This window comes from Macrosteles quadrilineatus, unplaced genomic scaffold (genome assembly GCF_028750875.1).
Source record: "Macrosteles quadrilineatus isolate MER2022 unplaced genomic scaffold, UCM_ALF_1.0 Scaffold_5__1_contigs__length_97177068, whole genome shotgun sequence".
Classification (NCBI taxonomy): Eukaryota; Metazoa; Arthropoda; class Insecta; order Hemiptera; family Cicadellidae; genus Macrosteles; species Macrosteles quadrilineatus.
This window is the reverse complement of record NW_026542598.1, coordinates 2,047,582-2,098,148: the sequence shown is the minus strand read 5'-3', so window position 1 is coordinate 2,098,148 and position 50,567 is coordinate 2,047,582. Positions and strand designations below refer to the sequence as shown.

The 50,567-nt window shown below is 34.2% G+C and overlaps 2 protein-coding genes across 2 annotated transcripts; both read right to left on the bottom strand.

Moving 5' to 3' along the window:
* Positions 1 to 811: 811 nt before the first annotated feature.
* On the bottom strand, positions 812 to 46,918 carry LOC128994144 (elongation of very long chain fatty acids protein 7-like). The gene is made up of 10 exons (XM_054418455.1): positions 46,856 to 46,918; positions 31,951 to 31,980; positions 7,956 to 8,061; positions 6,781 to 6,971; positions 6,226 to 6,306; positions 5,726 to 5,782; positions 5,074 to 5,179; positions 4,357 to 4,493; positions 3,654 to 3,812; positions 812 to 3,290 (listed from the first exon to the last, which is right to left on the bottom strand). The coding sequence occupies exons 3-10, from the start codon at positions 8,014 to 8,016 to the stop codon at positions 3,021 to 3,023; spliced, it is 1,062 nt and encodes a 353-aa protein (XP_054274430.1). The 5' UTR covers positions 8,017 to 8,061; positions 31,951 to 31,980; positions 46,856 to 46,918; the 3' UTR covers positions 812 to 3,020.
* LOC128994145 (ATP synthase mitochondrial F1 complex assembly factor 1-like) lies at positions 16,278 to 17,345 on the bottom strand. The gene has a single exon (XM_054418456.1). The coding sequence runs from the start codon at positions 17,258 to 17,260 to the stop codon at positions 16,397 to 16,399; it is 864 nt and encodes a 287-aa protein (XP_054274431.1). The 5' UTR covers positions 17,261 to 17,345; the 3' UTR covers positions 16,278 to 16,396.
* Positions 46,919 to 50,567: the final 3,649 nt, after the last annotated feature.

Here is a 50,567-nt window from a genome sequence, read left to right as displayed (position 1 = left end):
GAGGAGCTTCGTAGTGGCTTACATATGAACTATAGAGCAATATACAAAAATAGCCCTTACTTAAACAACCGCACCCGTAGATTTTAAACAGTAAAAACAGCTGATTTCAACTATAAAAATAAATAGTAAACAAACACTAGCTCATGTAATGATCAAATGGAGAATTGAGCAAGGGAAAAATCAGCTGATGGTTTTTCCCTTGCTCTAAATTAGAGCTTGGGGAAACAATTACTTTCCTTGAAGTCAGTGTAATAGGCTGTTATCAAAAATAATGTAGCTGCTTTCTGAACAGAGTGATGAAGAATACCTTGACCTGCCCATGTAAGGGAAATAGCCCCCTGTCCCACAAGGGGGTAAGATAATCTTATCTGCTCACATTTAAAATATTTAGTTACTACAGTATTACTATTTTTTTTTTTTTTTTTTTTTTGAATAGTGAGCCATACAAACCAAAATGCACAGGAAAAATAAAAATAAAAGTTGGTAGGAATCAAGCTTCGGCTTTCAATCAAGTAACCTTTTAGTGAATCCCCAAACAGGGAACAAGCTATTACCGTAGGTCTCATGGTAGACCCGGGTCCGATTTACTTTTTTGTTTTGGGGGTGTTATATTGTAAAAATGGGGTTTCCCACTTTTGACCCTGAAAGCATTAAATTTTGCAATTTCTTTCTAAACCGTTTTGTAGAGCTAAAAAAATTTGCGGGTATATGATTTTTACATTCAGTCGCTTAAAAATTGTGCCAGTTTTAACTTAACAGTACCACTATATTAGTAAAAATCAAACTGGGAATTTGTTAGAAAAACTTCATCTTTAAAAAATGATATTGTTTGCAGTTGTTTATTTAAAAAACTAATAACATCATACAGGAAATGTATAACATTTGAATGATCCTAAGTGTACATAATACACAAGGCATTGACATTAATTTACAACAAAAACCCCTTTCTTATCTGTATTAACTCAATATACCTAAGTAGTATAAGAACATGGAACTTTGGAAAGTACATTATTAAAATTTGTAACAATAAAAAATATCATTAATCTAATAGCAAATTAATAAAAAAAAGTTGATAAATAATTTTCTGAATCAGTTTGTATGCCTAGACAAAGGCACAGTTTCATCACACTAAATACGATTTACTACGCAACAGATATAACATTAAAAATTAATTATGACTTAGATAAACTATTTAGGTCGTAAGAAAATCTTATTTTTTTAGTCTTACTTACAACCAGTACTGCAAACTTAAGTAAATAATTTACAAAACCCTACAATCTAAAGTAAATATGTATAGAATGTACAAAAGTTAATTAATTATTCTTGCAATGCTTTCAAGAGGTAAATATATCGTAACAGAAAAATAAGATTTGTATTTTTCTCCAAATAAAATACTAAATAAAGTATCATACAAACTATATACATACTAGCTGTACCCGCGGGCTTCGCCCCGTTTAACTTCATAACTATTCGCATGGCTCATTCACGTCCTGGTTGAAGTTCGTTCGCTACGCTCACTCACCTTTAGGTTGGAGCTCGTTCGCTGCGCTCACTTGCCTTCAGGTTAGCTCGTTCGCTACGCTAACTCGCCTCCAGGTTGAAGTTCGTTCGCTACGCTCACTCACCTTTTCGTTGGAAATTAGCTGCTGTCATAAAATAAAAAAATAAAATAATAGTGCTGCACCCTGTTGGTAATCCTTGTAACTTTTATGCTATTGAACATCATAGAAGAGAACCAACTTGTTTAATTGAAACAGCTGTTAAGATTCATTAATTACTTTTAAATATGAAAAATCATAAGATTAACATGGGGAACTACAGAGCCACTGGGGCGGAGCCCGAAAGGGTTTTTGAGATAAGAATATGCTATAATGTTAATCGGGAATGTGAGCTATCATCATGCCAAATTTCAGCCCAATCCGTCCAGTAGTTTATGCGTGATTGAGCAACACACACACAAACATACACACAAACATACACACAAACATACACACAAACTCACAAACTTTCAGATTTATAATATTAGTAAGATAAGATGTGAAGCCATTCAAACAATCACATTTCTTTCATTTTTAGACCATCCCTTCTTACAACAATTTTCTAGCAAATACCAATGATTAAACGTTTTGATTTTCTTGCTAACAGGGAAAAGATGCATTTTCCATGCACAAAAAAAATTAAATAAAATTCAACAGGTTATTCATGTTTTTTTGAGCAAATATAACTTGTGTATTAGGTTAAAACATAACCATCATAATCCCCCTGGGGGTGTAAAACCCTTTAAAGTGGTCATAACACAATAGAACACTGCAAAATTCAGTAGGTGAACTACAAAATCATTTTTAATTCTAATAAACAAATGGCACTTTGTACTAAGTATGATCTTGTCTTCCATATACAGTAGAGCTCAAACGATCCAAATCAATTGGTACTGTACCACATTCGGATAGTAAAAAATTCAGATGATTGGTTTTTTACCGAAACTCTGGGTGTATTACAGAAAATTTGCAAAGTAAAAATAGGTAGAAAATTGGATTTTACTATCATGATCGTAAAACTCGTCTGTCAAAAATATGTCGATCAAAACATTCAACTTTCCAGCAAATCACGGAGGACGATTATGATTTTCCGTGACTAGAAGTGAATAACATTACGTCTACAAGACCACAGGAGATATGCAAGATTTTGCCCCCATCATGTAAAAAAGATGAAGATTTTTCTGTGACCGAGGGAGCCAATGATTATGTTTGATCATCTTTAATAGCTACTTTATTACTGTGGCTCTAAGAAATCCTTTCTGTAAGAGATTCGTATAGTTTGAGTTCAGATAATTGGAGTTCTACTGTACTCTCATGAAAGACTTCTACCTTTCAACCACTAATTCTTCAACACAAGCTATACATCTTGACTCCTTCAGTCTCCTCTTAAGATCATAGGAGTCAACAAAATTGTATGTCTCAAATAAATAATTATAGGCTAAGAGAGGCTTGAATGTTTGTACACTTATGTCACTACGAGGTTTACGACTGGTCTTTGTTGATGAAAGCTCTTGTTCTCAAAGAGTCTTGAGTTGTGTAACTCGACTCCATCCCTTTCTCTGGTTCACTGTAAACTCCGTTGACTCCATTTGACAGAGTTTTGCCGTTTGCTGTTCCGTTGGAGAAACCATTAGAGATTCCGTTTGCGTGTCCATTTGTATGTCCTTTGACTGACCCATTGGTGTAACCGTTTGAGTTACTTTTACCATTCAGCATGGCATCTTCGTTCTTCTTAGCTAAAGCCGCCCTAGCCTGTAGACAGATTAATCATGTTAGGTAAACTTAAATTCGTAGCTTTTGAGTTTTTTTGCAATTACAAAGGATGATGGGCAAAATTACATTATACAGTTGGTATGATAAGGATATCAGTCTATTCTTAAAATGTTTTAACTATTTTTCTAATAAATTTTGTTGTATACCTACATTAGCTTTTTTTCAAAAATAATTTAATTGGACTCCATTTAACCCCTTAAGCTCCAAATCAACCATCAAGAACATAACCAAAACCTTTCCTTATAACTATAATAATTTACTAAAGTGCTAAATTCCAAAAATCTCACCCTCGAAAACTGACTTTTATAATACTTCAAAAATCAAACAACCAAATCACATTACCTTAGCGTCTCTCTTAGCGTAGGCCTGTTTGTAGAAGTCAGCGAAGAGGAAGTAGAACATGATAGCGTGCAGTCCGATCCACCAGGCAAAGGCTTTCGGGTAGTTGCAGTCAATGAACAACAGCTGGAACGCATGGACCATCACAAGAACAAACTGAACCTGAAACACACAGCACAAACCGCTGAGCAAAACTTGGGAACTTTTCATTATAGAATTTCACTTCAATGACATGGTAATTGCATATTTTGAGAAGATAAGAATCAAACCAAAAATTGAATGCAGTGAGGAAGCCAATATTATTCTCCCAAAAGATGTGAAATAAGCTATTATTGAGAAGAGATTGTCAATGATCTGAAAGGTGAACGATGGAAAATATACAAGAGACATACAAGAAGAATATACAAGAGGTTTTTGTTTGTCATTATAATTATTACTTTGAGCAATGCCCAGACCTAAATGGGTATTTAAAACTGATTATGAATGTACAATGAGTGAAGGATAAGGTGAGATGTAAAGCTTTGTTACTGACTAGATAATCCGTTTGTTTTTGTTTTGTTTTTTTAGCCAGGACCATATAATGATCAAAGGCAGCTGGGACCAGTGTCGAACCAAAGGCTACTAACAATAACAAACATAACAAAATCTTAACATAACTGTCGTGATTTGATACTTGGTTTCTATATGTAAATAGTTTGATTGTTACCATTTGCAGTGCTGTGAGATACTTCTTCCACCACAGGTACTTCTGCATCTGAGGTCCGAAGGCAGCCAGCAGGTAGTAGGAGTACATGACGATGTGGACAAACGTGTTCAACATTCCAAAGAATGTGCTGTGACCACCTGCAAACAGAAATAGTGTTTACATCAGAACTCATTGTTGGACCTTTTAAGTCTCAAATGAAGACATATTGGACCAGTAGTGAAACTTACATTAATAACTGATTTCCATCGCAAACCTAGTAGACAAGCTAAGAACCACTAACCTAGAGCATTTGGTTTACAACTGTTAGTGCTGTTTGGTGTAAAAACTATGATGCTATGGGAGAGCTTGAAAGAAGGGTTCCACCTAAAGTGAATGTTGATCGAACAGCAAACGTACGTTGACAGAATGAGTGTATTGTTTGTGATTTGCACCTGAAACCATTTTACAGCTATTTACCTGTTGGTACCATGATCAAGTCCAACAAAAGTTTTTCATACGCCTGCCTGATAATTTGATTTCTTTTAACATTTTTTATTAATAAATTATAGTGTTTCCTTTATCACATTGTTTCCAGATTCTTCTAAATTTTTGTTCTAAAAAAATTTCATGGTCGGTGTAAGTATTTTTCCCCCTTAGGATGTTATTATGAGTTAATTAGTGAGATAAAATCATTAGCTCTAAAATTATTTATAATGATATGTACATTGATATACTTACCGGGCGAGAACTTGACTCCAAACCAGGTGCTAAGAGGCATGACTCCATGGTGGATAACATGCAGCCGGGACACTTGTTCATTTTTCTTGCGCAGAACGAAAAAGAACTGGAAAAATACATAGGTGAATTATAGATTGAAGTACAATTACTTTTGATAATTTAAAACGGTTTCGGTTTCAGACATTTGATCATTCAAAGGCCAAATAAATTAAGTAGGATACTAAATGCCATTGATATTTCTGGTAGTAATGTATCACCATAATGGTAGTAATGTGTCATATAGACATGGTATTCACAAGATTTATAATTCTACTGAGAGTAAGAAAACCCTATAGTTTGTTAACCCCTGATTTCTTCTTGTATCAATAGAGCATACACTGTAAAATGTACCCTTAAAAGAAACACATTGACCCGACATCGTGCATTCACACCAAAACCAGGCTTTTGATTTCACTATTGGATGAGAAGTCTACTAGCTGTATCAAAAGTCAACAGATGAGCAGTAAGCACCATACCTAATGAAGAAGGTTTTGTACTTGCTTTGTCTAGATTTCATAATTATGTTAAAATCTAAGGACAATATGATCTAAACCGTGTTATTAACAACTAAAACAACCATAAGTATTGCAAAATGTGATTTTAAAATACTTACAGTGTCAAAAAACTCAGTAAACTTTGAAAAGAAGTACCACCAACACCCTGCTGCCGTCTGTAAAAAATCAGATGTTCAAAATAAAATATGGATAGGGACAAAAACCTTTATAAATAAGAAACTCCTTGAATTTCAAGAATCTTGCAAATTTACAACATCTCAATAGAAACCTCAATAGAAAGAAGTTCTTCAAAATGTAAATACACATATTTAATTCCTTTCAACATTCTGAATATTCCATCACATTTGTTTCTTTGATGTTTCATCTTAATTAGAAATTGAGCTTTTGATTTGTCATTTCCTCGACTATTAATTATGATTGAGTTCCATGTTAAAACATTCAGAAACAGGACTATAAGTTTAAGATGGTTTCCCAAACAATTCCTGTATAGTAAAGGATCTTAATGTTTAACCCCCCACAAAAGTAAACTTAATAATGAATTAGTTTTGACATTTTAAAGGTTGATAAACTAGGGTTACTATGTTTGTTTGTTACTCACCCTTAGTGCTTTTGGAGAGTTGGAGTAATCCACAGGCTGGCAACGGAAGCTGTATGTAGTGAACCAGCCAGCCATGATTGACTAAACAAAATACATTATGTTATGTCATAGGAAATACAAAGACGGTTATAGGAAAAACAAAGAAAAGACGATATATATTACAACTTAGTATAAAAACAAAGTGTTGTTGTTAAATGCTTATAAATATTCAACTCTTCAGTGTGTAAATAATCAATCATATCACATAGCATTCACTTAGGCATCTAGTTACACAAACAAACACTCACACACACTCGACTATAATGTAAGACAAGTAAGTAATCCAGCATTTTTAGTAATCCATCACTGCCAGAGACCAAGTCCCCAAGCTGGATTCGCAAATTTCTACTGAACATCTGTTCATTGTTCATCTTTCCCCTAGACTATCATTGTAGTAGTTTGATCTGATCAATCCATTTCATTGAGATGTATCACACTTTCCCTCATTTAACTATTGTAAACCTATTGTTATTGTAAAATAACATACCACTATTGTAACAAACTATTGTAACATACCTCATAGAACAGCCAGGCGCTGAGGATGACCTGTAGAAGGTTGTAGACTATCAGTGTTTTCCGTAACTGGAACGGTTTCCTCTTGTCCATCAGTTTGGGTCCCAGTACTTTGACAATGAAAGCATATGAGAGGCAGATGAGCACTGTGGGTAACGGACCACTCATCAGCGGCCAATCCTTCACCCGCGGATCTGAAATGGAAACAAACGGTGAGGAAATAACATTACAACCTCTTTTTGCCAGGAAAATGAACAATATCCCATCCAGATGGACAAGCTGTGGCAATCAACAGAAATCACATTGTCAGAATTGACATCAGCAAACTCTGAAGCTTGATTCAAAAAGTCAATTTTCAATCTAAAACTGGCGATAACTTTAACTGGGGAGTAGAATATCTAGTTCTATCTACAATCAAAGGTTTAATGTTCCCAATAACTGATAGTGTTTGTGGGATGTCACACTGGCATTCAGACAAAAAAAGCAGACATGATGCAACCGGGTTATATTCGATTCCCATTGACTGTGCAGTAAAGACCTTATGGACAGTGTCTCCACACGACCAAAACCAAAATCCCGCTTACGAGTTGAGAAAATCAGGTTTCATCCTACATGAATTTTTAGTTTCATTCCAAGTGACATTTAAGGTGCATCATGTACAAATAGCTCTAAAAACCTTGTTAGGATGGTGTACTAGAATAATTTATTCAATTGGGGTTAGTTTTCATCTGGAAAGTGTTGTAAAAAAGAAAATCAATCCTCAGAGTCGAAAATCCTGTTTCATCCCACATTTCGTTTTAAACCCGCACATGGTCTGAAAATCCAGTTTTGAGGATACAATCCTGCGTAATGGTTCTGATGATTTTTAAAACGCCGATAGTATCGCCACATTGTGTATGTAATGCGAACTGATGGATGCACATATCTTTATATTCAGTCAATGTCAAAAGCAAAATTTTGTCTCAATCTAATGAGCGAAAATGGTATGTGATATTATAAGAGAAGAAATCACATTTGAGAAAACTGTGATAGCTTAAAAAATATTATGGTTCTTTCCAGGCTCTACCAAAGGTACTGGATAGCTACCTGAAAACTATATGGTAAAAAAAAAACTTTCTGATAGACGATAGACTTTATCTGTAGAATTAAGAGTTTATAGTTTTAAAAAATTGACTTACCACTCTTGTTCTCCATTATGTCCGTGTATGTGTCCACCACATATCTAACTACACTGGCCATCCTGGGAGTGGTTTGTGTCTTGTGCAGCTTGAAAAGTCCTTAAATCTGAAAACAAAATTGTTTATTAGCCATTACAGTATTACCATAGATTAAACATGGAAGTTTAACATGGACGATCCAGAAAAATTGAAAAATGATCTTGAATTTGTAGCAGATGTAAAAATGAACCAGATTTTTCATCAACGACACAGTATTGGTAGACCTACAACACCGGGGTGGGGACACCGGGGGTGTCCCACAAAGAAATTTAGATGTTTGATATTATATAACAAAACAAGCCTACCTATGAATGGAAAGCTTTGAAACTTTGTTTAAATAATTATAAAGTTGGTTTTGAAAATATTATATGAAAATTTCAATTTCTGAACTTTTATAGAAACAAAATGGTGGTAAATAGCTGTTTCTGTAACGTTAACAAAAGCAATATCCCACACAAAACACTTTACCTCTTGTTCAAAATTAAACTCATTCCCTTAAACTTAAGTATCAGTAAAACTACACTTGGATGGGTTAAGTTGTCTTTTTATCAGGCTTGCGGTTTTTGGGTAGCTGAAATGGTCACACAATATTTTCAAACCCCTCTCTACAAACTTTGTAAAGTTTCAAAGCTTTCAGATCATAAATGGGCTGGTAATATAAAATCAATAGTGGAAACCTCTTTGTGGGATACCCTGTATGGTGATGGTGTTACAACTGTTGACTTTGAAGTTTTTTATACAAACCGAAACTCTATTACAATTTCAAGACTCAGGTTTATAACTGTGAATGTTAAGGGTAGGTAATGATAATAAACAACAGTGTGGTATTATGTGTGGAAAATATGGATGCTTTGTGATAAGATAAACGAGTCAGTGCGATGTAGTTTCTCCTCATTGGAACAATGATATTGCTGTTATTTGAAACACACAATGTACTTCAGTCAATGTGTTCCTTATAGCTGTACACAAAATAGCACAAACTATTTATTCAGTGGTAGTATCAGTGTAATTCTTCATTGATTAACTTATACAAGGTGTTTTTTTTTTAACTTGCTTCTTTATGTATGTAAATACCCCCGCCGCAGCAAAACTGCAGACTAAGCAAATTTCCATTTGCCTGATTGGATTTACACTAAAATGTCTCCAAAAATATCACATCTATTCCCTATTTAAATAACATTAGTTTAACGAGTACTTAGGTTTGCTGCAACAGGGAGGGTGAAAAGGTGTTTTTTTTTTTTTTTTTATGATGTTAATAGTTTAGTATGAAATGAATGCATTTTCAAAATTTGATCAAAATATGATCATAAACAAGCAAACTACAACAGTTTAATTATTTTCCTTAAGAATAACATGGGAATTTTAAATTTACAGTTTTTTGGAATTTTCTCCGTAACCATTAGGCGCATAAGTACGCTTCAACATACTAAATTATTTGTTTTTTTAAGCTCTACAAAATGGTTTGGAAAGAAAGTGCTACATTTTAATTTTTAGGGTCAAAAATGGTAAAAACCAATTTTTGTCCAATAATAGCTATTTACCTTACAAGTGTAGTAAGAGCGTTTTTACATCACGCAGGTGAATGTTGTGCAACGAGCGGAAGCGAGTTGCATAATTTACCGAAGTGATGTAAACACGCTCTTGCGTACGTGTAACGTACAAGATTTTACATGACCCGACAATATACAGGAGGTTACGAACAATATTTTTCATTATCCATTTCACTCATCTTCTAACAGTAACGTTCATTTACAAACAAAAGCTAGGTTAGGAAAATTCTTCAAAACATAACAATAAAATTCAAGCGCACAGCTGATTTCTAGCGTTGAACGTCGTTGGCTCCATAGAGGTATATTTTTTAAGTTAAGCACTCAATGTTATTTAAATGGGTTTCATTTCATCACCGAGTGAGTTTTTTTCAACTTTACATCACTCGAGAAGTAACGAAGTTATATACATCACGCTTGGGATAGGGAAGTTTAACATGGCGGGTTAGGTAAAACCCAATAAACCCCTGTTCCCATAGTCCGATCATGCTGGTTCCCAAACTCGTTCGAATAAATGCAGGTTTACACGTTTGTACCAAATTTCATCAAAATTGGATGATTTTTGCTCGAGTTATCGCGCTAACGGACACATATATAAATATATACAGGGTGACAAAAAAGTCTGGAAACGGCTTAATATCTTTTTAACTAAATCCGTTAGAAAATTCAAACCTTTCACATTAGCTTATATGTACAGTATGAAAACTACTTTTTGAAAGCATTGCCATTTTTTTACCTTCACCAGGGGACGGCCCATGAGGAGTAGGTACATAATCTTTAATGTAAGCATAGGTTGATATGCACATCATTTTAAAGGTCTGCTCAAGTGGAGTTCATTGCCGGAAACCGCGTATCAAAAGGTTCATCCGTTACAAAATGGCGGCAGTCCAAATTTCTTGCGGAAAATACCTGCACAGGCCTTCGTATTGGTAAATAAATACTCGTATTAAACATTAGCTTGAGAGCTGAAATTGTATTTTAAAGTCAACTAGCTCATAGGTTTATTCAATCTTAAAAACAAATTTAACCGGTTTTCAGATTTCCCGGCTAATGTTGACTACGGTATAAGTATTTACCAATACTAAGGCATGTGCAGGTATATTCCGCAATAACTTTCGACTGCCGCCATTTGGTAACGGATGGACCTTTTTTGACGCGGTTTCCTGTAATGAACTCCACTTGACCAGACCTTTTGAAATGATGTGCATATCAACCTATGCTTACATTAAAGATTGTGTATCTACTCCTTATGGGCCGTCCCCTGGTGAAGGTAAAAAAATGGTAATGCTTGCAAAAAGTAGTTTTCATACATATAAACTGATGTGAAAGGTTTGAATTTTCTAACGAATTTAGTTAAAAATATATTGAGCCTTTTCCAGACTTTTATGTCCCCCTGTATATATAATTTTGATCGGATGGTGTTTTTGGTCTCTAGGGACCCCAAAACAAAAAAGTAAATCAGTCCCGGGTCCAGGTCTTACCATGAGTAATATGGTAATAGCTTATTGCCTATATGGGAAATTCACTAAAGCTGCAATAGTTAGAAATATGCAGTTTGCGGGAATCGTCTAAATACTTAGGGGCCACAATTGTTGTGAATTTCATGTGAAGTTCCCATTCACCCCCTTTCTCCCCCTACCCTTAACTTAAAATGTTTAAATTGCAAGGTACCCCTTTAAACATATCAAATGTGAGGGCATGAAAAAAGAAAAAGAATGGCGCAAACTAGAGATTTTTACGTCCATCCTATCAAAAGTTATGGCAGTTTAAAATTTGAATTTTTTTGTCCGCTTTTAAAAACGGTAAGAGATAGCAAAGATTTGAAAGAATTTTCAAGGTCAGGAATTACATTTTGCACACAACGTACAAAAGCGTTTTGTAGGCGTTTTCCGAACATCGCACTCCTTCACCTTCAAAAATCGCCCTACTTCTATTAAAATTTCTTGGATTTTTTATTGAACAAGTATTTTTTTTATGTGTGACTAGCTGGTATACATGTTCAATAAAAAAAACCGTAAAAAATCGGAGAAATTTTACAAATTTAAAAAGTAGTGCGATTATGATTCGATAATGTTGTATTAATAGTCAAAAGTTAAAGTCAGAGGAGTATAAAAATGTTTGACTTTCAAATGTGTCGAAAATGTGTAATAGTACACAGAAATTTTCTTGAATGAGACAAATTTCCTCAAAATGAAACTTTTTTTATTGTAGTTAAAAACCAACACCATTTCAAAAGTGTGCTTAGTATATTTTCTGAAAATAGAAGTCAATATATTGCCTTAGCAAAAAGTGAAAAACTGAAGTGGAAAGCCTCAGCATATAGACAAAGGAATGCATTATAGTACTTTTTATGAATCAATAAAAATTAATGGGAAGAAATCTTGCTTTTTGACAGACTTCAGAACCGGTACTAAGATGAACGATGATTGAGATCTACTTGCTAATGATCAGATTTGTGAATCGTTCAGTTTAGCCATTAACCTTACAGGACCTTCCGTTGCAAACATTAGCCGTTAATCACCTGGACCTGTTGATGATCCAGGCATGTTTGGCAGATATCTTGCTGACGTCAAAGATGGCATTCGGAAAAATTACTAACCAACAAAGAAAATTGTAAATGAGCTTTTTTCAAGATTTGTTCTTTGGTTGTTTTCATATTTGGAATTGCCAAGTTGAAAAATCTTGGTAAACTACAGTCTAAAAAATGATGCATTTGAAAATAACATTAATAAAATCTCTGATAGTGTTATATGGGAATGACAATCTGTTTAGCAACAATACTAAAGAAATTAAATTCATTGAAATTTCTTTGGGAGTCCACTGTACAAAAGTTTATCTTATTGATTGTGATTCATGTATTTATAATCCTTTTTGAATTTAACTTTTGCCTATAAGGAATAAAGTTGTTACTCATTAATCTGACACTGACACTTTATAATCTGAAGTACTCTGTAGTCCGGCGCACCTTCCGGCAGTTCAATTCAATTCAAATACCGTCACATAGACGGAAACAAAACAAGCCTGGAGTGAAAGGAATCCTCTTCCTTCTGTACTATTCTCTGTATCCACTTGTCTCTGGCTGTATGTACCAATAATCGTGTAATCGTGATGTAATATTATATCACATAGGCCTACCTAAATCACATAGGTAAGAAGCATGCAGGATTATATAGGTTTCAAAGTGAAGTTGAAAGAATTTTTGATACAGAGAGCACTTTATTCATTTGATGACTTTTTAAACTTTAGAACACATAATAGATCTCAAAATTTAGAAAACAGCAACTTGGAGTAGTGTGTTCAATAATGTCCTACCGGTCGATAATGTTGATTGTAGCCTACTTGTTCATGTCTATTTGTGTTCATTGTTTGACACCATTCATGTAAATATGTATTTACAAATGAATTAAGATCTTTTGATTTGATTTGAAGATGTAAATTTGTTGAAATATTTATGATGTCGGTAACTGTCTGTCGAAATCATAAAATTATATTTTATTTTTGGATGAGATTTTAAAAAGCCTAAATTTTATCTACACAAACATAGGTTAAAGAGAGGCTAAAACAGTTCTTGCAAGGTTTGAGTTAGGACTCGATTACCGGTACTGTATTGTATATACTACAGTCAAATGTACTACATAAAGGCTTACTTCTGATATACTTGTAATTAGAATATTGAATCTACAACATCATGAGCCTAATAGGAGTAAAGATTGACGAAAATTGTTTATTCGGGTAATAAGAAAAAAACACATAATCAAAGGTGTTTTTATGGAGCCGATGTTACATGATTTTATTGGAATTAGCTGATGTAGCATTAGCATGTGTCTTGAGTGTACATTAGCGTAAAACATTAAAATTTTACAGACTTCTACCACTGTCAATGAATGTGACGAACACTATAAAGAAATAATTTACTCTAAAAATATATAAATGTTATTGCACTTACTCTTATTGCGGTGATTACACCAAATATACACTTTCATTGCGATCAATACGGAGCTATAGAAGTGACATGAATGATACACGGGAGCTTCTGATGTTATCAACACCTGAAGATACGTGGTCTCTTTTATTTGCTAATATGAAGAAGGTTGATAACACGAACAGATAGGTGTAGAAAAATGTATACTACCACAATTTATCAGTACTACACTGCCCATTTTTCCTCATACACCCATAGAATGATTTTCCTGTCTTATTTGTTTAGGTGTGTACATCTAAAAAGTATCTTAAAAACACAACATTCTCTCAATCAGCTATTTTTTTAAACAAAACGTTACAACCGCATACACTAATTAAACTTTCTTTGAATTTGTAACTTTACAAACTTTATAACTAACAGTGAGCATTGGGCAATTTAGTTAACTATATTTTTGGGTGAATTGAATAAACAATTTAACATTAGACAAAAATTTCACAATTTTTTATTGGATTTTGGAGTATGTGGACGGTCTGCTATATAAAAGATCTCGATCATCAGGAACAGGATGCTAAAAGAAACTGAATGTGTAATCGAGCAGTTTTATTTCAATTATTAGACACATTAAATTTAAAATCCTGGTAAAGAAGAAACAATAAGGTAAGCTAGTTAAAAACCTAGACAGAACCGCTTCAAGAGTTAAATGTATTAATTACATTAATTAAATGCATTTTTTTTTTAAGATTATCACTATGATTTATTTCACTTTTATTTTTAAAATCTGTTATGGATTTTATTTAAGCTATCTGCGACCTATAGGCCTACTACTCACCATTCGACTACAAGTGGTAGAATATAATTAGGTCTAAATAGAAAAGAGTTCTAAGAGTTATTTCCACAATTTCTGGTGGTGGTTATTGCTTAAGTTTCACTTTTACTAATAATTTAATTTTTGTGTATGATGTAGGCCTAATGTCTGTTGTTCCTAAGTGGACTAGGCCTATTTCCCGTTCAGGTCAAGTGCATTTTTAATACTGTACTAAATTATTTAAAGGTGTTCAGAGGTGCACTGCACTGCCGACTGACTAACAACCCAAGTGTTAGCGGCCTGAACTACGTCGAAAAAATCGGTTACAATTATTACATAGCAGTATCTGTCCCAGCTCTTATACGTGTATGGGTACCTACTCAATGGTAATAACCATCCATTTGTTTACCATGTTCATTGCAATCTGCTAACTAGCCTGAGACTAAACATAACTTCAAAATTTAATTAGCCAAAAGTGGTTTTTATAAAATATTTTGGTGAAAATCCAAGCTTTTGATACTCTAATCAGATAGATATTCAAGTTCAATGACAAAGAAATGTAAAACTTGTTTATTGTGCTAAAGTCAATTAAATCTAACAAATGTATACAAGTTATATAGCTGGTACAGGTAAAAATAGAAAGGGTACCGGTAATAAGAAGCATCAGGTCCCATAAATCAATGTAATACTACTGCTAGGACCAGAGAGATTTTTATGCAGGAATATACTATATATTTCATTTAGGAGTATATTTCATTACTAGGACCAAAAGTGGCATTTTCCAAAGTTTCAAGTTTCATGTGCGAGGCAAAGCCGAACACAGGAAATATAATTTCACAATCGAGATGAAGCCGAGCATGTAAGAGTTATTTTCGCGTATGAGGTAAAGCTGAGGCCAGGAATAATGGAGCAAGTGCTGGAAAATCACACAAACAGAATATTTTTGATACCATAACCTACATAGGCTAACAACTTAAAAAATAGAAGTTACAAGGATATTTTTATTGTGCCGTTTTCATTATTGGTGAAAATCACTTCTTCGTTTGGTTTTTAATTTTTTTCAATAATCCACATTTTAGTTTTAGACCACCCTTGGTCATTTAAAAACCTACTTCACAAATATAATTTCATGATTGTAGATTTCTTGGATAACATAAATACATTAGGCCTATGCTTACTGTAATAAATACCTCGTCACTTACTTTATTTGGTGTTGTACTTTGTAACAGTGCGCAAACTTTCCGCATTCCTCTTCATAACTTTCCCCTGATTTCTCTGGCGTAAGGTTATTCAGTTAGGCCTATCACTGAAGCTTTTAAAATCATAAATCATCAGAAATGCAAATTCAAACGTACGGTATGCACTTTGCTAAAACACACCAAAACAAACTAATGCCGGTTTCCGTATTACAATTAGATTGAGCGGTACTTTGATATTAGGCTATACGGAGGCCTCTCTTAAACAGCACGCTGCGGCGGTTATGTTAGGTTGGGTTATCATAAATAGAAAGAATAACTCATCTGGTAATCGTTTGATTCATAATGAAACGAGGTAGGGCCTAAGCCCTACAACATATTATGATAACCCAGCCTAAAATAACCGCTGCAGCACGCTGTAAAATAAGTGGCCTCCGTATCATACCAAAGTACCGATCGAGCAACAATGAAAACAGCTGATTTAAAAATCATAAAAATAAACCTCAACAAAACACAACGTAGCATCCGTAGTGGAAAAATAGAGAGAGTTAATCGAGATCTAGGGAAAGTAAATTTAAAGTGGTGTTTTTCCTTCGTATCTAAAATAGAGTTAGGTCTAAACAACTAAGTTAGCCTAACTTTCTTTTATATCAACTATGAGGCCTATACTTTCAGTGCGGAGTGATGAAAAAATATTTGGGGACTGATATCATTTGAAGATACAGATCGTCTAAAACAGTGTTGTCGTATTGTAGGCTGTGTGAAAATCCTAAAGATAGAAGGATGGGAGGAGTTTAGAAATAAAACTGACCATTTAACTTAAATCATACATTTATAACTTTTCTTATAAAAAAATGACAAGGTTGTTTCATAAGTTTTGATTGATGGGCCAAAACTCCATCAAGCCCAAGGATCTGGGCAGTTTACTAACCTTAAAATGACAAGGTTTCCAAGTTAGCAATCAGGTCCATATGTTTGAAATCTTCTGGACTGTGAGTAAATCTTTCTAAGAGTCCTGTCCTCTTCTCATTTTCTTCGCCATAGTACAACTGCAACTCGTTAGCAAGGCACTGAGCTTCTATGACAGTTAAAATATCCTTATTGAACTCTCCTTTCATAAGAACTATATCTTTGTGATCTTTTAAATCTGGATAATAGATCATTGTTAAGCATTCTGGAGCATTTTCTTTGTGCGTTTGATAGCTTATTAGGGGTGTGAAATGAACTTCATTTCCAGCAAACTGGCACATGATGAATTCATAACCTTGGTCTCTAGGTAGAGGCAAAACAAATATGGGGAATTTTTCTCCTCGACTTTGAATTAACTCAAACTTAGCCACAGGAACTGAAGCGGCAATGCAATCTTTGTTTTTATGATATTCAATCCATATATCTCTTATTTCAGCAGCAGACTTTCCTTCAATTAACTCTGTCTTCATAACATCAGAGAGCAGTTTAGGTTTAGTAAATGGTACAGATCCAACTTTTGCTTTACCTGGTAATCCTGCCATGGGTGTGGATTTTGAAATGTTGTCTTGTTTCTTAGGGGTTTTCCTTTCTTCATTTTCCTTCAATCGAGCCATAAATTCCTCAGGAGAAGTTTTCTGTAGCTGTGCAATCTTCTCTGCATATTTATCAAAGTATGGGTTGTTTTGAAGTTCTTCAGCTGCTCGTTCGAGATTCATGTTTGTGATTGAAAGTCCTCTTGCTAATAGTCCTAGACAATTTAACGATATACTCCCTTGTTTACTGAACAATATTTGCTTATTCAGTGCACTTTTCACAACTTTAAACATCACTAATTAAAGATAATGTCTTATAACCTGGAAACTTGTACTGTAACAAGTTGGAAGGAAAGGGCAGCCGCAAAAAGCAAAAGCAAAACAAAAATGGAAATAGAAAACAAGCAGGCTGCAGACGACGGTCAGCTGTTAAGAAAATTATTTAGGTTCAAAGGCTGACAAAATGTCCAAAGGCTAGTAAAAATATAGTGAACACAAGGGTTAAATATAATAATATAATAAGCAAATCTGAAAGTTAACTAATTTGTCAAATTTTGCTACGAAACTATTAATATAGGTATCTAAGAACAGATAATATTTTTACGCTGTACTTTATTCAACTGACTGAGGTTGAGCCGCTCGCTTCGCTACGTTTCCTTTCGCCAATTGCTGCTAGCGACTCTGGTGTCGAGAGTCGAGACTTGTAATGTTTCGGTCGGCCTTGGCTCCTACTACAGTACCAGGTTGCAGGGCTTCTCAATAGAATGAGCCACTAAATCGTCGAAATACTACAGTATGTCTCGTCTCCTAAACTTGTCATAATGTTCCTAGATCCTTCTATTAATTTTTTATTAGGCCTAAATTTTTATAAAGCAAACGTTTAAAGCTAGATTTATGATACATTAAATCTAGTAGATTATTAGCTCTATTAGCTATCTTTCAATGCAATAATCATGCACATTTATTTTTTTCCCAGGCCACTAGTTTACCAAACTGAAAATAAGTGAAGTTTCAAAAGAAAATCTTGTAAAGGTTTTACACAAAGTAATGGTTAAAAATAAAGAGCTACTTGTAATTTTAATAAAATGCTAATATTTTTTATAGAATGATCTATGAATTAATTATGACTAGTCTATCTAATAAACATCAGATATTTTTATAAAATTGTGCTTTTCTTTTTTTAAAAAAGGTGTTTTTGTGTAGTTTTTTTTATGAAGTATAAGGTGTCAACACTTCCCTGTAGTATATCCTGATTGAACAGATTTCGAAAACTTAAAAATATGATAACTTGGTTTACATTATTTTTATTTCCAATTCTATTTGCAATTTAAATTACATTGCAATAAATTTATGGGCCCCTAACCTTATACCATGGGCCCTTTATATTCGGTGGCTGTTTACATGGTTACTATTACATCAAAGAAATATCGGACAGCAATTGTACCGGTATGCATTTAAAACATATCAAATTCATGTTAAAGTAAAATGAACTAAAAGTTGAAATTTAAATTAACATGGCTGTCGGTAACTGCATCGATCTCGGTTACTATCAGATCAAAGAAATATCGGACACCATTTGTATGGATTTAAAATATATATCAAATTCATGTTTATTAAATAAAATGAACTAAAAGTTAAAAATTAAATTAAATTTATTGACTAAATAATTAAGTGAGAACTAGGTGAAACCCGTTGAAATCGACGATTACTGTTAAGGTTTTATGTAAAATCACCAATCGATGATAAATAACGTACTCTATTTTTGGAACAATTTGGGTTGTTCGTGATTCAGCAGCGTGCTTTAGGTACATCCGATCAAAACCAATCAATAAAATCAATACATCCTAATCAATAACTTAGATAAAAACATAGGATAACGTATTTAGAAGTGAGTAAATATATCCAAAATAATTAAATTCTATAACCGAGAAAATCAGATTTATGTTTGTAGATAGAGTAATGCAGTTAGAACTTAACTGATTCAAACGATTTCAATTTAAGTAAGAAAAAAAATAATATTTATGTTTTTTTGGTCGAATTAATAAGGTAGGTGGATAAATAAATTATATTGCTTGATGGCAAATCTGTGTGTGCCATCAAAGTGCATACCTTTGATTATAGATAAAAATTATGAAAATCTGTTTAAGAGCCATACGAACTCGGAAAAGAAAAACCAAATTTAACTCTTATAAGAAATGTACAGTGAGGAAGTTGCTTTTGAGCATAACTCGAAATACGTCAGATAAACGAATGCCGATGCTTTATGGCAAATCTGTGCGTGCATACCTTTAATTTAAAACCAAAATTAGGAAAATCGGTCGGGTAGAAGCAGCGACCACAGTAGAAGAGCTTAATCGACTCGGAAAGAAAAAAAACAATAATTTTTAATATATAGACAATTGGTTAGCTATAGAAAAATCAACTATGAAATCTAGGTGAAACCGTTGTGGAACCTAATTAAATGAGTTGGTAAAGTGCAACAATAAACTATCACTGGTGACAAACACTACTGTGCCTCTATATTCAATGCTTATAATCAGCTGTGCAGTTGACAACAGTGCCAACTGACGTAAGCAAAACGAATCGACTGTCTTTTGTCTTTGTTACAAAAGTGACATTTTCGTCGAATACTTTCTCTGTTACGTATTGGTTTGGTTCAATTATCCTAATTTGGGTTTACTTATTGGTATTATTTGGGAACAAAGAGAAATATAGTAGTTTACGCAACGATTGCGTGAAGATAGTTTTAAAGACACGAGTAGAAAAAAACTTCGACGAGTATCGTTAACACTACTACTTACCTACCACAGTTTTTTTTTTTAAGTTCGGATCTTAGAATTGAAAAGTGACCCATAACAGCATAGTTTCACTCATAACATTTGGGTTACGGACCAATGAGGTTCAAGGATTGAGAGAGAAGAAGTAAAATTGCAATGATTCAAACTTCAACTAATCAGCTGTTCAGGCCAATTTAATAGTTGAGTGGTGCAATTAGTGTTTGGTACAGTGTTTATTTGTATCACTCTGTCAGTAGCAATGAAAGGTTATGAACTAAAACATAACCTCTTTTAGAAGTTATGAGTAGTGATTTTTAGTAATTAAAACACAGTCGTAGGTAAAGTAAAGTACGCCTCTCGCGTAAATAGTGTATGGTCCATGGTTGCCATTTAATTAGAAAGTATTAAGAAATTAAAGTATTAAGAATCCTTGGAGGCTAGCGGCCATCTTGAATAATTTCAAACAGCTTCTGAAGAGTTATTTATCTTCCAAAAATATTTTTTCAAACACTGAATTGTTTATAATTGAAATATCTAGTATACTGTGAGATAAGAAATGTTCTTTGTAGTTTTGAATTGTTCTCCAACGGAGTCCATGGAAGCTAACGGCCATCTTGGATTTGCCGGACAAAAAAGCAAGGTTAATTTCGTTAATTTCAAACAGCTAATAAAAAAATATTTTTTAACACCAGAGTGATTGTAATTTAAATATCTAGTATACTGTGAGATTTGACATTTTATTTGTAGTTCTTTAATAGTTTTACGAGTTAGAACGTCTAGGCTCCAAGGACTCTTAACGACACTCGTAGAAGTGTTTAAGGCACTCGCCAAGGCTCGTACCATAAATTTTCTACTCGTGTTGTTAACACTATCTTTACGCAATCGTTGCGTATACTACTATTAAACAATCACTTTTTTCGTTGGCTCTTGACTATTAATTAGCAAGATCATCCTAATAACGTGTATTAATTTGCTGTGGCTTCAGTAAACAAATCAATCTTTGAATTAATTATCAATGCAGAAAATTAATAAAAAATGCCTTTGAACGGTTTGTATCCGTACGATTGGAGAAATGTATTATTTGTTCTGTATAGTACAGATATAATAGAGAAAATCAGTTTCGTTTTACTCCGTATCCTGTATCCATACCCAACGCAATTTCGGTAATATCACAAAAACCCACGTATATTAGCAGTTAACTCCTCAACTACAATAGTCTTCAAGTGCCGACCACTCTTCAGCTCGCGGCTCTCCAGAAGACTTGAGAACTCCTTCAAAGATCATTTCACAACCATCGTCGTGCTCCTCTTGACATGGATACGCGGAACCCCGGGTGTGCAGGTGGAAGTTGTAGAAACCTCCTGGAGTGCCATGTCGACACCTGCCCTAGGATCTCATGGGGTGCGTTTCGACATAAGGATAATTGTGTGGGCAATTGTCACTGGTTGAGTAATGCAAAGGAAGAATTCGCGAGGAATTTGTTCTTTTGTCTAAAGACAATGAGTGATAGAGCGCCTAATATAACCGGGTTGCAGGCACTGTTGCATTAAAGGTTGTGAAGAACAGACCAGCTAGAAGATAAAGATATTTTTATTATTTTTTAGCGTCTACGCCAGTGGCGTTCATCAAGAAAGCATCAAACTCTTTGAGCGTTCAAAACCGAAATGTTTATAGTAGATGTGCCCAAATACAAGTCCAAAACTCCTGATCGTTTCCAAACAAAATTAATTTCTTCGAAAATATGAATGAGGTTAGTTTTATCATTGATCATCGCCTTTCATCTAATCGACATATTTAATCGCAAAACGCCACCTGGCCTTGATCTAATATGAAAAACAGCTTACAACACGGTTGGGCATTCACGTATGCTATATTAGGTGTTATCAAGATGAGATGATAAGGCCATTGACAAATTCTGTGATAATATTATTGATGATGTCCCCACTCATGTTATCTGAAATATCCTAATATATTAGCGTTCATATTCAGATTTTATGTTGTTTTCATCGTGTGTAGATTAAATGTTGTTTGTGGTTTGAATCGCACAGAAAAGGAAATATTAATTCGATGGTGTCATTAGTTAATCATTTTATTTTAAATTTCATATGTTAGACTTACATGACAAACTTAGAAGTATAGCTAAAACACTTCATTTGCCTGTTTTTGCAACTATACGATTTTATTCTTTGAAAACACTAGTTTTCATCTTCAATTATAAACTTTACCTTTCCAGTTGATATGTCTAATATTTTTTATTCGATACGTACAACTTACAAACAATGCTGATCATTCAGTTAGGCCTAATTCATTCTTGATTATTATTAATTTTAAATACCGGTAAGTCTTTTACTATTTTTTTACAAAATAGTAAAAAAAACTAAATAGTAAATTACACCAATATGTCTGCAACAATCAAACCACGAATACCTTTCAGAAAATTGCAAAATCTATTTCAGTAGGGAACAAGGCCAGTAGATGACCCGGTTCGGGATGATAAAGCACTTAGTCGAGTTTCAACCCAATAATTTCAAAAATCTTAATCATACATCATAAAGTCGACAAGTACAATATCAAACCAAAACCCGGTTAGCTATGTCCTTAGTGTCCCAATCGCTATCATGCCCTGGATTTTCTTTGCAACAAAAATCACATTATATTCCTAACTGAGCTTCTAAAATCCACATTTTCAAAAGTGTATAAATATGTAATTCATTGTGTAAATACTAATAATGATTTAAATCCAATATGCCATAAACATAAATAATGACAAATTGATATAATTCTTGCGAGATGAAATCTAAGACATTCACTTAGTAGAAGATGTAACCACACGAGCCCCGTTGCGGGATGCAGAGCAAATAACAGAACAGACTACGGATCATGACTTGATTATAAGTGGCAAATAACTGTTATGGTGAGATTAGCAAAAACCACATAATCTCCACTCAGGACGATCTTTCTCGTGCATCTTCGTTTTCCTCTTTAGTTTCCGTTTCGTCGTGCCAACATGGTTGAGCGGCATTCTTGTGGTCTGTCAAGGACTCCTCTCAGGATATTATATACGTCTTTGCGAGTGTTGGTAAAAGAGACTAAACAAAATGGTAGATGTCGGATTAGCCTTCTAAAGTTGCCACCAACAATAGTGCATCGTGGTCTGCCAATGGCAAGTACGAAAACTACTATGAATTCTACTTAGCCCTTTAACACCAAGAAAGGTTTGTGGTTTGTGTTTGTGTGTGTGTGTTTGTGTGTTTTGTTACAGTGTCTTAACTGACACATTTAACCTAACCATGTTAAATATTAATCTCTTAATATTAAAATAAAACCAAAATTAGACGTTCCTGAATCAAATAGTTTTCAAGGTATACAATAATTACACGGAACAACCCTAATATGCAATTATTTTGGTCTAAAATCAGACAATAACATACAGTTTCCAAAACAAGTACTAAACAATAGATGGTTTACGTAAAAACAACTTCATAGCCATATTTAGCTGCTCCCGACAGGAATGCCCTGATTGTAGACTTGAACCGGTGGTTATTTTAGAGGTCGGTGACGAGCCGCGAGGGGGCGTGTAAACGTCCTTGACATTTGTCGCACATCAACACAATGGCCGGAAATTTTGCGGAAGGATTTGTTTTATAATCACTTAAAATCCACTTACATGTGCGTATTCCATTTTAGCTACGCTTTTAAGAACCAAAGCGACTTCAAATTCTACAGATCCTAAAATGTAGCTTATATAATTGAGAAAAATTCTTAAAAAAGGAATGATTGGGAAACTTAAACTTTTCCCTTAGCAGTGACGTACTATGTGTACACAGTTGATGCGAATCATCTTTGTAGCTTTGATTACTGATTTCGATCAGCTGTTTATTCAGCTGGATTGTTTATTTAAAGCCTAATAATCAAAAATGCCTATGTTCATTTTCGGACCATCAAAAACTACTAATTTTTCTAAGGATCAATCCGGCAACCTTGTGGTCTATAGGCAAGCACTCAACTACTCAGCTGTCCAACTATATGTTACAAAATATATTCTTTTCAACAACATTGCTGTTTATCAGGAATGATAATTTAGTTTTACAGCTGTGTGAGCATTATATCAAATTTTGATATTCAATATGCGTTGCAAAGCCCCATCAATACTAAAGTCGTTTCACTTTACCTCATACTGGATGTGCCAAACTGTTTCGCGCAGTCGATGTTTGTTTTGTAACAGAACTTGAGAATAAGTCGGCCGAGGTTAATAAGCGGATTCCTAGCGACTGTCACGAAGTGACGAAAGAGTTTAAGCCTACTAGGCGAAGACGGCTCGACATAACTGCTTATCAAGGTTCAATTGAAGGTCGTGGTTGATGTGTTTATGTCATATCGAGTTTTCAAGTTTATTAATTAAATATAGAAAAATGTATGCTTACACTCCTAACACAAGCGAGCACGAAATGTAGTTGGGGAGGGGACGATAATCGTCGAATGATATTTACTTGGCTTGATACATTTTTGGATAAAGTAGTAACGATGTTATTTCGATTTCTGATTTTGACAGGATAGCTGTTTTGAGAATAAGCACGATAGGTTAATAAACGCGGAATAAACGCGGAATAAACGCGGAGTTGTTAGATTATAGAATGATTAATCTCATGTTTCAGATACATTTCCTTGATACCAATACATGTAATTGTGATTGTTAACCTTCAATTACAGCTGTCCAGTCTATCACAACCAAAGAAAACATAAACAAATTGTTCAAATGAGGTGCAACATAATACATTTGAGATATAGAGTCTCCACCTGTTGTAATTGAAGCTGTGAATCTAAGTAATTGTTTTCACAGACAGGCAATTTAAATAATTCTGATCAGCAAATCGATGGTCGTTTGTCATTGTCCGGTTTAGTACAGTGCTCACCTCACTGTATGTATGGTCTTCAGAGTCGAGTAAAATAATTTGCATTTATAATAAATGTTATCCATGCAAATAATGTAATGTATGGTCGTTCTGTTTGTACAGGCAAATTCGTCAGAGTTGATTCCTAAAAAAATATGGTCTTATTCGTTCTTAGGTTTGCAGATCCAAAAACGTTTTCCATTCTGGATTTAAAAGCATGCCTTGAAGATTTGGTTACTCAAAAATCGTTGGTCAGGCTGGGCTACAGTTATTTTGTAAGTTTTCAAATATATCAAATCTACTTTGAAATGTCCTCTACCGCACTAGACTTTATGGGCGCATTTTAATAATTTATTTTTTGTTGACAAAACTAGAGAATCTGGTAGTTTTTCATCTTAGATCTAATTATTTATATTAGGTTGTAAGGTGTTTAGGTGAAATATGTGTACGACTTTTTTGACACCCCAAGATTCTATCTCCAAATATATATTTAAAATAACTAAATTTTCGAATGTATTAGGATAGCTGGTAAACATATTGTGTGTCCAAATGCTATGTTTGTCCTAAACATAGCATTGGTAAAAGATTATAACTCATTGCTAATCGTTAATGCTCCAATCACGGTCCACGGTTGTTTTTTTTCTTTTTATACACTGTTTTTTCAAATCTACTCTTTCACTTCCGCTCACCATTTAATTTTTTTGTGTGTTTTGTCCTTTACCGTCCAAGCCTCAACCCAAATATCTTTCTCCATCCATCCATAACGTTTATGTTCAAGCGTTACTTAGTCCGCTGCGGTTTCCTGGTATCTGATTTACAAAGCCATTTCAAAACACCTATCTTCAAAAGATCGTAAAAGAAATTAGATATCGGTATTACGAAAGACAAAGACTCTTGTAGGCGTTCCCGTGCTTAACAATGCCTCGTGCGCAACGATACAACACTGCCGCTGTACCGCGCCGTGCCGTGGCCAACCGATTGGTCATATTTTTGAGTTGCGCAACAGAATTTGTCAAAAGTGGCGGAACGCATCGCCAGGCTAGTCCGTAGCGCGGGGTCGGTGGTGCAGGTGGTGCATTGCAGGCTTGAACTAGGTACAAATTAAATAATTTCTAAGCATATAATGTTTTAAACGAATGTAGTTTTTTTATAACAGCTTAGAGCGAATCAAAGGTAGTCTTTTCTTAGCTGTGTATTTTCTTCCTGTCCCGATCTTCGTTTCTGATTTGAAAATTGTCTGCGCTTTCTTTACCAATTCTTAAATCTTCCATTAGGAAATATTCATAGCACCCTTTTGATAACTGGGCCTTTTACAGTAGTTTGATTTTCAATCGTAAATGTTGTGTTTTTTTAGATCCAGTGCCTTATTTGTATGCTTTTTCATGGTATATTGAATTGATGAAGTACGGGATGGGATATGATATAAAAGTCGTAGAGAAACCTATATGTAAATTTTAAATAATATTTTCAGTCGTTGGCTAGATACAAAATGTTTCTGAATTCTGATTTGTCAAATCTATAGCCATTGTGTCCATTGTATCCATAAGTGTAAAATGTTCTATCTCAAACACGACTTTTATCCAAACCACGGGAGCATGGACTTCGATTTTATCAGTAATATTCATTCTTGCACTTTCCAGTTCACCCCTTTCTTTTCTGCATATCTGCACACTTGTCACACAAATGCGGCAAACTGTAGAGCAATGTTTTGCAAATATATTATTTTATAACGCACAAGAGAGTCACTAGGTGACCACGAACACGTGGTGGACGCTAGATGCAGGACAATGACCACGACTTTACTACAAGGTCAATGCTGTAAACACTGCATTTCACTCTCTCAGCGGCGTCCCATCATCTCATCCGCGGAGAATTCAACGCCGGTAGATACCGATGGCGCGGGCAAGTGGTTACAACACAGAGCTTCTCTACTGAAGGCCTCGGTTCATGTCCAGCGAATCGCCAGTTGCTTTTAGCTACGTGACGATGGCATGACCCGAGGGTTGGAGCCCAACTAAAGTTCCACCACTTCGGAAGCTTTAAAAGCATATTAAATTTATTTTAACCTCGTATCCCTTCTTTTAGATGCGACGCATATTTTTTGTAAGTGCTTATTTATTGCTGACTATGTTAAGCACTAAATATTGGGATGATCTGTGCAGCTTTTTTAGGTCTACTAAGATAGGCTTTGTCAAATTTTAATATTATAGTTATTGATTCCAACTATTTTATTAACACAGTACGAAAATGATTCTATTTCACACATCCGTAAAATATGCAACAGTAACTGATTAAATTATGGACAATCTTCTCCTTTAAATTAAATAACAATTTAGACATTAAATTAAATAATACGCAACACGAGTTGCATTTCATCACAAATATAATTACTTGGAATAATTTAACAGAACACTAAATAAAACCGCGGCTAGGAAGTGACTCTGTGACACTTTCACTCCATACAACATGTAGATTCGTCGTGTTACCAAACATTGAGATTACAACGCTCTTAGTTGTTACTTTCTAATTCGATTCAAGCAACAATTTCGTTTAAGAAATCGATCTAAATCTGTGTTTCGTTTGTATGTGATCGAAATAGAATACTCCCCATGAACGATTGAAACCGTTCGATAAGTGGATAAAAACTGGTAATTCTACGTGGCAGTAACATTTCAAAAACATAAAATAAATTAAACATAAATGTTTAGAAATCAGTCCTAAGCAATGGGTTTTTTAAAGGTTAGTCTCTTTCTCGGATGTCTTTATCTAGTAGTTAAATAACAAATAAAATGTTTCGTGAACAAATTAAAATAAGTTTTTCAATCTAGGTTCCGCATATTTTGCGACCATAATTGAATCTTTATGGATTAGTTGGAGTCCATTTTAAGGGTAGTTATTTCGAGGTTGTAGTGTTTTTTTATGTTTACTACTTGATTTTTCTTTTGACAAACTAGTGTAACTGAATTCAAAAGTATATTCATAAACTATTGCTTGTTATCTAGTATTTCAACCAAAGGGTAAAAAATCTTACAACCTACCTCAAAATAAGAGTAAAATATTTAGTCGTAATTAGCACCCTCAAATTTCAACATCATGAAACAAAAAATTCATTCAAAACCAGGATGTCCGCAACTTTTTTACAAGTTCGACCATATGTTGACCAACAAACTTGCTACTCGCAACTTTAGTGGTCTAAGGTCAAGTTACGACCTAACGTTTAATTCCAAGGTGAAGACTTCGCGTCCGGAAACGCCAGCCCGTCCGGACCACCTTGGCTTTCAGTGTCCGGTTTTCGCTGTTTACGCATTTTGTTTCGGGTTTTGTTTTTCTTTTGTGTAGCCTGAAAGTTTGGATCATGACAGCTTCTCATAAAGAGTGGGACGAGGACAATATGCAAATGAAGATCTAAAAAAATTTCAATATTTTATGTATTATACACTTAAACATTTATTTTACCTATGCGAGTAGCTAGATTTGCATTTTACTCGTTGTAAAAGATAACCACCGCACCGTTGTATTCTCAATCTTTTACATTTATTTCTTTCGTGTGTTACAAAATTTATCTCTTCAATATTCATCATGACCTGTAATTAGTAATGAGTTAAAATGGCTCAAAATAGCCGATTACAGGAAGAAAATTCAATAAAATAATATAATTAAATTAAAATAATAAGTCTGTGAATGTTTCAATTATCGCAATTAATGTTTCCCCAATATATGTCATCTACACCATTACGTCATGATTGCTGTGCCACGTCTCTTAGTTGTGTTTCAACCTTCAAATCTGAAGGTTGCCATTTCGATCCCTAGCAGAGTTTTAAAGTTCTTTTTATTATAAAACCGTTTACATTTTTACAAAAAGAAAGACGTGTGTACCTCGCTGTACTGTATTTATAGTAAAGTTTGTAGATATAGGAGTCTTTAAAGATTTACAATATACAATTTCGCAAGATTGCCACGATCATTCACACCAGGATATTTTAGCACAGATTGCGTACACAAGTCAATTTATGGTTGTGCATTAATATGATTAATTTATGTTTAGTAATCTGTTACTTGTAATCCATTAAAAGGCTTTTATGATTGTTCAAATCACTAAACAATGGTCAACTCACCGTTCACTAATTACATTTTTCTAATAAACTATTCTAGAGGTTAGGTTAGGTTAGGTTTGGTAAGGATTACGTTGGCAATAAGGTATTTAAACTGTAGAATAGTAATTTTGCTGAATAATCTGGAAGGCAGGACCTATTAACTAAATTTAACAGATATTAAGTGCAAAGCACAGTTACACGGATCGTTAATACTTCAGAGGGCGAGTTTATTTTATTCCAAAAGTTACGGTTCTAAATATATTAACATGATGCACACTTTCCAACGTTTTAGGCAATTGAGGGAAACTAACTTCGATTGAGAAACTGACTGAGATTGCGCTAATGTCGACTAAGTTTGACTTTCATGATGGAAATTATATCACTTCTATATCCCAACTTCACAAGTTGCGCTCTGAGAGAAACTTGTGCAAAATAGAGAACTCTATGAGATGACTTTTGTTGGGAAACTCTATTAGTTAAATCCAGACTTATTTTGATTATTTTGTACTAGAGGTAGTCCATTGGTCGAAAATTCGACAAAAAATAGTTACAGACTTCTCTATTTTCATCCCACACTGTAAATAAAACATGTGATTGGAATCTGTTTTGATTTTCTGTTCATCTTTCTCTTTCTATTACGTTGTTATTTTCGTCACCATCATGGCAACCCAAAAGACCCGTGTTAATTTGTTGAAGTTTTTAAATTTATTTTTGTGCTTAATTTTAATTTATAAGATTCTGCACATCTACAGGAAAATATCTTTCTAACAGTATGCGTGGATTTTCCCTGCAATTCACACGACCTGAGAGAAAAGGTTTTAATGCTTGAGAAGAAACATGCTTGCCTATTGATGTATTGATGTATGTATTGAGGGACTAATACTTCAATGCCTATAGTCAACTGTATTTATCATGTTTGACTATGAATCGAACATATTTTATGTAAAAATCTATCTTAGTAACAAACAATCAAACAAAACGTCAGCAGCATGAACAAGTCAAATGGTTAAGTCAATGGTTATGCTCACTAAGATACATACGAAAATACTTCATCCACGTCTATATGTATTTTCTGCTACAAAGATTTTCGTGAATTGTGATTCAATCTTAACACAGTTATACTATCGAGAGTCGGGTTTTATAACTGGCTTCAGCTTTAGGATTGGAACTATGTGTCTATTTTACAGTAGGCTATATTCAATTATGATTCAAAACTGATTAACTATACAACTATTTCAAAATTGCAAAACACAGCCTGCTCTAGTTGATTTTTTGCCAACCCGTCAGTAACTCTCGGGTGATTGTGTACACGCAAGCCACTTCGTTCAACTTTTACGTATTTGGGATTAGCTTGGAAAATACAACGAAGTAGAATTCCCTACGAGATTTTTAATAGATTTAATGAAAAACAAAGACCCAATTAGGTAAAATTTTGTCACATCCGAATTCAACTTTCAAACTAAAATGGTGCAACATTTCAACATCGATTCGAAATGTGTGACAAACCCGTAATTGCTAGCTAAAAAATAAAAAATTGGATCTTTTTTTATGAAACAAGATTCAATAGGTCCTGCATGTAAGAAAATATATTTTTTTTTTAGTTGGACGAAAAATTCAGAGTGTCGACATAATTACGTTTAATTTTAATCAAAATTATTTTCCTGCAGTCACCCGACAAAGTGGGCTTCCTTGCACAGATTGCAGTACAGAAAGCCTTACTTTGGTGCACAACACTATGATTCCAACCAAACAACACAAAACATCGTGCTTTTATTATGCACGTAATCCGTGTACGCTTGAAAATAAGCTGGCAACACTTAAAGATATTACGACTACGATCAGCTGGTGCAGTGTTTCCCATTTCGTTCAATGTTTGGATTTATCCTAACCTAAAAACGTGTTGTATAGTGTTTGAAAGACTAATAATTATTTATATGATTTATAGTAACTGTAGGAAAAATGTGTAACACGAGTGCAAACTGCCTTCACCCACTAATTAGTTACACAAATAACTATCGTACCTTTCACCATACTTTAATATACACTTATTATGTTACGGACAACATAGTTTAGATAATGTTTCATTATTTTTGGAACTTCCAAATTTTTGAATGGACCCCTTTAAAAGCAATGTTTAATATTTGTCAAACAATAAATAAATCAGAATACTGTACCTATTTTAAGGAAAGCAAACAGCACCATTCCCTTTACTATTTTGATAATAACCTAACGATACAAACAGATTTTAGAATAGTTATTAATTTTTTAAATCTATGAAAAGCGACATAGACAAAAGTAACTCCAGTCCTTCATATTTGACACTGCAACTTATAGGATAGTCTTCTAACCAACAAATGCATAAATTTCTCTGCCATCGTATCATACGTATTACAGAAGCCATACTTATGTAATCTTATTTTATCGAACACATGCATTCACACCTTTTTCAAGCATACCTTACGATCCAAATACGATATTCTAACCTATTAGAAATATGTAAAGTATTTACCAGTGGAGGTGAAGGGAGAAGTTGCCGAAGAGTAGTCCGTTAAAGGATGTACACACTACCCCTACACATTCATGACAGAAATATTCGAGAAAGTTAAGGGAGAAAGTCGTAGCAGAGCGCGATCAGAAATAGAAAATAAAATTAAATGTAAACCAAAGCAACAAACGCACCATTGGGACTGGAGCAAGAGTTGTATCTCGATATTTCACCATGCTCTGTGTGGCAATTAGGAATGGCTTTGGCAAATTGAATAATCGTTTACATATTTATAAGCTGCGTTTTGAATTTAATTCTGTAAATGCTACATATTGATATATCGAGTCTTTTTCTGATGAAGTTGGTCAGGTAAATTTAGGTTGAATGTCACAAAAGTTAACAGAAGGTATATCATCAACATGTCAGACAGAGTGCGGCTGCCTACAGAGATTTTCAAAATTCTGGAGTCAGTTATGGTAGCAATTATTAGTAGCAGTGTAGTTATAAAATTATTTTAGAAAAAGAGAAGAATAATTAAATGTTGACCGAGTCTTAGGTTTAACGTGAATATGCTAAAGTTGCAGATATTTTTTAACACACTACTTTAACCTGTGATTTAATCAAGGCACTGATGCAGGTTAAGGAAACAGTGTGCAAGTGAATGATATGCACAAATTTAGGACATCAAGTACAATGACGGAATTATATTATAACGATAGATAATAGTTGTACTCACGTTTAAAGAACCTCCAGTGGCAGTGAAACCCTGAAAACATAAACCAAATTTTTAGAATTTCATTTAAATTACATCCACAACAGTTAGTTTAAAGTTATATTTGAATAAGGCGTTAACAATATTTTTTTCCTACAGTTACCTAACAATGTACATGTTCTCTCACTGATTTGAGAAAGCAAAGTGGCCAATTCGCTCATCAGTGAGACAATGTTAACATTGTCTCACTCTAATTACTTTGTCTCACTCCAGATTTGCAACGTGAAGGCACGAAATAGTGAGCGCGTAACATGCAGGCAACATCGTATGCGCGCGAAATACGTTGGCAGCACTGGCTGTAAATCAGCTGGTCAGCTGTTGAATTATTGTATTTGTCACTTCACATTAAATGTTATATTAAAAGTTCACTTCTGTGTAAAAAAAGGTTATGTTTCTTCACAAATTAATTTGTTTTATGGTAACTGTAGGAAAAATATAATGTGCAACTCAAGTGCAAAGTACAATTGCCTCACTCGAGAAACCATTCCTCACTCGCCTACGGCTCGTGAGTAAGGATTTCTCTCGAGTGAGTCAATTGCTTACTTTTCTCACTAGTTGCACAAATAACTATTTCCCGAACACACTTTTATAGCTTGGCAGTTCTAAATTAAATAAATAAGCTTGGTTTATATATTCTAAAAATAAAAATAAATTCTAAAAGCACGGTTTATAATTGGACTGTCCATCAAGTTAATATCTTTTTTTTATTTTACCCTCTACCCCTATACCATCTTTTTGTAAGTTCAATCAAGTACTTTAAAACCTGCTGAATATTTTACGGACACCCGCTGCATGCAGAAATTGTTTTTTCGAGTTTGAGTTTTGAGTGAATTTATCCTGGACCCAAATAGTGGTTTTCGAAGTAATGTGTGTATGTGTGGATGTGTACAGAGCTACAGACAGACCCCACCTTCAGTCCGATCTTGATGAAATTTGGTATGTAGGTACTAATCTATGTTATCTCCAGCATTTTTTCATATTTATTAAATGTTAAGTTTTAATGGTGATTTCCCTATAAAATAATGGAAAATTTTCTCGAAAATGGCCCAAACGATTTGAAAAAAAAAATTATAATGTTATAGGCCTATAAATTCTGAAGAATGGCAAAAATTCCATTTCCATAAAAATTACGGTTCAAAAGTTATTGTAACTTAATTATGTTATTTTCCCATAAAACCCCATAAAATAAAAAAAATTACTTTAGGAAAAAAGCCGGGTTTGATTAAAATTAGTGTGTTATGGTCCTTATAATTCTAAACAAAATAGTGCAACATTGCTGTAACAATTACGGTTCAAAAGTTATTGCAACTTTAGTGATATAAGATATCATCGATACTTCCGCCGCATACCCATGATAAAGGTTGTTGACAAGCTTATGGGAGAAAGTATGTGTCAGATTGATGATACCATTTATTTACAAGGATATTTAACTTTGAATAGTGCAAAAATACTTCTCATCACACAGTAAAATCTAAAGCCTAATTTTATTGAGTATTGAGTAATTTATGTTGACGTTTAAATTCGCCGATTTGAGTAAATATTTCTCTTTTATTTTAGGGCGGATTTTACGTTTCTCTACTTGATGGAACTAGATTTGAAATTGGGTTTTTATCAAGACATAGAGTCAACAAACCCCTTCTGCATAAATCGCACAGAAGCATTAAAATGTTCTTCAGGGTGGAAAATCTACAAGGGAGCATGTTAAATATACGCTAAACCTTTACAGCTGTCATGAACATATGACTACAAACTATAATGTCAGGAATCAGCTGTTCGCAAATTTCTACGTTGTGGGTACGAAATGAGTGGGCGCATCAGTTCGTGTTCGTGCGACTAAAACCTTAATTCAATAGTGATTATGTTGATTGTAGGGTTTTTATAAAATCATGGCTTGTTTCAGTGGATTTACCACTTCCCATCAAACCCCTGTCTGCGAAGACAAGATTGCAGTTATGTTGGTTAACTATCAATTTCACATTTTACGTTAATCTTTCGGTTTTGACATAAAATTATTTTCATTGCTGTTTTATGGGACGTGGCTGGTATATTCGAGCGAACTTCTGTTCTGAATGAAGACGAAAGTCCAAAGTCCACCAATCATTAACGACTTTTAGCCAAAGATAATTTCGTGGTTCTTTGGTCTCTGAACTAATTCTTCTATCTAGTAAACAAAAAAGGTTCTCTTATAATTAGTATAACATTTTCTGTAAAGGGGATTTTCTTGACTGAAAACTATGGACTAGTAATACGATTTTTGTGTAGGTACTGAATTCGTTCACTTAATGTTAAATTAAATTTTATATTCTACGGTGTTTTATGTTATTTCCAATTGGAATAGTAACCACACGCTTAATTGGTTATTCTATGGAAAATCTCTCCCTCAATATTCATCAAACTATACCATTAATGATGACATTTTCCCCTTAATCATTATGTTTCATCAATCCCTTACACGGTAAATCTTTTTAAATATAATATTTTGCACTATTTGGATTTTGTATACAGATTATTTTGTAAATGCTAATTGCTAAAAAACGCTATAACTTACATAACTCCACTCGTACAATAGAGGCAGTCCTGATGAAATGTTGGAAATTCACTAAATGAGGGAAATTGCAGACCTAATTGACATTTTGTGTTGTTTGGTTTCGAAGGCCGCCCAATGACTTGGGGATCAGGAAGGAATTTCAGACAAATTAAGTTCCGTCGTCATTTAGGAAAAGAATGCATCGGTATTTTCCTTATTTTGCTTCTGTTTTAGAAACTGGACTGATTTGTATACAGTTGAGATTTGATTGATGTTAGCTAGAAAACACAAACATGATGCCAAAAATCTGTTACAGCTAATAACTTAACGTGTAAATAATGTGAGCCAGACTGATCGCAACTGCGTTTGCCATTACTTGCCATACTTAAAGTTTTAGGAATCCTTTGATAATATATTTGAATCCAGGCCTTCAAATGACATCCCCGCACTAATCACTAGAACCCCTCAAATCTAGTTAGTTATAAAAACTTTACAAGACCCATTGTTTAGTCACAATATTAACAGTTACTTAGTATATGTTCTCACAATTGATCGTAAGATCAGACTGCATGCAAGAACTTGATAAAAGAGTAATGCCCTTTTCGTACGGTAAAAATCCTTCAGTAACCTCTCTATGGTCAGCAACGTATAATTTTGTATGCAAATCTTGTAGAGGAAGGTTCAAGTTCACACGAGATAGATGGCTGGGAATCCCACACCATCTTCAAGGATTTAGGACCACTTTGTGTTGGTAGTCGGTGTACAGAATAGGATTGTTGACATCACTGAGTCCTTTGGGGATACTGAATGTACCTTAGAGAAGAAAGAATTGCCGTAGTCAATAGGCTTCCACAAGATATAAACCTTGGAGACACACATTAAAACTAGAACAAATTCTGACAGTAAGTATAAATACACATTTGGGATTTATACGTAACTGAGGGGTTTTTTATGCAAATTTACATGTAAGATTAAAGTTGTATGAGCTATTACAGCTGTTGTTGCCAACAGTACTTTATCCAGGACCAAGTACATCTAGGTCCAGAGTCAAAACATGAAGAAGCTACAGACTTTTCTGTTTCAACCACAAAGGATTTAACTTCCAGATTGTTATGCGAGTACTATTACAACTTAGCTGCCCAGATGAATACACAAATTCTGCGTTCATGCATAAAAATCTGCATTAAATCTGCTATCAACATAGTGTACACTGATAACTCTACAAGGGGAATGTGTTATACATACAGATGAACACTAGTGCGTCACACACGACACTGTCTAGATCTGTTGACGATACTGTACATGGGTGGTAAAAGCATTACTACAGCAATTTGCATGCCATCACTTCTGCAATATAAGGTGGATTGGCCTCTACGCTACCGCGTTGGCCAACTGCCAAATCGGCGATACAAGCTTTGTAAACAAATATGAAGATTATCTAGGTAATATCAACAGAATTATATCTGTCAACAGTACACACTGGTGTTTTTTTACTGGACGTAGTTTTACAGATTTTACATATGTGTCGTTGTAAAGCTGCATACACAATAATTGGCAAACGTTCGCAACGAACATGTCCGTTTTTACGCCAAACTAGAAAAAAACGTATGAAATTTCTAAAAAATTGTTACTATTGAATTAGACTCTAAGCCAATTACTTATCTCCATAAGGTTGGAATTCAATCTATATTTTCAAGAATAAGGTGTCCAAATTTTACCAATAAAGTTATGCCAATGGTAACGATTTTCTAATTATTTTTCCAAAGAAAATCTACTGTATGTACACTGTACAGTATCTAGGATTTGTACAGATTTACATATTTCCGTGTCGATATGTATCATTGTACATACTACAATAGCTGTACTTTGTAGCATAATAGGTATGAAAAGCTAATGAAAATATAGAACTTCAATAGTAGAACCGCACCATATGGGTGAGTGGCTTTGATGTCTCAAAATATCCCCAAACAATGTTCTCTGTACTCCCTTATAAAAGCGTACTATAATTGGGCAAGGGATACAGGATGTACTCGAGCAGTATCCAAAGTCAATGACGTTGTAACGCATATGGCATGGCGTGATCATTGGTCCTTGGGACTTTGCAGTGATTTTATGTTCCGCTTTTAATAGATCCGAATGGATAATTAGCTCATAAAATGAGTCGTTAAAAATTTAGGAACATCGTAGTTCCAACAACGTGCAACGTTCTATCAGTTCGCGAACCCTTTTTCAACTTCATCAATAAAAATTTCACTATTTATCAACACGCAAATATAACCTGAGAAAAGTATGTAGCTTTTTGGTGGCTTGAAACTGGACCTAGCTGTCCTTGGGGCTTTTAGCTTTAACAATGGAAATGTCAATCCTTATTAGTGCATTTTAGTGTATATCGTATCAAGAATAATTTTTAATCTCCAATAATCATATCACTATACTAACATTATATATTTATTTCAGCTCCTAAAACTTCATTACATAAAATAACTGCTCTATCATGAACTTCCTCAACGATTTTTGACTCTTGTGGATCAGTCGAGGGCATTTTAAGGTATTATGCCCAGTAATGTTTGTGTCTTACGGCCGTAAACATCCACCTATACGTAAACTATTGTTTATTATCTGGTGCTGTAATACTAAATACTGTATGCAAAAGCTAATAGATTATCATCAGTTCACTCAAGATGGACCGATCATGCTTCATATTCACCACTATGATAAGAAGTCTACTTGCAGTATCCAAAGTCAATGTTAATTTAGACAATCGTTTACACTTGGAAGACGGGAGTTAATTTTTACGGTATTTTACTTGCCACAACAATTACGTGATTTCACGAACCTGCTGCTGATATTGAGGTCAGCAGTTCACAAGTCTGCAGATTCCTCAGCACTGAGTTGACGACTCAGCATTGACCTAGAGTACACGTCATACTTGCGACAGAAACACAACGAGTCAACACTGTTTGTAATCATACTATTTGTTACTACATTGAAAACATTATGTTGAAATCAATAGTTGTGAGTGTTTACTTGATCTTTGACACTATTGGAGTTTTCTGAGGTTTTTGTAGAGAATACCCAAACCCTGGTCTTGTTCTCACGCGGACCTTTTATTTGATAGCGCTATTATAAATAGTCCAATGGCAGATAGAATTTGGGTTCAAAATAGGCTCAGGTTGATATTGAACCAGCAAAAGATTTCTCCATAGCCGAGTGTTAATAGCATTCACCTTCAAAATCTGAAGTGCTAGTTCGATCCCAACGGGACTTTGCTTTTTGTCATTTGGCTACAACATAAGGGCAACATTGACAAGTCCCAAGGTTTAGTCCTTCTGCAGATAAACGTACTAGTAAAAACTGACAATTAGAAAAACACGTAACTCTGAATTCAAACACAAAATGTTTTCAACGTAGAATTTCATCTTCATCTATTTCTTTGATTCATTACTACATAGGTTACAAATTTTTGGAGGGAGGTTGAGTGCATTGTTGGATTCACCACTGTTTACAACCTGCCTGGTCCACTTTTGAGACTCAGTGGAATTTTCCACAGGACCAGTCTCATACTTCTGCAGCAGATATTCTTCTACAGCCTACATTGTGAGGTGTTTTTGGAACTGTTCTAGGACTTTGTCATCTTCAGCCTAATACACCCTCAGTCACTTTTCGTCACCTCCAGTTTGCAGCGTTCTGCTCTCATTCCCATCTCTCGTTCACATACTCGCGGTTATCGATGTTACCTTCCGGTCCCAAACCGGTCGGGCCACTACAAGGTCGATACGACTCCTACTCGACGATTTGCGTACAACCGGCTACTTTTAACATACGTAAAATTTTGAACGATTAATTTTTGTGAAGTCGCAAATACTGTCGATTCCTCTAGTCTCTTCCATTTGGATGCTCTGAATAACACTGCAAAATGTCATGAGTATCTGTTGTTAGTTCTGAACACTGGGTGTGTTAGCAGTGCTGTGTAGCGTATACTACATGCTGATGTGTTATGTATGTTCATGTAAACTAATCGCCTATGTTTTTACCGTAGTTGGACATATGTGAGATTTATAACTCTTTTGCCTACACTACCAAACTTTACTATACATCACCATGAAAATCATATAGCCAGTTTTAGAATAAATGTTATCGTAATTAAATTGCTACTTAGACAATGTTTTCTGGAGCCAAATCCTACTGATTTCTGTCGTCATTGCTAAATTGTCATCTCAGTCCCAGACAAACTTAGAGAGCCATTCACTCTAACATTTTCTATTTTACGTCACAGTCTCTCAAACTAAGAGATTTTTCAACAGACCACTTTTTACGGTTTGTGGCTATGTTGTATTTAAAATTCTTAAAATGGTCAAATAGATTGGATGTGTAACCCAAAGAACAAGAAACCCAGCTAAATAAATTACGTTAAAATGCAATATATTGAAATCGTGATGCATGTTTTTTTTATAATTTTTTTTTAATTCCCAATGCACATGGTGTTCCCTTTACCAAACTACGACATTCCGGTTTTAACTAATTATAAAACTAATTGCAAAAGATAATTAGCTTAATTTAAATGTACTAATTATCAATTATCAGTTTGCCAGCCTGCACAAGTTTACGTGAGTTTGCAGTTGAGGGAGGAGCCTATTTACCATATGGCTTTGAATAAACCAATGAGAACCTTGCGGTGTTGCCAAATCTAATAATACCAGCTGATTTGAAAATATTGCTTAGTATATTTTAATTAGTGTTGTCAACGGGCGATGTGGCAACGTCTCACTAGCCTTGTCTTGTGATTGGCTGCCACCAACTGCAAACTTACGTGGTCCCGACTTTTACACATTGTTAGAAAATCAGGACGCGCCACATACGGGATCCCGCATTGGTAAATCACATATCGGAAACCCTCGTTGCGTCATAGGAAGCAGGGTTGCCAATATCCCCCGACGGAAGACAGGGAGTACGAAGGCAAATGTTTGATGGTCACTTGAGGCAACGAGTCAACACTGGAGCACTTCTCTAGCAGTTATTGCAGAAAACCAACAAAATATTGAGCAACCGGTGGATTAGGTGCGGTAGTGATATGCCTTCTCATTCAAAACTACATTTGTTGACTCTGGAAGCATGACTTAGTAAATACAGGAGATTAACTTGTGTAAACATCCGTGTCATTTGCAGTATTACACTAATCTACGTTGTTGTCAAAGCTATCTATTGTTGGAAGATGTGCTAATATTTTCAAGACATTTTTAAAAGACCAATTTAACGAAAATGATATTGGACCGTCTGTATTTTGTGAAAAGAGTGCCAATATAAGAAACCTATCTTCCTAACAATGTGTACATCTATAAAAAATGGGACATTATAGTGACTGGTTAGTTGAGTGTTTACAATTATGGACCGTTTCCGGTACAAACTGAGAAAATTCAGTAGCTGTTTGATGGTGGCAAACTGGGCCAAAACTGCCCTTGATCATTAGGCTTTTAATAAAAGGCTCTATCAAAGAAATATTTGATTTGAGTAAGTATCAAAGTTAGACAGGAAATTAGACTCTTCCTATATTCACATGCTGAAAGTTCTGAAAGCGATAACAATAATTGTCTTTCTTTCTGACACCCTACTAATAGAATATACAGACTGTCCATAAGTAGCTTTAAAGTTGATTTAACTAGTGAAATGGCATACGTATTCTACAAATGATGGAAAGTTTTTAATTTCAAAAGCGACCAAGGATCGATAGAAAATGTTTTTACATGTTATTACCTAATCACTTAGGCCAAAAACTAATCTACGCCGACGGATGGGGGGACTGGAGTATCAACCAACATTGTAGCAAAACAACCAAAGACCCAACCTTGGACTTCAGTCTAATTGGGTGCCTAGAGGTCTCACTTTCTCAGACGATTATACGATATTGTTATGGCTACAGAAACATACAACTCATATACTGGGACCTTCTAAACCGGGGAGTTTATGCAATTATGATCACGCAACTAACTGCAGACTACAATGTAAGTGATTAAAGTCTAGAGCATTCTGCCGGGCTTCAGGTTGACTAACATCTGTGGGAATTCTTGTATGGAACGTTTTGTAGTATAACCAATGTAATCAAAATTTGTGTGGGCAGAACTTTTCGACGATTGAAAGTGCTGTTACGACATATTCAAACCATGTACCTTAGACCTATAGGTTTGATTTTTTGAGACTGTAACGTACTTTGGTTACTGCTACCAAGAAGATTTGGCATTGACTTTTGTGAAAGATTTTGGATGTAGCAAATAGAATTCCCTGCAGTGAAAAAGCTTAGCCGATAACACTTCATGATATGTATCTAGATTAAATCCCCCCCCCAACAAATTTTAGGTTATATTTTACGGTTCACGTTAAAGTTTGTAAAGCTATTTATAAAGGAAAGTCTAGTTTGATCCAAATTAGATTAATAATTTAACTCCCTTTGAACAATTTAAGCTGAATCCATAACCGTTCTTTTCATTCTGTAACTGCGCTGTTAAGGGTTATTTGTAAATAACCTCAAACTTGAAGCTGGAACCACTCTGATATTCAATCTGTTTTTATTTTTTTACTGTTTCTATCAATACATTTTAGTCGAATTATAACTGACACGTTTGTTTGAGAAGCTAGTACTGTGAAGATCCAATGCTTTAGATATACATTCATTGTATCAGGGTCCTCTAGAAGCACTCGTCTTCGAAATTATGTTTTAACGAGAACTCGATTCCAACTTTGTCGGAGACGACTTGAGACTCTAATCCTCGATTGTCGGGGTCGTCCAGTCGTCCACTCCAAGTGTCGGACCTTGGACTTGCAGCTTCCGCCACACTCCAGTCCCGTTCTTGTCAGGACCATTTCATGTCCGGCAAACACGTTGTCCTTTGGTTCTCGCATGGATTTGAACAAAGAGTTTTTATCTTGTTGGATCATCTGTTGTCACTGAGTTGTATCAGTGTTATTTGGCACTTTGAAAGCTTCGAGCAAATTATTAGCTTTTATTTTTCTGCTTGGCAGTTTTCTTATTTATGAACTTGCCCATTTTCGCTAGGTGTTCCGGGATGAAAACAAATTTGAGGTTCTGTAAGACGATCAGGACGAGTATCAAGATAAATATTGTTAAAGTACTATTGCTACCAAAGTTTCTACTTATCTATGAAATAATCGAAGTACATTTAGTATATAGCCCTGTCTATTTATAAATATATTTTTTTTATGTTTCATTTACATGTACTGTACTATAATGTTTTGGTCTATGATGTCATCGTCAGGGGGTCTCGATACTTTTAAGATACCTTCATGAAATCGTAAAAATGGTTAACCGATATCTGCTTCGTTTATAATATTTATACAAAAAAGTAGCTAAAAACCTGAAGTAACTCTAACTATACACTGGCATGATTTGTCAGCTATAGAGTTATCATGAGGTTCACAGTAAATTATTCAGCTGAGCTCCCAAATATTGTTAAGTCATATTATTTACCTTTTACATGAGTTATGTTGGAGTCAAACATTTGTAATGAGCCATTACCGAATAACTACCAACTACCACTTGATTGCCTTCTCTAACAAACCCGCATCTCATTCTATAAATCTGGATACAGGAAATCACATATCGTCGGGAGATGATCCAACGATGATGTTTATTTTCGTCTTTAATGAGGTTAAAAGCCATTGCTGGTCCATTTTGTCACGGTTAAAATAGAATATTAATGGTCTACCATTCTGTACAATATAGTTTAAATCCGGCGGAAAATTACTCTTAAATAACTTAACCATTTGAATGAATTCGTTATCGAAAATATTGTGGCTCTTCCTAATTTTAAGTGGTTGTTTGTGATGAGAATTTGCTTAAGCTGGTGCTTCTGTTCAAGGAAACATATTAGGTATACCATTCCCATTTTAAATAATAAATGTTTTCTCTTTGGGAGAAAATATGTAAACGAGACACCATACATTCTTTTAAATTTAAGAATATGCTGCAATTCATGGTAAGACACTAATCTGATAAACGACCCATACCTTCCTTTTCTTTCTTGTCCCTCACGCATTTAACCCAATATGCAAGTAAAAACTTTTAAGATTCATATTGACAAATATCACCCATAACATTCGTGAGAATATCCTCCATCTATGCAAAAACCCTCAGAAACAGATCTCGTCGTAACAATTGTCTCAAAAACAGGATTTTCCACGGTGTCGAAACTCTCGTATCAACATAGCAACAATGTGAACGACAGCTCAACAATGTCATATAATCACAGCTAAACCAGCTGATGCCGTTGTATCAACAGAAGTTGCATTGCGTTAAGGTAATCGTCGGAAGAAAACACAGCTTCAAGGCCACCACCCATGACTCAGTATCACCTACTGGAGACGATTATACTTGAACTTTGCTTGATCCGTGAATACCTTCCGTGACGCCTGCGCAAACCGATTTGTAAACTCGGTAGAGAGGTCACTTAAGAAGTTAGTGGGTGTCTACATATCCGGAGAGATGATAAAAGAAGAAGAGGTCGCTTCTACAATGCCATTGTTTTGTTTCTTATCTACGCCAGTTGAATTTTGCATGAAGGAATAGAATGAAAGGTGGATGCATCGTTGATACCCGACACTCTTCTATCAAAGTTCGAGACGCAAACAACCTACCCTTACATTAAAATGTTTAAGTGATCAAAAGGGTCGTGTTTTCCGGGATATCGTAAGAGGTGTCTAATTGGTGTTCACTAATAACCAAATGATTACACTAGATTTAAGATCACTCTAAACTTTGAGCTATTGATGTGTGATAAATGAGATGTCTCTTTACACAGAGCTCTGATAGGTGTAAACTATTGCCAAAACAAATTCGGTGGATTGAAAAGTCACTTCTTACTATTCTTATTGGGGTAAATGTAAATAACACATGCAACAGAATGAGAGGTCATTCAATAATGTGCCGATGGTTGTGTACTACGCTTGTACGACTCCGGTGCAACAATATGATTTTGACAAGTTTAAAATAAACAATGCTAACGGTTATTTACCAAATCAATTGCTACGATGCGGTTAGTTATTTTTTACTATGACTGGTGTCTAAATTGAAGGATCGATAGTATAGCATTTTCCTCCCACACAAACACAACTTATGTTGAATCATTGTCCACGCATTGAACTTAGGTTACAAAATATCAATGAACAAATAAATCATTTGTCAGGCTTACTAAAAACTGTAAAAATCGTTCACTTGGTGACCTACCCGGTTCTAAATTATTTGGGTACTATGCATATTGTCTATTCACAGCTTGCACGGCTAATATGTACCAGAATAGTTGGATAACTCTTACAATCCCTCTTCGTTTTAAGTGTTTATTGTTTAATTTGACTACACGGAGATGAGTTTATTTTTGTTATTGAAAGTGTTAGCCTATCCTTCTTATTCACACCAAAACGCCTCTCCTCTTTGACGCGCTTCTTGATATAAACCAAAACGCCAATTAAATATTTTTTCAAGATTGGCTGTCTCTTCCATGTTCAAGTGCATCACTGAATTGTTCTTATCGATTACTCTTTATTCCAGCTTAAAACATTTACATGGGCTCATAGTCAAAATAGCTATTTGTGCAAAAGAGCGTAAAGTACAATATAATTGCGTTCGAGAACTGTAGATGGCCGCACGAAGACCCGAGCTTTACCACATTCGAGAGCGGCAATGACTGTTTGAGCTCGTAATAAACACAAGATTTGTCCTACCAACATAACTTAACAACACACAAATTAACTTTAGATTTATATAAAACTAGCTGTACCCGCGGGCTTTGCCCCGTTTAACTACATAAGTATTCGCATGGCTCAAATCACGTCCTGGTTGAAGTTCGTTCGCTACGCTCACTCACCTTTGGGTTGGAGCTCGTTCGCTGCGCTCAATTGCCTTCAGGTTAGCTTGTTCGCTACGCTAACTCGCCTCCAGGTTGAAGTTCGTTCGCTACGCTCACTCACCTTTTGGTTGCAAATAAGCTGTTGTCATAAATTTAAAAAATAATATATGAAAAATCAGAAGGTTAACATGGGAAACTCCAGAGCCACTGGGGCGGAGCCCGAGAGTCCGATCAGAAAAAAAACTACTTAGTTTTCCTATTTAATGCCTAAAGAATCAGTTTTCCAAATTTCAGCCTCCTAGGTAAATGGGAAGTGGGAGAATCAGTGATGAGTGAGTGAGTAAGTCAGTGAGGGCTTTGTCTTTTATATATATAGATGTCAATTAGGTTATGTTTGCTTTTTAGGGCTATGTTATTTGCGTACCGGATCCGCAGCTGAGGTTGGTGTAGAAATGCAGTGAAATCAGCTGATTAGAGAGCTGGAATTATCCATTCCCACTCTTTAGCGGCAATGATCTATTTTGCGTACTGTTTACATTTATTTGATAATTTCCATGCAGTTGTGGAACCAAAATAAAATAACGAAAATGTTTAAAATCGGAGGACACTATATACATACCGGGCCAATTTGTGGTCAATTCACTAGCCCGACTTTTTCATTAAAAAACAGATGAGTGGATTTACCATTGCAATGATTCACTCCAGGATGGGTAATTTAAGGTTAGGATGAGTGTTATAAATTACAGGATGTTCGCACTAACCTCAGCTAATTTCTTATCTGGAATCATTTACGTAAAGCCTAATCATTAATGCTGGGTTCTGGAAATGAGTGGCCAATTTTGTCTAACCGACGTTGTCTTTGTATTTTTTTTCAACCGCCATCTTGGAACACATTTTAAAATGACAATGATTATGACAAATATTTGCAATTTTTTCTTTAGTAAACAAAAGAATTATGCAGGGGTCCCTTTGCATATATTTATACGGTTGTCCAAAAATACTTTGTTCACGAATCGACATGTCAGTATAAAATAATATCAATGAAAATGTATTATATTTTTAAACACAAAATAATTGTTTAATATTATGTCTTATTATGAAAAATAATGTTCTATTTAAATAAACACCACCATGTATCTGATCAATGCGTAACATTTTTTTTTTTTTTTCATTTCACACATACAAAAATAATGGTAAATAAACTGAGTTGACAGTTTATTTTGTTTTCTTAATGTTTCTTAATGTAAAACGTATACTTTTTCCTACAATCTATAACAATCTACTCTAGTGTTTTTTCTCTGGTGTTTTTTATCGACGATTATTGGTTTTACTTTGTTTAATACTGTTTCATTACTCACATTTTAAACTGTTTTGGAATATTCCTCTTTACCTAATTTTCAGGTTTCAGGAACAATCCTTTATTATGGCCAAGGTTGAGTCGTGTTGTTAATTATAACACAAACAATTTACAGTGAGGTCGCGTAATCTTGGAGTTCTGATATTAATTGCGTGTAATCGAGTTAATTGAAAGTTAGTTTTGATTTGACACACACAATAATAAAACGTGTGTGTCAATGTATCGGGAATACTTCCTTCAAAGTTACTCCTTTAACTGCTAAACTTGAAAATTTTGTTGCATTTAAAAACATTTTTAAAGCTACGTTTGTAAGTATTATATTTTGTTGGTTATAATTACATATGAAAGAGTCGAATAACAAACTTTTCAATCTCCGTAATCGATTGATTGTTCTAGGTGAGATCAGTGAAGCCCTATTGATAAAATTATAAATTATAATTACAGTCATTATTAACACTTGTTTAAATGTGTTGTAAGTGAATGCTTCTAAAATTGGTATTGTGCATGTACAATTACATTTACCGTACAACAAAGGTGTAATGTGTAATACAATCCTATCGTAAATTTTTATTATGTATAACAATACAATTTTAAAACAGAATAATCAAAATTATTTTAATTAAAAATAAATACAACTAAGATATAAATAAACCTATGTTTTAATTTAGGAGTTCACGCAATAGGGCTGCTGATATATTAAATTATTGTAGCAAATAAAGTACAACTGAGCACCCTGAATACTATATTATAAAAAATAAATATATATATATATATATATATAGTATTTAGGGTGCTCAGTTGTACTTTATTTACTACAATAATTTAAAATAAACCTATATTGTTATTGTCATGTATTGTCATCGGAAAAAAGCAGGGATTTAATATTCACTAATGTTAGCTAAAACAAAAAAATATATAATTAGTGTAAGTATACACAGTATTTATTTTTACTGTACAACTAACCTATCGAACAACCTAATTTTCAATTTTATAATATATATATACCACAATTAATAAAAAAATTAAGAAGTTAAAACTAATTAAGTATTTTAAACCAACAAAACTTATAATTCAACTCAACTACAATAACCTTTAACTAAGTTACTCGTAAAAGATAGAACACTATGTTACCTGGATATCAGCGACTCCTTGGTAGACCACTCCACACTACGACCGGACAGTAACTGCCAATTGCTACGGCGAGGTAGAGGTTGCTGAGCCACCGGGGCTGAGCCCCCCACCACCACCGCGACCTGATAAGAGATAACAGAGGGATTTCAGGTGCTGAGGAAATCGCCGCGTATCCCACTATTGATAAGTCACATTGAATAACAAGTGTTGATTTCCGCCATTGAATAGGTTTAAATGTGAATATGCTCGGTTATGGAGGGATGGGTTCGAATATTGTAAAAGGCAGTAGAAATGTTGATGCTAACTAAACTTATTAGTTCATTCCGGTATGTTTTTTCGTGATGGAATGATCAATGTTATTCTTGGTTTGTTGGCTACTCATCACTAAATCACAATTTACTAAAAAATGTGAAGGTATATTTCGAGTTTTCATCAAAACCCATCTTCAGCCTCTAGTAATCAAGTAAATAAACAAACTATGATTTATAATGTTTATTTATAAATTAACATATGTTTGAATTATTTTAAAATTAAGTTAGTAGGAAAAATTTCTTGTTATATGTATATGTTTATACATATACATATACACCTTTGATTCGAGAAGAGGTTGAGAACAAAATTGGAAAAACAATAATAAATTAACTGTGACATCTACATAACATATACATATAAAAATTTGTTTCCCTACTCACTAGATTTTAAAATAGTTCAAACATATGTTAATTTATAAACAAACATCATAAATCCTAGTTTATTTACTTGATATGTTGCTACCAGAGGCTGAAGATGGGTTTTGACGGAAAACTCGAAATATACCTCCACATATTTTAGTAAATTGTGATTAATTTATTTTAGTGATGAGTAGCCAACAAACCAAGAATAACATTAAACTTATTAGGTTTCACTAACATTTTCAGGTTTTCTAAAAAAAAAAAATAGATTTTCTCAAGCCCTGTATTTATCACTAAAATGTAGAGTAAATCCAAATAATAATTTACAACAGCATTATTCGAGCTGGTCTAGTGGTAGAGCGCGAGACTTCGGTCCCTAAGGTCTCGGGTTCAAGCCCGCCAAATCAATGGATTTCATCGAAGTGATAATGCCGCAACCCCTAGGTCTATCCTGAAGTAATGTGAAAAGCGATCCCGGGCTAGAGACTAGCGTCCAATAGCGAGCCCTCTGATATTGCAAATGTTTTACAAATTTTGCGTTTTATTCCACAAATAATGCGTTTTAAATCAATAGAAAATTGTACGAGGTAGTATAATTTTTAAACTACCATAAATTAGCGTCATGTACAGTTCTCTGTTCTGTTCTAGATGTTTTACATAACTCAGTAAACTTCGATTAAAATGTACCGACACAAAATAGTTGTTAATGGAAGTGACCCTCTTTGTTTCTAAAAGTGTCTCCTTCGTCAACTTCGTCTAAACATATAAAAGTGAAAGCACTCACTGACTCATAACTAATCCTCCAACTTCCAGACTAGCTTGAAGGCTGAAATTTGGTATACTCACAGAGAAGTTATATAAATATTTGATATTACTTCATATATATTATCATTTTATATTACAGTACTTCATTTATATTTCTTCTCTGTGGTACACACATTATTCAGGTCAAAAATAGGCAAGTTAAAAAGTTTTCATGATGTTTTTTATCAAAAGGAGGCGTTCTACAAGCCCTTAAAGTTCCAATGCTATTCATGGACATTCAATTTTTACCATTATTTGTTTATCATATACCATCTCTTACAATCTCTTTTATTTAAAACATCTGTCTCAAAATGATTGTTTTTGTTTATTTTTTATCAATAATTAAAAAATATTCTTGGTTAAGCTGTTTTGTAAGACCATTATCTTCTTAAAGTTTTTATTATTTGTTTTATTACAATGCTGCAAAACAGGATAAACCCAGTTACATTGTAGCATTAATATTCCAACAACAAAATCTTGACATGCATGATAAATAATAAATATTGTAAAAGTTCGTCTTGCTGAAGAAATTATAACTGTTAATGTAATCACTCACAACAATACAATAGATGACAAACATGTATTTGTTGTGTGCTTGGTTACTAAGGCTTTTATTACTTCTATTTGACACTATAGCTTATTTTTGTTTTTAAAATGTGTAATTCTTTTTTCTTTCTTTTTAAAATATGTATTTTATGGATTTTTACTTGATGGACAAAGTGCCTTCACCTTTTTGGTGGCGTTTCGATGCCTCCTCATATGGGAAAAGGCTCAGGCCTTCTTTGAAAACACTACTTTCGGCAATTACATAGTTCTATTACGTTGAAGCTAAATTATATCTTTATTTTGTCCTACTTTGACAATAATTTAAATATTTTGATAATTTTTTCAATGAATAAATCAAATAATTAGTCATTTCAAGTAGGTACCTAAGAAAATGTACGTAGATAATTTCTTGTAATTTTTATGTATTTTTCGTAATAAGCCATTAAAATTAGACAAAAATTTTCAGAATAAATTCAATTCACGAAATTCCATTTCAGTAGGATTCTTAGTCTGTGCTACTAGATCAAAAAACGTCGTACTATAGCAAACCCAGTGCGTTATCATATGTTAACAATTGGATGAGAAAAAATAAATTGTGCGCCCATTCCCCTGCAATATAACTCCGCAATGGTTTTGTTGGTATTTCAGAGTGCTAGGACAAGTAAACTATATAAAGTATTTAATTGGCAGTTAACTTATACCCATTCTCCGATGATTAATCACAACTTTTACAGCTAAATTATATTTCAAATTTAATGAGTTTTCAATCTACAAAAGTATACCCGAGAGAAAAGCGGGCCAAAGAGATAGTAATAATAGTATAAACACATTATAATACAATTCGTTTATATCCACTGGAAGTTTACATACTGTTGTTATTTTAAACTAAAGTTGTAGACGTTGTATTACCTAAATTTCGTTTTTGAATAAAAAAACTGATTTTTCAAACTTTAGGACCAGTGTGTAGCTTTTTCTTTTAAGGTGAACATTGAAATTAATAAACAAAATAAAATGAAACCCAATTAGACCTACTGTATATTTGTTCTGACAAAGTTAGTACTTTCTTACACTTAACATGATTAAGAAAAAAATTATTTTGTTTGTGACCTTTGTATGGTTGTAGTATAATTAATTGAAGTATAATTGGTTCAGGGATTTATAAAAAAACCTGCCCCTAACTTACAAGTAAACCCAACCTTACCCAAGGTTTCAAAGTACTTAACAACTTTTTCCAAACCCACAGCCACCTTGATATCAAAGGACCCGGAAGATCAAAAGTGCCATAATGAGTTTTGAATGTTACTTGCAATCGAACATAAAGTAAGAACAGCTGATTGTGCCAACAATACAACAATCGAGCCAACTTTAATTGTCGAACCGTGTAGAACACGAAGGAAGTCGGAAGCCATTTGGGCGAAAGCAAGGACATCTGGGATCGTTTTAAAGGTGAAAGGTGTCAATGTTAATCTAAATTATCTTAATCTAAATGAATGTTTGTTGGCGTTTACACCATTAGACCTTGTATCGATGATAAGAAAATCTACTATCATTCAAGTTTGTTTTTCAGTGTAGAAACGCAAGCCATTCATGTTCGTGGTTTAAAATATTGTAGTGATTTTTTTGTACTCCGCGTATTACGTTTAACTCTGTTCAGATTATAAACATTTGCCAAAGTGCTCTTCGAGGCATAC

Bases quoted from the DNA above. Each gene is read 5' to 3' on its own strand.
- LOC128994144 (XM_054418455.1), bottom strand. From the start codon at position 8,016: ATGGCCAGTGTAGTTAGATATGTGGTGGACACATACACGGACATAATG. The intron at 6,972-7,955 runs GTAAGTCAATTT...TTTCCATTTCAG, and splicing joins CATAATGGAGAACAAGAGTG to ATCCGCGGGTGAAGGATTGG. The intron at 4,494-5,073 runs GTAAGTATATCA...TTCTGTTTGCAG, and splicing joins TGGAGTCAAGTTCTCGCCCG to GTGGTCACAGCACATTCTTT.
- LOC128994145 (XM_054418456.1), bottom strand. From the start codon at position 17,260: ATGTTTAAAGTTGTGAAAAGTGCACTGAATAAGCAAATATTGTTCAGT.